This window comes from Carettochelys insculpta, chromosome 1 (genome assembly GCF_033958435.1).
Source record: "Carettochelys insculpta isolate YL-2023 chromosome 1, ASM3395843v1, whole genome shotgun sequence".
In the NCBI taxonomy this organism is placed as follows: Eukaryota; Metazoa; Chordata; order Testudines; family Carettochelyidae; genus Carettochelys; species Carettochelys insculpta.
The window spans coordinates 17,424,341-17,496,429 of NC_134137.1; the positions used below are offsets into that span (position 1 = coordinate 17,424,341).

General features: G+C 48.2%; 1 protein-coding gene across 1 annotated transcript; it reads right to left on the reverse strand.

Moving 5' to 3' along the window:
• Positions 1–13,600: 13,600 nt before the first annotated feature.
• Positions 13,601–60,329, reverse strand: MAP6 (microtubule associated protein 6). The gene is made up of 3 exons (XM_074981116.1): positions 59,548–60,329; positions 16,012–16,225; positions 13,601–13,928 (listed from the first exon to the last, which is right to left on the reverse strand). Exons 1-3 carry the CDS (start codon positions 60,327–60,329, stop codon positions 13,728–13,730), a joined length of 1,197 nt encoding a protein of 398 aa, XP_074837217.1. The 3' UTR covers positions 13,601–13,727.
• Positions 60,330–72,089: the final 11,760 nt, after the last annotated feature.

Below are 72,089 nucleotides of genomic sequence, written 5' to 3' on the forward strand. Positions count from 1 at the left end.
CCAAGCTGGTTGCCTACCATGTTTGCATTTCTTACTATGCAGCAGGATGGTTTGTTCCTTTGTCTTCAGTAAGACTTCTTTAAAATACTGCCAGTTCTCTTGAACACTTTTCCCCTTCATCTTCATTTCCCAAGGGATCCTGCTCATCAGTTCTCTAAGGGAGTAGAAGTTTGCTCTTTTGAAATCAAGGGTCTGTATGTTACTGCTCACCCTTCTTCCTTTTGTCCAGATCCTGAAATCTACGATCTCATGGTCACTGCAGCCCAGGTTTCCACCCACTTCTATTTCACCTACTAGTTCTTCCCAGTTTGTGAGCAGCAGGTCAAGTTGTGCACAGCCTTTGGTTCCTACAGCTCTTGTACCAAGAAGCGATCCCCAACATTCTCCAAAAACTCCCTGGATTGTCTGTGTGCTGCCTTATTGGTCTCCCAACAAATGTCCGGGTGGTTAAAGTCTCTCATGAGAACCAGGGCCTGTGATTTGGAAGCTTCACTCAGGTGCCTGAAGACAGGGAAGGGGAGGGGAAAGGCTCCTGGACTTGGGGAGGAAAGTGGGAGAAGAGGCTGAGAGAGATCAGGGCAGGAGGCAGAGGGGCATGTGGAGGGAAAGGAAGAGGTGTGTGGGTTTGGAGGATGGCAGGTGAGAGCTGGAAGGAAAGAGTCTTTGGGGTCCTGGAAGGGCAAAGGATGGGATCCCCATAGGCCAGTGAGGAAATAGAAGGCGGATCCCTGTGCATAAGCACAAACTTCCTCTGGTCCTGGGGAATGTACTGCCTCAGACCCCATCCCCACCCCAACCCTCCCCCCCAGCCCTGTCCCACCCTGCCGAGCCCCACGTCTTCCTGTCCCCACTCCTCCCCCAGCACCCCCTGCATGCTGCCGAACACCTGGGCAGAAGGCGCTTGCTGGGAGGGAGGGGACAAAGCTTATATCAGGGCCTGCTGGCATGCGGGAGAGGCACTGATCTTCCGGACTGTGTGCTGGGCACCACTAACTCTACCCCCAAGTGCTCCCTCCTGAGCGCAGCTGGGCTTTGGTGCCTGTGTCACTGGGGCCCCGGGGGGCGGGGAGAGGTGTAGTGGCTGGGACAGGCTCTCTGGGGTCACAAAGGTGGAACAGAGGTGCGGGCAGCTGGCTAGATTTAACATGGCAGCATTTAAAACCTGGGAACTGTGCTGCCCTTAGCAATGAGATTCATGCGCAGGCTCTGGCCATGTGTACAGACCAGGGATCACTGGGGATTAAACAGCAGGGCAGATTGGGAGGCCAACACTCTGCCCCCACGAGTGTACGTGCTGTGGTGTTTGCCCACCTGATTGAATCCAGTGAAGTCCTGTTTGCAACCTACGAGCCTGACTTTCCCTGCTAGGGGCTATAGGACAATTCAGGCCAGAGCCTGGACTGCTTGCTGCTCAGCTAGGGGTAAGAAGTGAGGCGTTCAGGGTTTACCTCCCCTCTGCACTGGCAGTAGGAAGAATGTGTCTGCCAGAACATAGTGGCAGGGGCTTTTGGGCACTTCTCCAGGGCAGGGAGCAGTGCAGGAGTAGGGAGTGAGCTGGTAACATGACTGGCTTTCTCCAGGGGCTGGTGGTACACAGTGAGAGAACTGAGACTTTCCTACCTACTGGGTGCTGAAACTTGGGAGGCAGTGAACACAAATGACAGTAGAGGACAGGCCCATGGTACAGCTCCACCAGATCTAGTAAGGTTACAGAACTGTACCAAGCACTTTAGGGCATAACTACACTGCAGCTAAGAGTCAGACTAGGGCCATAGACTCCTAGTACCATGCTACAAATAGTGGTGTGGACCAGTGTTCCATCCACATACAGAATAATTTTTTACGTGCACCAAGGCATGCGTGACTGCGCACGACCAAGAGAAACACATGCTGCCATCTGTGAGTGTTCTGCTAATCAGCTGGGGAGCACTGGACTCTCTCCTGGGTGGCCGCCCAAGTGCTCTGCTTACAGGGAGCACGGCTCTCCCCAAGGTCTTCCAGTGCACACACAACAATCAGCTGGATCACAGCCAGTGGATCTGTGCAAAGTGAGTCCATTAGGTGAATTATCTACCCTCAGAGCAAAAGGTACTTGGAAAAAGGAGCTAGTTCCAAGATGAAACTGTCTTAATTTATAGACTGTGTTAAAAGCTCCTCCTGTTTCTGCCAGGCAAGGCGTTTGCCTGTAGTTCCCTGCACTCTCACAGACTGTCTGTGACCATAATACCCTGCAGCAAAACTGGGGGCTTGACATGTTTGTGGCAGAAATTAATGCTGTGCTGTGACAAGGTGACAGGTGCATGAAGCAAGGGATGGATGGTAGGCAGCAGCTCGTATCTCTGGTTGCATCCAGCTTGGGAAAGAGCTATGACAAGAGACACAGGCGGTTAGTAGTAAGTCTTCCAGCATCTTAACAACAAGCCAGCTTTTAACAACTCGAACCAACAGGAGTGAGAGATGCTGTGTCACATACGCAATCCCCTAGCACGCTAATGGGAAGCTGTGGCCACAGGTGAGGCAGCTGGTGCCCAGCTACCGTGTAGATGGGAAGGTGGCAGCATTCTTACTGACCATCTCCTGATTCTTCTCCCTTACATCACTGCTGTGCTGGTGTCATGAGTTTAGAATGGGGATGCCCATCAGCTGGTGTGCATGGAAACAGCCCCATTAAGAACAGTGTGTTGGGTCCAACACTGTGGATCAAGCATGGAGGCAAAGGACCTAGCGTCTCAGCCTAGCTCTGATGCTGGCTTCCTTGGGGTAAGTCATTGAACCTTTTGGTGCATCAGGGTATCAGGGAAATGATGTTTCACCATCTTGGTGCAGTATTTTGAGATCTTCAGATGTAAAAGCACTAGCTACCTGCAAACTGCTAGAGTTTGTTATTAAGGTTTATTTATCACTGGAAAAGGATGGAGCTGCTAAGAAGACCAGCTGGAACCCAGAGCTTGCTGGGAACAGAACCAGGGCCCATGCATGTTCTTGCTCCATTTGAGCATTGGAGCTTTTGTTCCTCGCTTCTTCATTGCTGTACCTTTGTCTGTCCTGAGGGCCTGATCCTCAGCTGGTATCAGTGAGCTCCACTCTATTTATACCAGCTGAAGATCTGCCCCTGAACTGCACATCACTGTTTGCCTGGATACCTGTTCTTCCCTGCTCATGTCTTGATGAACCTGGAGCTAGATTCACCACAGGGACTAAGCCACCTAACACTTAGGCATCCTGCTGCCCAATGGAAGCTTCAGCGCCAAGTTACGCACCCAGGCTCCCATGGGCTCAGTGAGGTTGGTTAAGTCTGCACTAGCAGGCCCCTCTCAAAAGGACGGTGCTAATGTAGGCACAGCCATTATGTCTACACAGCAAAGTCATTTTGAAATAACATCCTCCATTTCTAAATAACTTTGCAAGAGTCTACACAATGCAACTGCTGTTTTGAAATATCAGAATAGCAGGTGCCTTATTTCAAAATAGGTAAACCTCAATGTATGAGGAATGGAGACTATTTCAAAATAGGAGCTATGCAGACAGGGAGTAGAGCCTATTTCAAAACAAGCCACAGTATATCCAGTGGCTCCATTTCAAAATGGGCTCTATTGTGTGTAGACACTCTATTTCAGAATAAGGTTTGCTTGTTCTGGGGCTTCCCTGTTGTGTAGGCGCATTATTCTGGAATAGCTTGGTTTGGAATAGCAACGCTGGAATAAGCTATTCCAGAATAACTTTGCTGTGTAGACATACCCTTAGGCACCTAAGAAAGGGAATCACAGAAAGCAGTATGTTGAGTGGGGAGGCACCCAAGCTAGACATGAGGAGATGCCAAGGAGAGGCATTGGGAGGAAGCCTGCATGCAAAGCAGCCCAGTATAGCCACTTCCCTGTGGTTACACACTCACCTGGGTGGCAGAAAACACAGGATCAAGTCCCTGCACTAAATCAGGGAGTCAAACCTTGATCTGCCATGTCCTAGATGAGTGCCCTACTAGGTAGCCTGGGAGAGAGAGATGACCCAGCCAGTGCCATACATGCCAGGTCCTAACTGGCTGTGTAGATGAGGGATGTAGTGTGTGTGGGTGAGGTGTGCTCTGAGCACACAAACCAGGTCAGGGCCCACCCATGAGGTAGATGGGAGAATCTTAATATGAAGTCTTCCAAGGCTCAGGTGTGAGCAAGGGCTCCCAGCAAGTTTGAACAGCAGGACCCAAGTGGCTTTGATCACAGAATCATAGGGCTGGAAGGGACGTCAGGAGGTCATCTGGTCCAGACCCCTGCTTCGAGCAGGATCAACCCCCACTAAGTCATCCCAGCCAGGACCTTGTGAAGCCAGGACTTAAAAACCTCTAGGAATGGAGAACCCACCACCTCTCTGGGCAACGCATTCCAGTGCTTCACCCCTTCCTGGTGAAGTAGCTTTTCCTAATATCCAACCTACACCCCTCTCTCTCTTTAGCTTCAGACCACTGGTCCTTGTTCTGCTATCCGACACCCTGAGAACAGTTTCTCACCACCCTCTTCAGAGCTCCCCTTCAGGAAGTTGAAGGCTGCTATGAAATCACCCCTCAGTCTTCTCTTCTGTAAACTAAACAAGCCCAAATCCCTCAGCCTCTCTTCATAAGGCCATGTGCTCCATCGCCTTAATCATTTTTGTTGCCCTCCACTGAACCTGCTCTAGCACATCCACATCCTTTTTATACTGGGAGTATATCTTGCCTACAGCAGAACTTCAAACCTGCAGGGTCTGCAAGATTAGGTATCAGCTGAGTGGTGGCTTAGTAAATGTCTGTGACACCTGAACGTTGGCCTCTGGAGCCTTAAGAGGCAGTTAGGCATCTGCATCCCTTCCTTACCTTCCTCCTCCCCAGTGAATGATCTGGCTTTGCGGCAAATGCTGTGATATTCACTTCCCTGCATGTGTGTTCTCTTTTCTGAGATGATGAAAGAAGTGGCTGGGTCTAGTGGACTGGGCATAAAGATGGGTACTCTTACGTGCCCAGACTCAGAGACAGCTAGGCCTAATTATGGTCATCACATCTGAGCCTCTGCCACAGACCAAAGAACCTCACCAGGTTCTCTCAAGCAATAATTTCTGGTCCTAGTAAATTCTCATCAAGCTAAATTGTAATCCCAGGTCTGCAAATATATTGTTGTGAGGCCTTCGGCACATCACTTAGGCCTAGATTCTCAAGGCATTAGTTGCCTATCTCCCATTGATTTCAGTGGAAGCTAGGCACCTAACTAGTTTTGTGGTTATAGGCCTGAGCCGCTCTGGGGCTCATACGTGGAATGGCGAAAATAATACCATGCTCCCTTGCCCCTTCTGAGAAGTGGGAGCTTTCACGAGGTGATATTCCAAAGTGGTTTGTAAATACAGGGCCTCACACCTCTGAGTTGCACGGCTGGACTAAGTGCAGCACCAGACTGGTAAAGTGTAACTTGGACCGCTGGAGCTCAGTGCAGGAGCCTCTCCAGCCTGAGCTAAAAGCCAGGTGTCGCTCAGCTCCTTCCCTTCTCATTCCCTTCTCTCTTAAGTGATCTAAGTGACACTACGTGGGACCATGAACCACATGCAGAAGGTGGGGGTGGGGGTTACAGAAGCTTGAGGAGTTAGATCCTGATGCCCCCTTACTCTGCTTACAATCCCATTGATTTCAGTACTCAGTACAAGGGAGGACATCAGGAACTGGCCGTGTATAAGGATTTACATCACAACAAAGGGGACCAGATCTGTCCTTCACAGTGACACGCGCTTAGCTGCACATCTCTGCCATCTCTCCACTCGGATCCTTCCAACTCCGTCACACATCTCATGCCCTGCACTGTATCTCAGTCACTCGTGTGCGTGTAGCTGGCACTATATTATATGATCATCATCATCATCATCATCAATAACCGTGGGCTCAGCACCTGTTGGTGTCTGTTGCCTCTCTCACTATTTCCTTTCATCTTTCCCTATCCAGTGCAGAGTGGATCACACAGTAGTAAAGTTCCTGGAGGAAACCTCTGCACTGGCAGGCTCTAGTTTTTCTTCATCAGATCTTTAAGTAACAGGCTGCTTTTTTTTTGTAGCTAACTACAGCCAGTGATGACATGGTGTTCAAGGGCAAGTCTCCAAGTGGAAATCTTTAGGAGCAAAGTGTGGTCATTGGGTAGCAGTTCAGCAAGTGCGTGTAAGTTGCTACCCACATCTGCCTAATAGAATAATTTGTTGTGGGCTGCTGTAGGAAATGAGAAGCCAGGATCAAGCTATGAGTCTGTCAATCACAAGGCAGTACCCGCTCTGCCCCTCATCAGGGCAGGCTGCAAGATTCCAGGTCTAGGCCAAAGTTGAGCCATGCAAACCAGGACCGTCTTGGGTGGTCATCCAGACTCAGCCTGCAAATAGTCCTGTGGAAATCCACCCCAGAAATATCCCCTGCTCCTGATCCAGCCACTGCAGTTTCCTTTGGAAGAATCATCTGTTTGGATGGCCATGGATGCAGCTTCTGACATGGCTCCTGCTGCTTTCACTGTTCTACCAAGACATCTGCTGTTGTTGTGGCTTCTGCAGCTTTCTCTGCCATTCTGGGCTAGGAGAGCTCTTTACTGGCTCCTCGGTTTATCCCATGAAAATCCAGTAGCCCTCAGTGCCTCCAAGGCAAAAAGGCACAGTACAGCCCTGAAGAGGGATGACTCCTGTGTAAAGGCACAGGGGCTAAGTGAGGTTCTCCAGGCCCATAAGAGAGAGGCATGGGAGGGAGCGGACAAAACAAGCACAGAGAACCCAGAAGGCTGCCATGATACACATAGGGGTGAGGCCAATTGGTGCTTAGGCAGCCAGGCCAGAAGGACAATGCTAGATGGGGGAGCTGGAGCCATACAATAGATGGAGAGGGAAGCGAGGCCATTTAGCAGTGATGCATCACAGTTTAATCTCATTGGTTACACACTGGTGGCCATGCAAGCTCACGGAAGCCCAGACCAGCTTATGGTGCATGATAGCTTTGACAAGGCATGAGGCAGGAGCTGAGGGAGATGGAGGAATTCTTATCAGAAGTGGGTTTTCAGACAGGCTTTGAAGGAAAAGGCACTTAATGGACAGGAAGTCAGAGTGGTTTAAGGGGTGGGGGGGCACGAAGGCTGCATGACAGCACCCTCCAAAACTGACCGTGAGTGAAGACTGTGGAGGGACATGACATGAGCAAGCAGAGGACATTGAGGACGTTGAGCAAGCAGAGCAGTAGCATCCAATGACAGCAGTAGAGGAGGTGGGGTCGTGTCGGGCTGCAAGGTGAATGTTGAAGGGGTTGCTGTGAGAAAAGGGAAGCCAGCCATGGAACTCGGTGCAGGGGAAGAGCTGCTTGTTCAGCAGTGGGTGCTGGGAAGAGGGTGAAGCGAAGGGAGGGGCGTGTTCAGCGGTAGGAGCCGGGAAGGGGGTGATGTGAAGGGCGGCGGGGGCATGGGAGGCTTTACAGTGCTGGGAGCTGGGAAAGGGGGGATGTGAAGGGATGTGAAGGGAACATTGTCTCGATGTTGAACGTCGAAGTAGGGTGCTTTTCCTATCCCTTCATGGGGTTAGCGACTTCGACGTCTCGCCGCCTAACGTCGATGTTAACGTCGAAATAGCGCCCAACACGTGTAGCCGTGACGGGCGCTATTTCGAAGTTAGTGCCGCTACTTCAAAGTAGCGTGCACGTGTAGACACGGCTATTGTATGTTAGGAGAATGTGAGGTAAATAAAAGCAAAAAAACCAAAGAGGGGAATGTTAGAAGAATGTGAAGTAATGAAAAGCAAGGTCAGAAACAAAACTATTATTTTTTCTTTGCTTTATTTACTTCAGATTTTCATAACACTGTATAATGTCAATATTTGTACATGTAGCAGAGGGGTAGCTGTGTTAGTCTGTAGCTTTGAGAACAACAAGAAGTCTTGAGGCACCTTATAGACTAACAGATATTTTGGAGCATAAGATTTTGTGGGCAAAGACCCGCTTCATCAGATGCGTCTGATGAAGCGGGTCTTTGCCCACGAAAGCTTACGCTCCAAAATATCTGTTAGTCTATAAGGTGCCACAAGGCTTCTTGTTGTTCTCAATATTTTTACATGGTTCAGTTTCTCAGCTAGTGTGAAGGGGCATAGTTCCTGTGATGCCAGTGGAGGTGCAACAAAAGCCAAGAGCCACAAATCTGGCCCAAGGACAGATGATTTTATTCATGTGATGAGCTGTCAAGGGCTACGTCTACACTACAGCGATCTGTCAACAGAAGTCGCAAGACCTTCCAACCAAGCTTCTGTTGACAGAGTGCATCCACACACAAAAGCGAATCGAGAAAAGTATTCTGCTCAGTTGACAGAGAATGATCAGACTGCCTGGCCCTCTCTTGACAGAGTGGCCGAACGGAAGCCCAGCAGACTGAGCTGTCCTGTGACCCAGCAGCCCTGTTTGTTGACAGTGGGCCTCCCAGAGCATCCACATGGCTTTTTTGTTGACAGATTCTGTCAAGAAGGCATTCTGCCTCATGGGGGAGAGGCACAAGGCTGTTGACGAAACGTGCCGAGTTCTGTTGACAGAATGCATTTTTAGTGCATCCATTTTGTCAAAAAGAAATCTGCTAATACGTAGCCCTGGTATGTTAACATCACCTTAATTAAAAGAGGAAATACCAATAGTGGTAATATTCAGTGCAGAAGTTTGCAGACCTGGATTTAAAAAAAAAAGAAAAATGAATTAAATTCTCTGACTGTTCCCAGCTTGAAGCCAAAAATATCACACTCTGCTGACTACCCCTGCATCTTTTTCAGGTAGTAATCACATCTACATTACTATCTACACTAACACTTTGTGCTTATAGAGAAAGTCTCAGCCGAGGTGCTCAAAGTGCTTCCTAATCAGTTAATTAAGCCCCAGAAGAACATTTTGGGGATTGAGTGTTATTAGGTTTAGATGATTAAAATGAGGCACAAAGAAACCTGCCCACAATCTTCGAGGGAAAGTCAGTGGCACATAGAAACAGAACCCATGAATCCTGGTTTCCCATCCACTGCTCCAAATAAGACCGCTCTTCCTCCTTCATTGGGGCAGGGGGCTGGACTTGATGACCTCTCGAGGTCCCTTCCAGTCCTAGTGTTCTATTCTATGATTCATGTATCCAATATACAAGTGCTTGTGTGAACATGTATTTTAACCCTTGTTAGCTTAAGTGCATCAGAAAAAAGTGAAGCAAATTGTCTTCACTATTTCCCCAGCAGGGACTTTATGGACCCAGATCAATAATTTGTTTGGTGTCATATAAACTGCTTTGTAAGCCCCCGCTTGCTGATGGTCATCTCTGTATAGGGACCAGCTTGTGAATGCACCCCCATCTTTCACAACACATGGGCAACCTATGACTTAAGCACTAGTGTTGAGAGTAGAATTTTGAGTTTCCAGGTTTGTGGTTGTGGCTGTGCTACTACTAGTTGAACACCCAGTAGCTTTCATGTCATATGATCAGGTCAGAGGACTCAGAAGGTACATGTGTGTCCTAAGGACCTGATCCAAATCCATTAATGCCAGTGGAAATACTCCCAATGGACTTCAGTGATCTTTAAGTGACTTTGTTTGAATGCCACCTACAGGGGCTGATAACTCAGCCATCATGCTCTTGGCAGGAGCTCTTCTCTTCCACACTGGGACATGTTTCTGCAGCTTGGCTGATTGTGATCTGAACAGCAGCAGGGTGCAGTGAATATTGCATAGAGCAAGAGACCTTTGTTCAAGTAGGCAGCGATTAGAAATTACTTACTGGCTTGTGTTTCTTAGTGAGAAAACAAGATCAAGAAGATAGTGTTCGTCTTCAGCATTTATTTATCATTGAAAAAAACCCCTTTGAGCAAGCAAAAATCACAAGCACGTCACAATCAATTGGCCATACATTAATCTTTTCTTTTTTTTTTGTCATTCTCATACTAACAGCAAGAATGAAGTAGCACCAAGAGGTGGTGTGCTCAACACATTACAGAGACAATTTGTGATACGCAACCAAAGCCAGGCCACAAAATAGTAATTAGACACTTCCTATCTGCCTCCAAGAGGCAAGGGCACATGGGAGTCATGGGCATTGGGTATTTACAACAGAAACATTGCAGATGAAGAAGCAGATGATGCATTTGCAAAGCAGTCAGAACAAGAAGCCCATTGGCCATTAGCACCATCTTGCAGAAGGGCGTGACAGCACAGTAAGACGCAGTGAAAATAAGTAAGTAGGGGGTGAAAGAAAGACATAGGAATTCTCAGAAGGACAAAGCAAACACTTCTTAACCAGGAAAGCAAAACATATTACAAGTTGGCAATGAAACATAACTACCTTTATGGCAGTTGGAAACCCGCAATCAGAGCATAAATCCTTGCCAAATTAAAGCAACAAGCTTAGCACTGAAAGTGAACTTTTTTCAGCAAAGATTTCAACTCCTTTCTGAGCAATGTTAAATGCACTGTCTGAGTATTAAGAAAGAGAAAGCAGGCAAAGGACTACACACTGTCTCGACTCCATGCCCATCTGGGATTGATAGGAGTTCCATCACAGGTAAGGCAAGACGAGGCCCTTAGGTCAAAATTCTGTGCTGAGATTCACCTCATACAACCCCACTGACACCTGTGGGCCGGCATGGAGTGCAACTCAACAAAGAATTTGGCCCAAAGTCCTGATTTTATTATACCTCCTGATACTAACCACTGGGCCAATCTTTGCACTTGGATGCATGCCCAGAGCCCTCAATAGTGTGCACATTTAGAGACAAAATCAGGCCTATCCAAGGGACTTACTGCTAAACCTTGTAGGGCCACATTTTCATCTCACTGACTTCCAGCAGACTTGGCACTTAGTGAAGCATTGATATGGATGCTGATGGGCAAAAACGTATGATCTTCTGCAATGAATATGTACAAGCTCTCTCACGTGTGAAGTCAGTGTTTCTGCCTATTATAAAGCACTTTCACCCTTTACTGACATTGTCTAACTGCTCCGATGCTTCATCATCTTAAACTGTTGCTATGCTCTACCTGAGATACGAAGATATGTTGCTGAGGTCATGTCTACACTAGCACTTACACTGGCAAAACTTTTGTTGCTTGGGGGTGTGAAAAAACCACCTCTTGAAGTGACAGGAGTTTTGCCAGCACAAGGGCTTGTGTGCACAGCGCCATGTTGGCAGGAAACACCCTCTCTCCAACATAGCTAGCGCTGCTCATTGAGCTGGTTTTATTGTGTCAATAGGAGAGTTCCTTCCCATTGGCAGAATGCAGCGACCCAAGTGTTCTGACAGTAGTACAGCTGTAAGCTTGCAGTGTAGACCTGGCCTAAGTGGTGTAAAGGTGAATGGGGGCATCTGTCAACACACCAAGAATCACAGAGTCATTGAGGCTCAGCTTGCTCCGGAAAGTTAATGAACATCTGGTTGGAAGGAAGCTGCATTATCTTCCATGAGTTGAGCGCAACCCTTTGCTGAGCTACTTTACACTGATAGACAGAACTGAGGTTTGCTGTTGCTCAACATTCATTCAGTTTCTGAGCACTCCGACTAGCAATGACCATTATTGACAGTCCAGTGAGGTTCTCATGAAGCATGCATGTGAAAAATGCATTACATTCACAACTAGTTCCACAGTTTTACTTCTTGGAGGATTTCCCTGTGTTCCTCCTAGAGGCACGTACATATATTTTTTTCCACACATACATCCTGGCTAGGTCACACTACACAGTTCCAACACAGCTAAACTTGGCAATACAGCACTGAATTCAAAACATTACACTTATACTCAAAAGCTTTAGGCTGTTAGCACAAGGCAAACAGGACATACTACAAAACACACTAACCTTTGAATGTGTTCATTAATCAACCTAACACCGCTTGCTACTCACATAGCATACAACTTCCCTAAGCTTTAGAAACCTTCTCTTACCCTTGCGTTGTGACACCCCTTTTAATTTTTTTCCAACATGCCAAATGACAAGTCTTTGGATTCTGAAAGTTGAAATTGCCACTCGAAGAAAAAAAAATTGCAAGAGTTTAAATCACATCTAATATATTCTAGAAGAAAGAGATTCCTTTTTTCAAATAGCACTGCAGCAATATGATACTGGAGCTCTCAGCTTACTTCTTCCCCAGTTGCTTTTACCTACTGGCAATTTGCAATTTGGCTTGAGCTAAAGTAGGAAGAATTAATCCAGGCCAATCAGTCTTGATTCCTACAGCTGCTCTGTGGGTTTATTACCAAGTGGTTCAATGACTCCGTTTTGTCAAGCAGAAACCAATCCTGGAAGGTATTTAGCTCTCCTAGCTCTGTGAGCCAAATCCTGAGAGTGCCACTCTGGGCCAGGCCCTACTGATTTTAAGAAAACTATGCAATTGGCAACAGTCGGGGAAGAGGCCCTCTGTGTTCATTAAGTCAGACTGACTTTGGTAGGAATTTATCAGAGTCAGGACACTGTAAGAACTAAGTTGAGACCTCAGGGATTCGGCCAAGCTGAAGGTTAGAGTTACCAATATGGCGCCATTCACACAAATATGAGCAAGTATGACTTAACAGGTAGGTATATTCAGTGCTTTTTTTTTGTGCTGGTACTTGTTGGTATTGAGTATTGGCACCTCGGCAGCCCCTGTCATGGGATTGTCTGAGGAGGTGTGAGGGAGGAAGTCGGATGAGAACCGGCACCTCTTTTTTTAACAAAAAAGGCACTGGGTCTATTTAAAACTTTTGTGCTTGGGACAATGTCCTAGCAGTTTGTCAGCACTAACAATGGGGAGTTGCTCCGTGCTACCTAGAAAAAACCATGTCTGCAAATCGAACCCATTTCTGAAACCTGCTCCTGTTCCTGTTCCATACAATATCCACCTGCATCTGAAAAATGTAGGAATCAGACCAAGCTCCAAAACAAACCAGAAATCATAAAAGAGATGCGGATCCTGTAAAATGATAGGGTGGAACAACCTGCAGAATCTGACCTGAAGCTCATGCAGGAAATCTTTGCAACCAGTTGGACTCTTGTCGTGCCTTACTTCACTTTCCTTTCTGCTGTAACACAGGGCCAGATCCTGAGGGGGTGTAAATGGGCATGGCCCATTTGTACCAGCTGAACAGCTTGCCCAAAATCTTTCCTTCCAAGAGATCGGAGCCTTCATCACTTCCTTGGGCCAAACAGCCCTTGATGTAGCTGAGAAAAGTTCTGCTCTTAATCAGAGAAGTGTGAATCTGGAGTGACTCCATTGAGTTATGATTTACAAGGCCTGATGTTATGAGATATTGAGCACCGCTCCTAATCTACTGATACCACTGGGGGCAGACAGAGCTCAGAACCTCCAAAGGGTGCTCAGACTCATGGGATCAGATCCTGGGGACACAACTGAGCCCTTTCTCAGCACCAGAAGAACAAATGGCAGCCTTATGTGATCAAAACACTGGAGGATCAGGTCCCAGGAAAGAGACAAGCCTTTTAATGCTTTCGCAGTGTACAATTAATTGAAAACTTTTGCAGTCTTACAACCCTCTATGCATTCCAACCTCCTCCTCTTCCCATCATTCTGTACAGCTCTGTGTCATGCAGGGAAAGCAGAAAACCTGACCTCTGAAATGAGATTTCTAATCCTCCTTGGAAATAAAACATAAAAATCTAATACAATCAGAACAAAAGCAGATTTGAAGCCTCTAATTAATTTTGTGGCCTTTATTTAATAAAAGAAAAAAATGAAAGAGAGAGAGAAAAGTGCAGTGAAATTTACTCTTTTGCCTCAGCCAATTTATTGTTCATCTCTTTACTTTTCTCCTTGTCCTCTGGCTTTGTCCCGCTGGAGCTCTCTGCACTCTTTTTCTTGGCAGCCCGGCCAGATGCAATCTGCTTGTCTTTGGCCTTTTTCAGTGGTTTATGGCTCGCTGTGGTCTTTTTTGGTTTGGAAGTCTGAACACTACGCTTCTCCACCTGGATGGATGCAACATACAAACCGCCAACACAGAGACACACAGGAAAAGGTAGAGAAACAGGGTTTAGAAGGCAACAGCATAAAAGAGATGGCAATATTTGTTTATTTATGTTCAACATTTAAGAGCTTGTCTGCATGGAGACTTTTATTTTCATCCCAGCTATCTGCACGCTAAGGCTATGTCTAGACTAGGCAAAGTAAGTTGACTATAGAAATGCAATTCTAGCTATGGCAATTGCGTAGCTAGAATCGACATATCTGCACTCGGCTTACTTGACCATCCCTACTGAAGAAGGTTGACGGGAGAGTTTCTCCTGTCACCCTCCCTTGCTCCTCACATCTTGCAAGCGATACAGGAGTCAACTGTGACCGTGGAAAGGTCAATTTTGCATGTCCTACCACATGCATGAAACCAAACCCCAGAAGATCGACCTGGAGCAGGTTGATCTTCTGGGCTAGTGTAGACATAGCCTTAATCTGTGTGTAGACAAGCCCTATGTCGAGTGTTGAGGTTAATGATATCTAACTATAAAGGGGCCAGACCCTCCTGTGTTAGGTAAATTGATGGAGTTGAACTGATTTACACCAGCTGATTACGTAGCCTGAGCTATGTAAGGACTTCTACACCTTATTTGTTTACGGATGCTATTTCACCTCTCATTCTCATGTCTCTGTAATGCATGAGGCTGTCTGGACATCATCTTAGAAAACAGCTGTCAATGTTGAGCAACCTCAGTAATGGGATCAGCCTAGCAAAAGGAGGTTGGTGGTGGCACACATTGGATTCCCCAGTTTTTCAGGGAAACCCAAAGGGATGCTGGGACACCTCATCAGATGCTGGCAGGGGGGGCATATTTTCTTACCCCCATTACTTGATGATTTGGAGAGTGGTTTTGCAATCTCCTTAGCTGTTGCCTTTCTTGGGGGTCAGATGAGGGAAATGAAGGCCCAGAACAAAGGAGGGAGGGAGTCTCAGGATCCCCATTGGATGCTCTAAAAGTTCTATTCTATAGTCACTGTCTGGGAGGGCTGAGGGAGTGTTTCTTATTCTGCTCCTTTCTCAGGCTGACAAAATGGAGGAGAACCACATTAGGATGCCTGGGTTTCATCTGCTGCCAGAAGAAACAATAGCACCAAATGTGGAGCTGGATTGTTACCTGGAGAAGGTCTGACACAAAACTTTGGATCCAACCCATTCCTTCGCTCCAGCTTTGGAAGAGGTGGGATTCAGAATCCCACTGGTAGCAGAATTTTCCATCTGCCCCCCCCCGCCCCCGTCTCTTTATATTGGGCCCAAACACTGAATTCTTTGAACACCTGCACAAATCCAAACTCTGGGATGAAGGAAAAACAATTCAGATCCATTTAGAGAGCCATCCTTGGCTGCTGTAAATTGGCATAGCTACACTGAAGTCAGCAGAGCTACGTCCATTTACACCGCCTGGGGATCTGCTGCTTAGTGACATGGATGAAATGAAAAAGTAGCACATCTGTAGCTGTGTGTTTACCAAAACTTGCTCTATACTAGGGAGCAAAGTCGATTGAAAATACGCAATTCTAGCTACAGCAATTGTGTAGCTAAAATTGACTTCTCTGCAATCGACTTACCTGGCCACCTACACAGAGGGAGGTTGATGAGAGAAACTCTCTCATCAACCTCCCTTACTCCTCGCAATATCAAGGAGAACAGGGGTCAATGGCTGACCCCAGATAGTTCGATTTTGTATTTCTTTATTAGACGTGCAAAATAGAGCCCCAGAAGATCAACCCTGACCAGGTGGTGTAGACATACCTCAAATAACAATAATCTATGCTAGAGATCTTGGAAATGCAAAAACACATTTTGGGGCCAGCTCTCACACCTGTTGTAATTCAGCATCACACCACAGATTTCAACATAGGCCCATGAAGCTACATCAGCTAATGCTTCAGCTGCTTTTTAGGATTCCTAAATGTGTCTCTGGCAAGAAATGAATAAGCCGTGGGAAGTAGGATGAAACCAGGCAGTGCTGTGAAGTCCTCATAGCTATATCCTGCTGCAAACACCTCCTGGCCCATGTCCCCTTACACTGTACTTCTCACCTTTGACAGTTCCAGGAAGGGCTCGCTGTAAAGGCTGCGTATCCTCCTGCGATCGAGGAATTTGTTATCGGCTGTCACAGGCTTGTTGGGCTCTCCCTTGAACTGGGAACTATAACTGGTTTCGTGGATCACTTTCTCATCCGGGGGCTTGTACTGGGGCTTGGCTTTTATAAGCTTGACTCTGCTGACATCTACCCAGGGTCGGAATTCATTTCTAGAATTCAAAAAGAAACAGGAGGCAGACATTAGAACAACAGGAAAATCTTATTGGATGGCCCTTCCCTGACTGTATATTTTACATTCTGAAATCCTTATACCATAGACATATGGGGGCAGATATGCCAGAACTCAGATCCCATTGGGTTTTACCCAAGTTCCATCCAAGCCAATGGGAAAATTCCTATTTAGATGTGGCCTCTCAAAAAACAAAAGTCATTGGTGGGACAGCTGACAATCTGACCTCTTAATGTAGGTTGTAAATAGGTGAGCTTTTAAAAACCTGTCCCCAGATGTCAGGTGCTGACTCCTTCTGAAAAATCTGTCCTGGCTTCAGTGCCCCTTAAGTCTGTTTTGCTTCATCTGGGCACTGAAGAGCCCAAGAAGAGATCCTAACTCTTGCACGTGTTTATTGTTATGATGAAAATTATTATATAAAAAGAGAGGAAGGTGCAGATTTACCAGACATCCCACTAAATTTGCTTCTACTTCTGCATAGAATGTTCTTCTCTCTGCTTACCTGCCTCTTCTCTCTGCCTATCAAGTGTTAGAACTTTTTACCTTTAGGCAGTCACTGTCCGGGGAAAAGCTTTCTCCTCACCATTCCTACCCGGTGGATCAGCCTCCCTGTATCTCTGAGTTGTCTCAACTCCTTATTTTATGGCAGATCTCAGCTAAAAATACATCTCTTTCCTTTGCCTCTATGTCTTCATTTCTCTCTCCCTCTGCAAGCCTTCATTGTATTATTTAATTCTGCAGAGCTTTCTAAGTGAGCACATATAAGAAAGGTGTTCTCTAAATAAAAGTGTATTGCATTGTACAGGTAATATCTCAATGGATTCATCTGGGATCCTTCCTTGGCATTTCAGCGGATGTCACATGCTCCTCCAGAGAAATTCCACTGTAATTCATTGCTCAAATATTGCCCTTCTACAAAGAGTTATTGGACTAAGGAATCTAACCTCCTGGAGCTGTCTGAATTCAGCTGAATTCCTGGTTCCCATTAGAACATTTCAGGCATTTCAGAAAATAGGATTGCAGTCTCAGCATATAATTTTCTTCTGTAATTGGATTCTATTGTTTTATGGTTGCACATAAGTAAGTTTTGTTAAGTACCATTGTTATTAATCATGTTTATTACAGCAGTACCCAAGGCTCAGCTGAGAGCGAGGCCCCTGTGCTAGGCACAGTATGCACACTGCCCTGAGAAGCGTACCAACAGACAAGATAGACACAGAGGAGGGGAAAAGGGGAACATACAGGCAGCATAAACATTTGAGAGCCTATGAATTGCTCAGCCTACTCCATTCACAATGAGCGGAAGGTGCTCATTATGTCACAGGAAAGTTCCCCAGATAATAATCAAAACACACCCTTCTAACAGAGTCTGGGGACAATATCTTTAAGGTCTACAAAGAATGCTGGCTGACAGCTACAAGAAAGCACCACTTATTTCGCTGATCTTCAATCTTGATGAGTTCTGCTGGGCATAATGGCAAGGGAAGAGGCCGCACTATGTTTGGTTGTCATAGCAACATGTATTAAGGGCAGGGCATACCAAAGGGGACAGAAAGGACTCAAGGCTGCAGAACTATTGGTACATGGATGACACTGGCTGCGTCTACACGTGAAGCCTACGTCGAAATAGCTTATTTCGATGTAGCAACATCGAAATACTCTATTTCAATGAATAACGTCTACACATCCTCCAGGGCTGGCAACGTCGATGTTCAACTTTGATGTTGCGCGGCACCACATCGAAATAGGCGCTGCGAGGGAACGTCTACACGCCAAAGTAGCACACATCGAAATAAGGGTGCCAGGCACAGCTGCAGACAGGGTCACAGGGCGGACTCAACAGCAAGCCGCTCCCTTAAAGGGCCCCTCCCAGACACAGTTGCACTAAACAACACAAGATTCACAGAGCCGACAACGGGTTGCAGACCCTGTGCCTGCAGCATAGATCCCCAGCTGCCGCAGCAGCAGCCAGAAGCCCTGGGCTAAGGGCTGCTGCCCACGGTGACCATAGAGCCCCGCAGGGGCTGGAGAGAGAGCATCTTTCAACCCCCCAGCTGATGGCCGCCATGGAGGACCCTGCAATTTCGACGTTGCGGGACGCGGATCGTCTACACGGTCCCTACTTCGACGTTGAATGTCGAAGTAGGGCGCTATTCCGATCCCCTCATGAGGTTAGGGACTTCGACGTCTCGTCGCCTAACGCCGAAGTTAACTTCCAAATAGCACCCGCCGCGTGTAGCCGCGACGGGCGCTATTTCGAAGTTAGTGCCGCTACTTCGAAGTAACGTGCACGTGTAGACACAGCTACTAAGTCCAAAGCCAGGCCCATATGGTGGGGTCTCTTGTCTCTCCCAGGTCTGGCCAAGACCAAAGCTCAGATGAGAGGCAGCTGGTTGAAATTTAACATTCATAAAACCGAAGTGATACCAATGGAATGGGAGAGACAAACCTCAGAAAGGGGGGCTACATTATTAGTTCATTCAATCACCTTTTGTGAGCAAGATTTGCCAGTCCTGTTAGATGTTCATTAGGTCCAAACAACAGCAAGGCACTTTTATCAATCTGTCTGCAGTGATTCAAGAACATGAGTACCCACCTCATGGCATAGACCCCAAATTGGCAGTGAGTTCTGTACAGAGGTTTCACCCACCACACATCCAATGTAAGATCCTTAGACACTATGGCTACGTCTACACGTGCACCCAACTTCGAAATAGCTTATTTCGATGTTGCGACATCGAAATAGGCTATTTCGATGAATAACGTCTACACGTCCTCCAGGGCTGGCAACGTCGATGTTCAACTTCGACGTTGCTCAGCCCAACATCGAAATAGGCACAGCGAGGGAACGTCTACACGGCAAAGTAGCACACATCGAAATAAGGGAGCCAGGCACAGCTGCAGACAGGGTCACGGGGCGGACTCAACAGCAAGCCGCTCCCTTAAAGGGCCCCTCCCAGACACACTTTCATTAAACAGTGCAAGATACACAGAGCCAACAACTAGTTGCAGACCCTGTATATGCAGCACGGACCCCCAGCTGCAGCAGCAGCAGCCAGAAGCCCTGGGCTAAGGGCTGCTGCCCATGGTGACCACAGAGCCCCGCAAGGGCTGGAGAGAGAGTATCTCTCAACCCCCCAGCTGATGGCCGCCATGGAGGACCCCGCTATTTCGATGTTGCGGGACGCGGATCGTCTACACGTCCCTACTTCGATGTTGAACGTCGAAGTAGGGCGCTATTCCCATCCGCTCATGGGGTTAGCGACTTCGACGTCTCGCCGCCTAACGTCGATTTCAACTTCGAAATAGCGCCCAACACGTGTAGACGTGACGGGCGCTATTTCGAAGTTACTGCCGCTACTTCGAAGTAGCGTGCACGTGTAGACGCAGCCTATAACAGCCTTAATATTGGGGCACAGAGAGTCCCCTTATAGATTCCAATCTAGCTCACCAGCCACATACGCTTGTGCTTGTGATAGGTGGTCCTTCACATCAAGAATCACAGCAATACTATGCTCCGGTAACTCCCAATCCCAGTCATTTACCCCAAGTCAATGGCACCTTACATTTTACACAAAGACAACACTTGTAGCCAAATATACAAAGAACTATACACAGATTTATGAACTGGACAAAACAAACAAAAAGAATTATTTGCATGATTGAAGGAGGTAAAGATAGCTACATACCTAAGTTACCGTGTCAAGTTTAAAAAAGTAATAGAAGCTTCTATAGAAAGCAAGTGCTACGTGACTTTTAGGGCTAACCCAGACTAAAGAGCTGGGGATGGCTTGCTTATGCCTGGAAAATCTTGGCCCTCTAAGCACCATAGACATACTCAGTCCTTTCTGCTAAAGAGTTTTATCCCCCACCTGCCATGTGCTTCCAGGGGCAAACTCAGATGATGGGAAGAATCCACTTGGATTACTCATTTTCATCAGGCAAGGGAGGGGAAAAAGCAGCACAACAAAGTCTTACATCCTCTTTAATATTCCACAATAGGCCTTCTGGGGTCAATGGCCTTCCCCTGTTGGGCAGGACATGACAACTGTTGTTGCAGCTCAGCATTGCACACTAGATAATGTCTACAAAAACAACAAGAAGTCCTGTGGCACTTTATAGACTAACAGATTTATTGGAGCATAAACTTTCATGGGCATAAGCTTTCGTAGGTAAAGACCCACTCTGTCAGATGCATGGAGTAGAAATTCCAGAGGCAGGTAGAAATATATAGTCACAAGAAAAGAGGGGAGTATCAGTCAAGAGGAAGGCCAGAGCTGACTCAATTGACTTTGTTAACTCTGGCCTTCCTCTTGATTGGTACACTCCTTTTTTCATGTGCCTGTATATTTATACCTGCCTCTGGAATTTCCACTCCACACATTTGACAAAGTGGGTCTTTGACCACGAAAGCTTATGCTCCAAACAATCTGTTAGTCCATGAGGTGCCATAGGACTTCTCATCGTTTTTGCAGACACAGGCTAACACAGCTACCCTTCTGATAACAGATAATGTCTCCATCTGATGATTTACAGTTACAGATCCTTACAATAGCAATGCTCAGTTATTCCCTTGTATTATGAGATACAGAGTGAGATTGAGGCAGGCCACAACCCATAAGCAGTCAACAACGTCTAATGACTAAACACGTTTTTCTAACCCTAATACCTGTTTTAACTGCACTACCACGCAGCTGAGCCAGACTGATTCCTGCTTAGGTATATTTCAGTGTTCCATTGAGACCTGGGGACCCTGGCATGAGCTAGAGTCTGGACTGTGGCATCATGGCTTCCCCATCCCGTATTACTTGAAGGAAGGCTCCCATCTATCCTGAAGGGTTCCATGCCTTTGGCACCTCAGGTTTGCATTTCGGCAGTGTCCACTACATACCGCCAACCTGGACAATCACACAGGACCTTCAGCTAGTGCAGAATGGGTCTGCTCACACAGCTAGGGTGCCCTGTGGGCACATAACACTACCACATGCACCACAGAACACACAGGATTCCCATTAGTTTGGTGATACAACTCAAGTTGCTGGTTTTGTTCTATGGAGTCCTTTATGCTTTGAGTATCTTAGAAACCACCTCTCACTAAGTGCTGTAACTCTGCAACTGAGCTCCTCCGAGACACTTTGTCTGAGAGCTGGGGGCATGTGTTCCCAGAAGAGAATCACTGACTGGAGTTTGCTTTCCCCATTGGTCTGCATTTGTTGTTTCTTTAGGGCACGCTGCACATCAAATCACCTTCCTCTGATTTCTTTTCTGAGCAGGTGGGTGAAGCTGGGAGAGGTCAGTCTTTGTTTTTCACTTATGAGCTGTGTCTACACGTGCACGCTACTTCGAAGTAGCGGCACTAACTTCGAAATAGCGCCCGTCGCGGCTACATGCGTCGGGCGCTATTTTGAAGTTAACTTCGACGTTAGGCGGTGAGACGTCGAAGTCGCTAACCTCATGAGGGGATCGGAATAGCGCCCTACTTCGACGTTCAACGTCGAAGTAGGGACCGTGTAGACGATCCGTGTCCCGCAACGTCGAAATTGCCGGGTCCTCCATGGCGGCCATCAGCTGGGGGGTTGAGAGATGCTCTCTCTCCAGCCCCTGCGGGGCTCTATGGTCACCATGGGCAGCAGCCCTTAGCCCAGGGCTTCTGGCTGCTGCTGCCGCAGCTGGGGATCCATGCTGCATGCACAGGGTCTGCAACCAGTTGTCGGCTCTGTGGATCTTGTGTTGTTTAGTGCAACTGTGTCTGGGAGGGGCCCTTTAAGGGAGCGGCTTGCTGTTGAGTCTGCCCTGTGACCCTGTCTGCAGCTGTGCCTGGCACCCTTATTTCAATGTGTGCTACTTTGGCGTGTAGACATACCCTCGCAGCGCCTATTTCGATGTGGTGCCGCGCAACGTCGAAGTTGAACATCGACGTTGCCAGCCCTGGAGGACGTGTAGACGTTATTCATCGAAATAGCCTATTTCGATGTTGCTACTTCGAAATAAGCTATTTCGATGTTGGCTTCACGTGTAGATGTAGCCATGGAGTGGGGGAATTCTTTAATAACATTAATTTGAGAGTCTGCTAACATTGACATACTAGCTATTAATGTTTTCCTCAACTTGATTGCTACTCTGCATGGGGGGGGGGGCAGGTGAAAAATACACTAGGAAAAAAAATAAAATACGCACTAAGTGATGCTGTGTAAGAGCTGAGAAGTAGATAAAGATAACATGGAGAGAACAGAATTCCTATTAGTTAGTTTCACTTGATATTGACACAGGATTCTTGTAAAGATTCTTGCTTCCAATGAAAGGACAGAGCTGGCTACTGAACATGGACTTTGCAGTCCATGAAGAGTTTAACTACTGTTCCTGGCTAAATATGACCTGACACACAATATCTCCTTAGTTCCTGAAATATTTCACAGCACAGAGACTAAATTGCTGCTCTTCTTTGTAACCCTTCATGCTATACACTGGAGAGATGTGGATCTTGAAATGTTTTGCAGTGCTGGCAAATGGGTTATAAATATTGTCTGCTTGAAGATTAGGGTGATGCAAGGCACACCACAATTGCTTGGGAAACCACGGTTCAAATTCCTATTGGTTACTCACGAAAATGCATTTGGTGATCTTATCCTATTGCACATCAACAGCCAATCTGGAAACATCAATCTCCCCCAGCAAAATGGTGACTATGATGAGCCTGGGAAGTAAATGCATAACTGTGCTGGGCACTAAAAGCCAGGAGCATAGCAGAGACTCTGGTGTTATGGTTCATTACCACACTTTGCTCTGTTCTACTCCATAGAATTACTTTGGTGGAACTACGATGTGGCATTCAGAGACAAACACAAATGGCTGCAGATGGCACTAAAGCAGCAGGTCTGGTAATTCTGCTAGTGAAGATTTAAGAATCATTTGCAAAATCCATTTAGCAACAACTAACGTGATAAATGTTTCTTCAGAAAAAGACTGCCTGGCACAAATTAAAGGCTACACCCTGCCGCTCATACTCATGCTCAGCGCTGCCTCAATTTTTTTCCATCCGAGGGCAGAATAAATTTGTTACCTGCACCAACTCATGTGCAAATGTGCACCACCCATAGAAGCACATATTTCTGGCTACCGGCAGCGGTAGGCACTCCACTAATCAGCTGAATCTTTTTTCATTTTGGTGAGAAAAACCATAAGAATTCAGTTTTAGTTCAAACTGAACTCGATTTTTTTTTTAGATTTTTATGGTTCAGACCATGAACTGAAAATTCAATTATTTGCTAAACTCTGTAATTTACTGACCCAAAATGGTCCCCATATTGTAAATTCTTGGCCTTCTGTGTGAAACAGGGCTGATGGCCTAGACAGAAGTTAGACAGTAAGGAAATATTATCTAGGCCAGTTCATATTCCTGCCCCGACAGAAATGATCCCTGCTGGGGATTGTCTACTGCTTTGTCTTCAGATCCTATTGGACAAGAGTCCAGATCTCCAAACCACCGTTACTAATTTATGCCAAAATTGGCCAGCTCAGCCAAAAGGCCAAGTTGCAAATAGAGTTCCAACTACCTACCCACCTGTACCAATGGCCCTAACTACCAATGGCTTAAAGATATCAGGTCCCAATGTCCAATCTATCTTGCCCACCAAACCTAACAACAGATCGAACCCTGACAGAAGGTGCAGAGCTCCTGAAGCTCTCGCACTAAAGGAGTTGCAGGTACTTGACATCTTTCAGGATTTTCAATGAATGGGAAGATCCCATGTGAGTATGAGAACGGGAAATACCTGGTAGCAGTGGATCAATTAGGAGAAAGGAAACCTGTGATAAGCTTTGCCACGGACACTGGTGCAGCCCCTGCTTACAGTTACACCTGTGTAAAAGACCCAGCAGCTTTACTGAAGTTATTGGAGAAACTGTGCATTTAAAGCCTGCTCCCACTTCATTGGAAGCAAGTAGGCGTCTTTCCCTTGGCATCACTGAAACTTGCTTTCTGGCATATGCCAGCTGGACTGGAAGCAGAATTTGAACCCCACAAAATATCTACTGTATCATGCTATAAGTGAAACTATCTGGGGACAAATTCTGCTCTGATCTACACTCTGTGCAACCCGCAAGGTGTCTGGGTTTACACAATCTAGCAAATTTGGATTTCATTTCTAGTCTCAAGACCAGTTAAGATTGTTGTAGGGAAACCCTGACCTACACAAACCCCTGAAAGCCAGGAAACGTGCAGGTAGCGCACTAAAGCCCTGTCTACATGAGCCGGCTACTTCGAAGTAGCCGTGCCAACTTCGAAATAGTGCCTGCCAAATCTACACATGGCAAGCGCTATTTTGAAGTTGAAATCGACGTAAGGCGGCGAGATGTCGAAATCACTATCCCCAACAGGAGATGGGAATAGCGCCCTACTTCGACGTGTAGATGATCCGCGTCCCGCAACATCAAAATAGCGGGGTCCACCATGGCAGCCATCAGCTGAGGGGTTAAGAGACGCTCTCTCCAGCCCCTGCGGGGCTCTATGGTCACCGTGTGCAGCAGCCTTTAGCCCATGGGAATCCATGCTGCATGCACAGGGTCTGCCACCAGTTGTCGGCTCTGTGGATCTTGTGCTGTTTAGTGCGTGTCTGGGAGGGGGCCCTTTAAGAAAGCGGCTTGCTGTTGCCCTGGAAGTGCTAGTCCGCCCTGTGACCCTGTCTGCAGCTGTTCCTGGCACCCTTATTTCGATGTGGGCCGCTTTGGTGTGTAGACGCTCCCCTGCAGCGCCTACTTCAATGTAGTGCTGCCCAACGTCGACATTGAACGTCGATGGCACCAGCCCTGGAGGATGTGTAGATGCTATTCATCGAAATAGCTTATTTCGATTTCGCTACATCGAAATAAACTATTTCGATGTAGCATCCCCGTGTAGACGTAGCTTAAGACTTTCAAAAGAGACTTGTCATCTAGGGGTACCACAGTTTGTAGATGCCCAACTAGTGACACGTTCAAACGGCCTGATTTTCGGCAAGCTCTGAACGCCCACCCTCTCAGAAATGAACCCTCTTTCAAGAGTCGCAAATGGGCAGTCAGTAACTGGGGCATACTAAATCAAACTGGCTACCTCTTTAAAGTCCCCAAAGACCTCAAATCATTGCCAGACTCCCTCTCCAAGCAGCCCCCAATGTGCGCTGTAAGACATGAGCACGCCACATTCCTCATGCTCATTCTACAATGAAAACCCCTCATCTCAACTCCAGCAATCACAAATGCCATGACCGCTCAGCATCTGCTCGCTCGTAACCAGGGGGTGGGGGAAGGTATGTTATTTCCCTTGGCTAAGTCTGAGTCTCACATCCTGCACTACAGCAGCACGGAGCTGAAATTCAGACAGCCTCACTTGAGTGGGTAACTCTGGCTCTGACCATTGGCCCCCATGTATTTCAGCTTCTTTAAATCAGAAGAGCAATTCTGACTCAACTGATATTGCAGTTGGGCAAGTGAGATGTCAATAAAATGGCAAATAACTACCCCATTGGCTCCCACACACACAGCATCAGGTGTTACGCTATCAGATTCCCACTGGGTGCTAAATCACAGCAATTTTCTCTGGTGCCGCATTACTATCTGGTTCCTCGGGAGAAGAGAGGATGGGGGCTGGAGGTGGGATGACAACAGTTTTCATATATTTTCAAACTCAGCTGGGGTCCGTCCTGCTTTGAGCAAGAGGTTGAACTAGGTGACTTCACAAAGCCTCTTCCAGTCCCAATCTCCTATGATTCTCTGATTGCATAATTACATAATGGGTGCAGCTACACTAGAAACTAACTTCAAAGTTAACTTCTAAGTTAGGCATTACTTCTAAGTAGCCAGCAGAGAGTCTACACGCATTTTCCCTGCCCATCTTGGCTAACAGGTCCACCATTGGCTAGCCTCCACGAACTTAATCTCATTCTTTTGTGAACCCAGTTATACTTTTGGCCTTCACAACATCCCCTGGCAATGAGTTCCATAGGCTGTGCATTGTGCAAAGAAATACCCTTTTTTGTTCGTTTTAATCCTGCTACCTATTAATTTCATTGGGTGACCCCTGGTTCTTGTGTTACGTGAAGGGGTAGATAACACAGCCCAATTCACTTTCTCCACATCATTCATGATTTCATGGACGTCTATCCTACCTCCTTCCAGCCTTCTCTTTTGCAACCTGAACAACCCCAGTCTTTTTTAATCACTTCTCATATGGAAGCTGTTCCTACCCGTAATCATTTTTGTTGACCTTCTCTGTATTTTTTCAAACTCTAATGTATCTTTTTTGAGAAGGGACAATGAGATTTGTCAGCTAAAACAACAGCTCAGCTGTGGGAATCTCCTTCACATCATCTGCAGCAAAGACCGATGCAATCAAATCATGTAACCTCTTTGCAACAGCCTTGTCTTCCTTCAGCACCTTGATCATCCAGTGACCCACTGACTGGTTTAGCAGGCTTCCTGCTTCTGATGTACTCAAAAAATTGCTATTAATTACTACATCTTTTGGTAATTACTCTCTGAATTCTTTTCGGGCCTATCTTATTATACACTTACACTTGACTTGCAAGAATTTTGGTCCTTTCTATTTTCCTCAACAGGATTTGACTTCCATTTTTTTATAAAGATGTCTGTCTGTCTATAACTGCCCCTTTTACTATTTTTTTGCTATGGTATCTTTTTTCCTTTGGTTCTCCTACTGTTTGTTTGTTTTATTTGGGGTACACGTATAGTTCCCATGCAGCTTGCAGGTATTTCACTCTTGCAACTCTTCCTTTTCATTTCCCTTTAACTAGCCTCCTCATTGTTTAGTGTACCATTTTTGAAGTAAAATGCTATGGTGTGAGTTTCTTTGTTATTTTCCCTCTTACAAGAGTGTTAAATTTACTTACATTGTAACTGTTATTGCCAAGAGTTTCCACTTTATTCACCTCTCGGAGCGGATCCTGTGCATCATTGAGGTCTAAAACAAGAATTGTGTCTCCACTTGTGGGTTCTTGGACTGACTGCTCCAAGAAGCAGACATTAATCTAAGAGTAACATTGCGCCTTTAGTTAAACTAATGCAATTTGTGTGCTTAGAGAAGCTTCTTGATTTTCAGTGGGGTTGGGCTAGTTAATCTCCTAGACACATCTGGTATTATATTATATTATATTATATTATATTATATTATATTATCAGAACTGTACAGATTATTTAAAACAATTACACTGTACACTTCATCGTACCACAGAATATATCCTTGTTTTAATATGGTGGAGGGACCACCCAGTGTTACTCTTAGCGGGCCAGATGCTGTTCTTAGTAGAGCTTATTCCATTGGTATGAGGTCAGAATCCAGGCCTTTACCCTTAACAAAATCTGATGAAGACTCACGGACCACATGGAGCTTCTGACATGAGACTCCTGCGTATGAACACCATGCTGGCCATGTTAGTTAAATGTCAGCAGTACAATGGAACGCAAGCTAACTGCAGTGCTGTTTGCAATACTATTGCATGTGGTTCTGCAGCCTTGTTTGGATTTTCTAATATCCTGTGTCAACATTTGCTTGAGCATTACTACTGTATAACGTGCTCGCCAGCTGGTAGCACAGAATTCTTCACTGACCCAGTATGAATATTTCATACCACACATTTCTGCAGTTAGGGAGCCTTATTTCCACTGTGCCCAGTGAGTGTAACGCCAGTGAGTGAAATGAGGCATAGCAGCACGCAATGTGCACCATGTGTGTCTTCATTAGACACGGCAACAACCACAGAAATATGAATAATGGAACATGGAACTGGTAAGTAGCCAAGATCAACCCAGAGCAGAGCCAGTTCCACTGGGGTCATTGGTATGTATCTGTGTCTTTTATAAGGCTACTTTTAGACAACTTTTAGCTAGCCAAAATTATTATATAGCTGCTGGCTTTGATATAGTAGGCTGAATTCTGCCCTCCATTACTCCCGTGCAACATATTCATGAAGGTTTCTTGTACTGAAATAAATGAAGGCTGCATTTATTTAACTGGTAACAAAGTCAGCAATATTGGTGGATCAGATCCAGTATTCCTTGTAAACTGAGCACTTGGGCAGCCACCCATGAGAGATTCGAGTGTTGCTCAGCTTATTAGCAGAGTGCCCACAGCCCCCACCATGGGCAGCATGCATTTCTACTAGTGATGCACACCTATACATACCTTGGTGCACATAACAAAATTTATTCTACCCACAGAGGGAAAAAAAGTGAGAGAACATTGATCAGAACCACAGTCCTAGACAAAATACCACTGAGCTTTTTGTGGGTGAGTTTGAGTCTGAACCAGGATCCTAATCTTAAGGGATTACCATTCACTAGCTCTATAAAAGGAACAACTTTTGCCCCAAATCAGAGCATCCTTTAACTTTAGAGTGAGCAAAATCTGGCTCTAGATTTGCATAACGCATCTCTGACCTGTCACTCTTCATAGCATAGCACATCAAGCTGACAAATGATGCGACTTTTTGCATCAACCTTAAGAGGCTGCAAATTTTAAGTAGGGGCTTTAAGAAGAACTATGTGGACACAGATTTTAGGTTGTGGGAAATACCCTGAGCTAGTGCCTAGACAATAGGGTATTGGGTGCTTTAAAATTAAAATACAATAGAATGACTGGACTGGGTTGGATGGACAGGAACGTTGAAGGAACAGCGTGGTAAAAATGGTGATGTCCTATGTCAACAGGGACAGTCAGAATCTGACTATGGTACACAAAATCTCACACTGTGTCTATAACCTACATAGTTCTCTACAAAGCTACAAAAGTCCCCACACAATGACAAGTCAAGGGGCAGCATGGGGATAACCCAGGGCGGAGTTAGACCTACAGAGCGCTTAGCCCACATAACTCAATCGAGTAAAATTCAGTCCACTCCTTTTACAGTTGATTCTTCCTTCATTTGTAGTTATCCCAGCCTGTGAAGGGCATAAGAGATTTGACGAACAGTAGACAGGGCAGAGATGAAAAAGTACTCAGAAAGTTACTTGAGTAAAAATTACTGCTGCTTTGGGGTTGAGGGAGATTGTACTTAAGTATAAGTCACTGGTGTCCCTCTGGAAAACTACTTGAGTAAATGTATACACGATGCGCAGCTTGACTGTACTCAAGTATCCAGAAGTGAAAGCAGCTGCACTTTTACTCAAGTAACCTTCTGAAGGTGACACAGTACCACCTTCCCCCTCCCCAGCCAAGAAGAGCAGGCTGAAAGCTTTTAGAAATGTAAACATCATTTGCATGCCAATCAGTATTTCACTGGGAAGAACAATTGAATCTGGTTCCCAAGCAACTGGTTTTGCCTCATGCGATTGGATCAGCAAGTGCCAGGGCCAGCAGCAATGTCCCAGGGGAGTCTGGGGAAGAGACAGGTTGAGACATTGCCACAGATGGGTACATTGTACGGTCACTTGCTAATTAGGTGAAACAAGGAATAACAGAAGTGGATGAAGCAATTATGGGTCAGAGCTGGTACTGATGGCACAGATGCTGTTTGTATGACAACTGCAATCAAAAAACCAGAAATGCTGAAAAGTCTCACTTGGTAGGTTATGTGGAGCAGGGCTTCAGAAGAATGTTATTTCATAATTGATTCACTTTGAGGTTTTCTTCAAAGGTTACAGCAACGAGGGGTTCTGTGGCACCCTATAGATGCATCTGACGAAGCAGGTCCTTGCCCACGAAAGCTTATGCTCATACATTTCTGTTAGCCTATAAGGTGCCACAGGACCCCTCGTTGCTTTGGCAGATCCAGACTAACACAGCTACCCCTCTGATACTTCAAAGGTTACACAGATTCAAAACCTTCATGCTGACCAATGAGCAAAGCTGCTTACACCTTTCTACACTAAAGATGATGACAGTAACATGGGTGACTTTATACATTCTATTGAAGCTTTCACTCTAAACACCTGATCTAGGAATATACATGTCACAAAGACCATAGAAATAGTGTTGTAATTATTGTACGTATTATGCTAGCAAGATTGAGGTCCCATTCTGCAAGGTGCTGTACTAATACACAGTTATTGATGATCCTTGCCCTGACAGGCTTACAACATTAATGCACAATATTTTACAAAGAGGGAACTGAGATATAGAACTGAAGTGAATTCTGGGAGATGCCACAAAGAGTCTGTGGTAGACCCAGGAACCGGACTTGTATATCCTGATTCTCTAATTCCTTAGCCACTGGATCACCCTTTCTTGTTCTCTGACACTTGGCAAATAAGAAAGAAAATTCAGAGGTGATGTGTGTTTTTTCAGCGACTCAGAGCTAATCATATACGGTGAGTCACAATGGGTTTCATTTCCAACAAAAGTAAGGTCTCCATGAGGGATTACAGTGTGTATGTCTCCTCTGTAACTGTCTGCACTGAACTAAACATAAAATGGCTACCAGTCACACCATTGCCAGAGATTAAAAAGTGGAGGGCGCAGTAATCAAAGATATAATAGTTACACAAATTAAAAGTTTCAGAAACATCTACCTGAGAGCTAGCCGTGTTAGTCTGTATCTTCGAGAACAACAAGAAGTCCTATGGCACCCCTTGTTCTCAAAGATACAGACTAACACAGCTATCTCTCTGATACTTGTCACCCTGCAAATCACTGGCATTTAGCTGCATTGAGTGGAAATCCATCAACCTCATGAAAAAACTTGCCCAGATACAGACAGATATCATCTTCCTCTCCAAATGCAAACAGAAGGACATCATACCGAAATGACTAAAGGTGAAAAAGCCACTGAAATCTCATATCTGTTAGTCTATAGGTGCAACAGGACTTCTTGTTGTTCTCAAAGAAACATCTATGTGATTTAGGAGTCTACATCCAATGTTCAGAAGTAAGTGAAGCATCTACGTCTCACTGAAAGTCCATAAGTGCCTAATGGCCAGATTTTAAAGATATTGAGGCACCTAGGGATGCACATAGGTAGCCATCTTGCTAAGGCACATTTGAAAATAACACTAGGTGCCTAATTCCCATTGAAATCAAGTGAAGGCAGGCACTTAAGTACATTGGATGATCTGGGCTGTATGCTCCCAAATCCCATAGAACGTCAATGAGATTGAGGCTCCTAAAGCCAAAATCACTTTTGAAAATGTTTCGTGGGATGGTCAGAGTTGTTCCACGTGGCCCTGAAGTCTGCAGCAGAGGCTCCTATCTTGTTCCTGGAGGTTTACACTTACTTCAGAACGATGCAAAAATACTTCCAGTTAGTCCTTGTAAGGTGCTGCATCCTGCACTTGTCAGCATTTCACCTGGCTCTGTGGGGCTCCCTCTGTCAACTCAGCTGCAGTGTTTTGCAATCATACAGCTGCCCACAAAGGCTTGAAATGTGGCTTGGCTGGCAATGATCTTAACTTTTAGGCAATTGGATTAAAAATAATAAAATGTCCAAGATAGTAAACGTGTAACATATCTGCAAAGATACTCTATGGCTGGGTCTACAAGAGCCCCTTCCTTTTGAAAGGGGCATGTTAATGAGCAGGTTTGAAAGATGCTAATAAGGTGCTGCAATGAATATGCAGTGCCTCATTAGCATAAGGGTGGCCGTGGCGATTTGAAAGTGCGGCTTTTCAAATCACACACCACCCGTGGAGATGGGACCTTCCAAAAGGACCCCCCTCAGTTTTCAAAAGCCCCTCTTCCTAACACCAGACAGAAAGAAGGGCTTTCGAAAACTGCCGGGGGGGGGGGGGTCCCTTCGGAAGGTCTGGTCTCCACGGGCAGTGTGTGATTCTAAAAGCCGCACTTTCAAATTGCCGTGGCTGCCATTATGCTAATGAGGTGTTGCATATTCATTGTTGTGCCTCATTAGCATATTTCGAACCCGCTCATTAACATGCCCCTTTCGAAAGGAAGGAGCTCGTGTAGACACAGGGCATATGTTTAGACTCACAGGGTGTGTCTACACTTACATTCCTCTTTCGAAAGAGATATGCAAATGAGGTGAAGTGAAAATGCAAATATTGCATAAATTTGCATATTTGACACCTCATTTGCATATTCTAATTTTGAAAGAGCTTCTTTTGAGAGAAGAAAGCCAGTGTAGATACTGCTCTTTCAAAAGTAAACTCCATCTTCGAAAGAATCCTTCTTCCCTTTATTTAATGGGAAGAAGGATTCTTTCGAAGATGGGTTTACTTTTGAAAGAGCAGCATCTACACCGGCTATCTTCTTTCGAAAGAAGCTCTTTCAAAATTAGAATACACAAATGAGGTGGTAAATATGCAAGTTTATACATCGTTTGCATTTTCAATTTACCTCATTTGCATACCACTTTCGAAAGAGGAATGCAAGTGTAGACACATCCACACAGGACACTGAGGTCTATAGGGTAAACAATCTGCATTTGGAAACAAGGTCTGTAAATACTCATTTCTTTGGAGCTTTTCCAAGTTTAATTGACAAATTAAAGCCTGCTAGGAACAAATACATTAAACAAGTACTTAACTGAAAGACTGCAGCAAACGAAGAAAAACCCTTTCTGGCAAACCAGTCAAGGTTTATTCCTAAATTGATATTTATTGCAACTGATGGAGCAGAAAGCTTGAAGAATGCTGCACTTTCCTCTTCCCTAAATAATTCATAGTTTGTAACATTTGATAAATGTTTATATTAAAAAAAGAAAAGTAAATATTAAAAAATGCCATAAAGTCTGATTAAAACTGCAAGAGAAATCAACAACGCAGAGGATGGTGAAAGTGAAGGTCCTCATAGGACATGTTGGATATTTCCTTAACCACCAAGACACCCCAATCCACAGAAAAGGCGGTTAATAGAAACTGTTTTGATCAGCGTGAATAAGAAGGGTAGTTAATCCCTCTAAATGTAAGAACAGCCATACTGGGTCAGACCAAAGGTCCATCTAGCCCAGTATCCTGTCTTCCAACAGTGACCAATGCCAGATGTCCCAGAGGAATGAACGGTACAGGAAATCATCGACTGATCCATCCACTTTTACTCATTCCCTGCTTCTTTCTCCAGATTGTTTATCAAGTTGAATAGGACTGGTCCCAGTACAGACCCCTGCAGCACACCACTGGTTACACCTCTCCACTCTGAAAACTGACCTGCAGGAGGGTTTAAATGCAGGACTATTCCTTTAAAAATGGGACTTCTTGTCATTCTACTTAGAAGCTTGTTTCCTCTATGGATTGGGAAGAAACTGCTTTTTCTCCTCCAGAGAGCTGTGAGGATGAAAAGTTGGGCTGACCTCTTCTCGTAGGCCATGTCTACACTGCAGCCATCTTTCCAAAGATGATCTTCCAGAAGATCTTCTTTTGAAAGTGCATGTCCACACGCAAAAAAAGCGATCAAAAGATCGATCCGTGCTTTTGATAGACAGCGTCCACACAGTCCCTGCTCTTCTGAAAGAATGGGCCAAGGATCAGAAAAATCCAGCACCATGAGGACGGCTTTTCCAAAAAAAGGGCCCACAGAGCATCTACAGGTGCTTTTTTTTTAAAGGAGCTTTCAAAAGGAAGCGCTCTGCCTGACCTGGGTGCGGAAGAGGGCTTCCGGAGGAAGAGCTGCGTTCTCTCTATTTCGGATCTAAAGTGCACATTTTGTGGGTGGTGCTCCATGTGTTCTTTTGAAAAAGGGCCAGATTTTCCAAAAGAACTTGCAAGTGTAGACGCGGCCATACAGAGAAACCTCCTTGCTGCAATATGCAGCAAATACACTCATTTAGTGACAGAGCCAGGACTCCAAGTCAATTACTGTCCTTTCACTGAACTCCCTGGGCAATGGCTCAAGTCCTGCGCCCTTGGCTGTAGCACCTACAACTGTCCCTAGTGATAAGCTAATTCTCAGTACCCACAGGCAGTGTGGCTACACTGGCATATTTGATCCCTTGGGAATGCAACACTCTGGCCTCTTCTCTCCCATCCTCTGGATCTATGTACTCATTTCTGTATTGACGCTGACAGTATAGTCACTGCAGCTTCTTTAGCAGTGGCACTTTTCACATTTTCCTGTCACACTACCAGCAACAGGGACCAAGGAAACTGCACAAAACGGGAACTGATTCTATGTACCAGGCAATTTCCAGATTGTGTGGACAGAGGCTCACCAGCCAGCGTTTGTGTGGAGAAGTGAGACAGAACATATCAACTCCAGCAAACCACAGCTGGGGCCTTAATTAAATTAAATGAAGATGAGGCACAAATGAATGCATTGGGGTGGATGAAGATGAGGCACAAATGGATGCATGGCTGGGGAGGGCGGTTTGAACAAAATAAGTGACCCTGTATTTTAAATGACAGTACCCTGTGTCCCTTGCTGCTAATGGGATACTACTGAGATATGCAAAGAATCAGGCTACTCCACCAGGCAACCCTCCATATGCGCCCAGAGTGTGGGATTCACTCGTCCTGCAGATGTTAGAGAGACTGTATAGATTTACATATAGATGGGACCAAGGCAATTATATTGTTTGACATCTTGCATCACAGCATAAATGTGGAACTAGGTAACTTGCTCAAGGCCACAGGGGAGTCAATGGTAGAGCTGGGGTTAGAAGCCAAGTTTCTTGATTTTCACATCCATAGTTAAGCCACAAAAGCAGCCTCCCTCACTAGGCTGGGAGTGAAGAGGGAAAGATGGGGTTTTGGCTTGGACAGAATAGCCTCAGGCTGGCTGCAGCTTATGATTCTGATCCCTGTGCTGTGTCACGTTTAAATAAAAATCATTGAGTTGTTAAATACAAACTGCCCAGGCACTAAGGAGCACATGTAGCACTCCTACTCCCAAATGCTCAAAATTCAGGAGTCAGCCCAATTCACACGCTGAGGTTGACTTAGAAGCCTAGAGACTTTTGGTTTTGGTTTTGGTTTTAGAAATGATAGACCTTTTGGTTCCTTTTCTTTGTATTCTGGTTTCTCTGCCACATATCCCCATTCCAAGCACTTCTCTACAGCACGTAGCTGGAAACTGACTTGTGTTTCAAATCAAAGCTCACATAATCACCTAACTCCAGGAGCAGGCGCTTTAGGAAAACCACCAAATATTGTCAGAACTGTCAACACTGCAAGAGGACAGCTGTCTTATCCCCAGGTGGGGGTGATTCACTATTGTAACAAATAGCAAGGGGTGTGGTGGAGTCTCTCAGCTCTTGAGGGCTTCAGATCAAGACTGGGTGTCTTTCTGGAAGAGATGCTTTTGTCAGACACAGGACTTTGGGCTCAGTATAGGGGTACTCGGGGGAAATTCTGCAGCCTTTACTGTACAAGACATCAGGTTAGTCAACCTAATCATCCCTCTGACCTCACAACATATAAGCTGTGTCTACACGTGCACGCTACTTCGAAGTAGCGGCACTAACTTCGACATAGCGCCCGTCGCGGCTACACACGTCGGGCGCTATTTCGAAGTTAACTTCGACGTTAGGCGGCGAGACGTCGAAGTCGCTATCCTCATGAGGGGATCGGAATAGTGCCCTACTTCGACGTTCAACGTCGAAGTAAGGACCGTGTAGACGATCCGCGTCCCGCAACGTCGAAATTGCCGGGTCCTCCATGGTGGCCATCAGCTGGGGGGTTGAGAGATGCTCTCTCTCCAGCCCCTGCGGGGCTCTATGGTCACCGTGGGCAGCAGCCCTTAGCCCAGGGTTTCTGGCTGCTGCTGCAGCAGCTGGGGATCCATGCTGCATGCACAGGGTCTGCAACCAGTTGTCAGCTCTGTGGATCTTGTGTTGTTTAGTGCAACTGTGTCTGGGAGGGGCCCTTTAAGGGAGCGGCTTGCTGTTGAGTCCGCCCTGTGACCCTGTCTGCAGCTGTGCCTGGCACCCTTATTTCGATGTGTGCTACTTTGGCGTGTAGACGTACCCTCGCAGCGCCTATTTCGATGTGGTGCCGCGCAACGTCGAAGTTGAACATCGACGTTGCCAGCCCTGGAGGATGTGTAGACGTTATTCATCGAAATAGTCTATTTCGATGTTGCTACATCGAAATAAGCTATTTCGATGTTGGCTTCACGTGTAGACGTAGCCAAAAAGTGTCATGGAGAGATTCCTCCAACCTCTTCTCTCCCGGAAACACAGTCCCCTTAAGTCTGTAGAAGTCCCAGAGCTGTAGGAAAGTCACAGCCTCCCTCTGTCCCTAATTTTTCCTGCCCTGTTAAATGCAACCGCACCCCATCTCCACTCCTGCTCCACAGTCACAGCAAGATCAGAACCAGCCATGCCACTTCTTTGGTGTGACTGCTACAGAGCCAGGCACGCAGTAGCAGCTGATACGTCTCTGCCCCTCCCTGCCCGGGACCATGCATGGTGCCTAGGTAAGGCTTTGGGCATTCATGGCAGAGAAGCCCAGCCTGCCTTAAATAAACTGACCTCCAAATAAGACAAGCCCCACAACTCTTGAAGGGCTGAAGCGCCTTTTTAAAACACCAAGCCCAGTTCCACGCAAAGCCCTGCAGTGGTCCTAAGTGTTAGCGTTGCACCGAGTAGACATGTTTGGATGCTGCCTTTGGTACAGCGCCTTAGGGCCGTGTCTACACGTGCACGCTACTTCGAAGTAGCGGCGCCAACTTCGAAATAGCTCCTGTCACAGCTACACGTGTTGGGTGCTATTTCGAAGTTGAAATCGACGTTAGGCGGTGAGACGTCAAAGTCGCTAACCCCATGAGGGGATAGGAATAGCGCCCTACTTTGAAGTTGAATGTCGAAGTAGGGCACGTGTAGACGATCCACATCCCGCAACATCAAAATAGCGGGGTCCGCCATGGCGGCCATCAGCTGAGGGGTTGAGAGATGCTCTCTCTCCAGCCTCTGCGGGGCCCTATGGTCACCGTGTGCAGCAGCCCTTAGCCCAGGGCTTCTGGCTGCTGCTGCTGCAGCTGGGGATCCATGCTGCATGCACAGGGTCTGCAACCAGTTGTCGGCTCTGTGGATCTTGTGTTGTTTAGTGCAACTGTGTCTGGGAGGGGCCCTTTAAGGGAGCGACTTGCTGTTGAGTCCACCCTGTGACCCTGTCTGCAGCTGTTCCTGGCACCCTTATTTCGATGTGTGCTACTTTGGCGTGTAGACGTTCCCTCGCAGCGCCTATTTTGATGTGGTGCTGCCCAACGTCGAAGTTGAACGTCGACATTGCCAGCCCTGGAGGACGTGTAGACGTTATTCATTGAAATAGACTATTTCGATGTCGCTACATCGAAATAAGCTATTTCGATGTAGTGTGCACGTGTAGACGTAGCCTAGGAGTGGCTCTTGTTTTATTAGTGTTTGCTGGGCCATCCTTATGTCTTCAGGTGCTCTACCCAGCCCCCCAGAGTTGGTGCCCAGCATCTCCCCATCCACCACTGGCGAGCAGGGCAGCAACTTTGGGCAGCTGCTGTGCTCAGGGGTTTGGGGGCAGGGCAAAGAGGCTGGTGGGGGAGCAGGTGGAGGGGGAGCAGTGCCTCCCGCCAGAGCTGTGGGCTGGCAGGGGCAGGATATTGGGGCCACTGGAACTGGGGGGGGGCAATCACAGATGAGGTTAGGGGACTGACATATTTGGCTGCTGGGGCTGGAAGGTGAAGCAGGGTGGTGGAGGGGCCAGGGAATTCAGCCACAGGGCTGGGGGGCAGAGGGGCTGAGGGATTGGGCCAGGATGCAGGGAGGAGTGGAGGCCAGAGGACTGGGCCTGCTTGAACCAGCCTTGTCCTCCAGCTGTGCTAGGTATGATCAGGTGCACCTTAGACGGGCAAAGTGGTGCCCCAAAGTCAGTGCTTCCCTAGGCAGCTGCGTGCTCTGTGTGTGCATAGGGATGGCTTGGGGGCTCTGTGTATTTATGCCAATGGCTGGGGAGAGGGCTCTGCCCATATTTATACAGACAGATCCTGACCTCAGCCACAGCTGGGTGCTCAGCAGCTGGCCATGAGGGTTCTTCAGGACGGCTCACTGGCACTCCATGTTACCCCACTGTCATAGCAGCATGTGCCCCTGCACAAACAGGACACATACGTCCCCTTCCTGCCTCCGCTGGCCCATCTGGCCCCTTTAGCTGCCTGCCAGCACAATCCCTTGGAAACCTCAGGGCAGGTTACCATAGGTACCTGCAGACAGCATGGCAAGCTCTGCTGCTTGGCTCAGACAGGGTCATTTATCCACTGGACACCTGGCACCCCGGCTTACTACGCTGCCTCCCAGCAAGTCAGTAGGGCGCCCCATGCACACATGGCCAAGCCTTGATAATGAAAGGGGCTGTCTCCCACATGGAACCTGATCATATCTCTTAGCACGTAAGAGTTGGTCTGGAGCAGCGGTTCCCGACCTCTTCACTCGTGTCGACCCCACCCCCCGTCACGCCGCATACTGCTCGCAGGTCCTCATCAAAGCCAGTTCTAACTGCTATGTGCCCTTCATTAAGTGAAAAAGGAAACCACAACATAGATCTTCAGACAGCAATTCATAACGTTATTGGAAGACACTTAATTTAAAAGTAATCATAGGTTGTAACTTTGCAATTAATCTACAACTTTTTTTCCATGATCTCTTTTATTTATCTTTTATTTTTTCCTGCACCCCCTGCAATAGCCTCAAGGACTCACAAGGGTCCCTGGACCCCAGGATGGAAACCACTGGGCTGGAGGGATGTCAGTGATACCTCCTCAGCACTTGTGCCATATGCGTTATCGTCCCGACTCAAATGGCTCCTTTTTTCCTAAGCTTTTCTGCACCCCCAATACTCCTGCTGACTCGATGGTCTCCCCAGGGTGGACAAGGGTTCCCAGGCTGCATGTGTGGATGTTCGGATGGCCCCACTCATTGAATATTGTCTCACAGCCCTTTCCACCTGGGCATAGGGAGTGTGACGAGCTGAGAGCAGAATGGTAAAGGGTTCCATGCACCACACCCAGGTGGGGTTGATGCTTCTCATACTCGATTTATTCCAGTGTAACTTCAAGAACTTCAGGGAGTTGCTCCTGATTTATGCCAGCTGCAGTGAGAGGTGAATCAGGCCTGCAGGAGAGTTGGGCCCACAACTGGTCTCACCTCAGGGCAAATCAGATCAATGGAGTGCCACTGACACAGCTGGCATGAGAAGAGAATCGGGTCATCAAATACTGTGCAAGAGATTCAAGGTTGGGCGGCTCCCACTTCTACAGCTCACACAGATAAATCACCAGCCGCAGAACAACCCAAATCGGACCAAGAAAGGACTGGCTTTGTTTTCACTTCTCCCTCTGCTTCCAAAGGGAGTTGGTACAGGTCAAACTCAACCAGCTTCATCCCTGGCCTGGCAGGACCATGGATGATGCAGGACCAGAGAGCATCTGTACCAGAGAGCTCGTTGTGCAGGGAGCAGCCGACCTCTGCTGGTGGCAGGAAGCCCCAGTGGCTGCCTGTTTGGGGGAGCCCCAGGGACAGCCACAGGTAGGAAGCCAAGTTGAGGAGCTCAGCTGAGTTGGGGGAGCCCCACTGTGGGGAGTCCAGCCCTTGTTGGGAGCCCCACAAGGAGCCCCACCAGGAGGGGAGCCTGGCTACAGCATGGAGCCCCATTGGCCACCCTGCAACTGCAGGGACCCTGGCTGGGTGGGGAGAGCCCAGCAGCCCCACAGCAGGGAGCCAGCTGTGATACTGAGCCCTGCCAGCAGCCCCACAGCAGTGGGGAACACAGATAGCATGGGGGAGACCACAGCAGAGACCTGCAAGAGTACAGCCCTCCTACAGGCAGCCTGGGGACTGGGCCTGTGGTGGCCAGGAGGGGAACCCAGCCAGCAAGCTGGTAACCTCCCACTGCAGGACAGCCAGGAAGCCTGATCTCTCCTTGTCCAGCAAATCCCCTTGTTCAGGACCACTCAGGTCCCAAGGGTGAAGGACAAGAGAGATACAACCTGCACATGGATTTCTTTGAAAAGTCCCATTTGTACTGGACTATCATATTGCTGAATCCAAGGGCAGGGAATGCAAAGTGAAAAGGGGCATTGACTGAAGTCCATGTTTCTGAATTCAGCCCCTTCGCTTCGCAGCCGACAGATACTGGTTCAGCATGGGTCTGTAGGGCTTGCAGTGTGGTTTAGAGAGCACGGTGACGGGTGAGGTGAAAGAGCCTTTATAGACAAACTTTGTACATTCTTTTCTCTGTCCCAAGAAGAATTCCTGGTACACCACACTGTGGCCTCACATCTACAAGCAGTCCCATTCTGTTGTGCAATTTGTGGGGTTGGCCGTATCCAACAGACTGTCAGCAAGCTCAGAAAAAACCCAGATTTCTGAACAAAGCAGAGTTCAGATCCAACTTCTGAACTGAGCTAAAACAATTCAGATGAGGCTTAAACTGGCCTATGTGCATCTACATGAGGAGTTTGAATAAATAAGGGATACGCATAGGGGCCATGGCAGGGGAAAGGGCTTTCCGGCGTCTGTGACCTAGAAGCCTGGGGCACTACCTTTCTCCCTTGCAGATAGTGTTTCAAAGACCTGCTGAGGCCCATGAGGTTCTGAGTAAGTTGGCACTAGGCAACTTCTGCCTCAGCCTTCCCCAGCCAGTGGCAGGTTTTTCTGGCCGGCGTCTACACACAGGGGCACCTGCTACATTTTGGCATCTCACTGTAAGACTGTTTTCAGGTGCTCAGCAGCCCCTGCTGCCTGCACCATACAGGAAGGCGGCTCATCCACTGAGAAGTAGTTTACACCTCTCCCCTCCCAGTGATTAATTCACTGTCCATTTCCCTGGCTGTGCCTCCGATCACAGAGCGCTCTGTGGACTGGTTAATGGGAAGGAATAAGAAGGAAATGGACAGGGAGGGAGAAAACATTAACTCATTTCCTGAATAATTAATTGCAGAGAATTGTTCCTATTCACCCACACTCATTTTATTAATCATTATGACCAGCCATCCCATAATGGGCTTAGCTGCCTCAGACGCCTGCATTGGGCACAGGACTTGATGACCTCCTGAGGTACTCGATGACATCCTGAGGTCTCTTCGAGCCCGAGTCGCATTCTATGGTTCCATGATCAGAACCAACCTGGGTGACTCCCTCTCCCAGCCAGGAAAAGGCAAAACAAAGAATCTGGCCTGTCTGAATGGCATCGGGCTGTTTCAGTAAAGCACCCCCACCCCCACGCCAGATGGGGAGCAGACTCTCTTCAGGTACAAAGCTGCTTTCCATGGCATTAGCCTCCCCTGGGAATCTGACATTCAACAACCCCACAGAGGCTGCTTTGGGCCATGTGGCCAACGGAGACCCCCTTGGCCAGTTTCCCCACTGGTGCAAGTCAGAATAGCTCCGTTGATTTGGCTACTCTAAGTCACCCCTTTGTGTAGAGACTGTGACCGGCAGGAGGGCCATGAATGCTACTGCCTTACAGAACTGCAGTAAGTTGCATCACACCCTAAGCAATCAAGAGGGCTCCAGAACTGCTCCACTCCCACCCCCAAAGCACCTCTGGTAAGGAAAGGGTGTTCTTCACACTAAATTCCTTACAAGTTAGAGAAGCAGCAAGAATCAAACAACAGGTCAACTTGTGATGCCCACCTTTAAAGTGAACGCAAAGCAGCAGCAAACCAATACACTCATCCCTCGCTCTACCAGCACAATGGATTCCCAACTTTGTGCTTGTAGGTGAAAACTCGTTAAGAGGGGCACTAGATTCTCATCAGAGTACATGTAAAAGTCTCTGATTGGTTCCTAGAGCTCGCAAAGGAGTGGCAGCAGGTGGCGCTGCTTTTGGAAAGTAAGTGAACCTGGGGTTTGGGGAGGGAGGGAGTTTAAAGGCGGGGGCTGTCTGGGGCCATGAGTGGGAGGGAGGGTTAAAACCTGGTGGCCGGTTGGGTCTGTGGGGTGGGTGGGGGTTCAGGCTGCTGAAGGTTGGGTGGGTGGTACAGCGGGGGTGGTGGTCAGGTTAGGTCTACCGGGCTGGCAGGGAGGGGAGGCAGGGGTCAGGCTGCCATGGGGCCGGTCTGTGGGGACAGTGGGGGAGGGGAGGGTTAAGACTGCTGTGGGTTGGGGTTGTGGGGCTGGCACAGGGGCTAGACTGCCGCGGGGCCGGTCTGCGGGGACAGTGGGGGAGGGGAGGGTTAAGACTGCTGTGGGTTGGGGTTGTGGGGCTGGCACAGGGGCTAGACTGCCGCGGGGCCGGTCTGCGGGGACAGTGGGGGAGGGGAGGGTTAAGACTGCTGTGGGTTGGGGTTGTGGGGCTGGCACAGGGGCTAGACTGCTGCGGGGCCGGTCTGCGGGGACAGTGGGGGAGGGGAGGGTTAAGACTGCTGTGGGTTGGGGTTGTGGGGCTGGCACAGGGGCTAGACTGCCGCGGGGCCGGTCTGCGGGGACAGTGGGGGAGGGGAGGGTTAAGACTGCTGTGGGTTGGGGTTGTGGGGCTGGCACAGGGGCTAGACTGCCGCGGGGCCGGTCTGCGGGGACAGTGGGGGAGGGGAGGGTTAAGACTGCTGTGGGTTGGGGTTGTGGGGCTGGCACAGGGGCTAGACTGCCACGGGGCCGGTCTGTGGGGACAGTGGGGGAGGGGAGGGTTAAGACTGCTGTGGGTTGGGGTTGTGGGGCTGGCACAGGGGCTAGACTGCCGCGGGGCCGGTCTGCGGGAACAGTGGGGGAGGGGAGGGTTAAGACTGCTGTGGGTTGGGGTTGTGGGGCTGGCACAGGGGCTAGACTGCCGCGGGGCCGGTCTGCGGGGACAGTGGCTGGGGAGGGGGTCAGTCCGCTGCAGGGCTGGCAGAGGGCGGGGGTCAGGCTGCCGCGGGGCCAGCAGAGGGGTCAGGCTGCACGGGTAGGCACTGTGGGATGTGGGGAGGTCAGGCTGCTGTGGAGGCAGGGTGGAGTCAGGCTGCCGTGGGGCCAGTGGGGACAGTCAGGCTGCCGCGGGGCTGGTGGGGGACAGGGATCAGGCTGCCTCGTGTAGGCACTGCGGAGCCAGCAGGGGATCAGGCTGCCACAGGGCTGTGGGGGACAGGGGTGGGGTCAGGCTGCTGCCAGCTGCCAGAGGTGGGGGGTCAGGATGCCACGAGTAGGGGCTGCAGGGCTGTGGGGGGGGTCAGACTACATGAGGTTGGAGCTGGGGAAGGAGATTAACCTTGTATGAGTGGCGGAGTTCACTAGTAGCGTGAATTAAAGTAAGTGAATGTGTCCCTTGTTTAAGCGAGTACTCGTAAGTGAAGTACTCGTTTAACGAGGGATGAGTGTATTTATAAACCAAAGGTTTTGCAAGGTCATTTATAACAGAAAAACCCGGCCATTCTCCAGCAAATGCACCTGCAAGCCTGGGGAGATAAACGACAGTCTAGTTTTCATTTACATGGAGGCAGGCGATCCCGCCAGGCTGCACACACAAAGACCCACTGCAATTCAGGCCTGTATTCATACCCTTCACAGAAAAGACAACACAGCCTTCCTCTCCGTCATGAGCATCATAGTAACAGATGCGGAAACAGATCATCTGACTCAGAGCTCCACCTTGTCTCTGCGCTGGTATTTTTCAAGTTAGGAGACAAATCTAAGTGCTGGTGCTAAGCGATTGCCAATCACGTCTGATGAGGAGGGTCTTTGCCCACGAAAGCTTATGCTCCAAAATATCTGTTACTCTGTAAGTTGCCATAGGACTTCTCGCTGTTCTCCAGGATACAGACTAATACGGCTACCTCTCCGATACTTTAAACCACAAGGAGTCACAAATCTTTTGGCAGCAGCAGACAGTTCCATCCAATGCTAAACGGCAAAGAGAAGCTTGTATTATAATCCAGTAAGGAGGGGCAGGGGGGTCAAAGGGTCTGACTTTAAAAACCTAGAGCCCAGAACGTCCGAGTTCTAGTCTTTATCAACGTATCTATCAACTTGACCCACTTATTTGCAAGCTATGCCTCAGATTCCCCACCGATAGCAATAATTGCATCACCGCAGAGCCTGGCATCTGAGACTCTCCAAGGACCCTCTACACGGGGACCACACTGACTCTGCTTCACAGGGGCATTGTAAGGGCTACGGAGGAGTTATCTAAAACTTACCATGTATTGTCTTCTCACAACTGATGCCCAGCACTCATTGTGCAGACTCAGGCCATTTTATGAGCTACTAGCCCTCACATGGGTACAGCACTGCTCCCCGTCCCTGAGGAAGGTCCAGCAGGCCTGTTGAACAGCTTCTGTAAGTCCTGCCACACTCGGACATACATTATATGCCCCACCCCTGAGACCATTCAATTCTTCCAACCATTGCTGAGGCTCATGGAGACACGGCCTCCCTTCACCACCCTGTGTGGGGTGGGTAGGACACACAATCCTACTGGGCCACAGTCCTTAGGCCTGACCCTCCACCGGTGTAACTCAGTGCTGTTCCGCTGAAGTCAACAGAGTGACACTGATTTACACCAGCTGAGGATCTGGCGCCTAGTGTTTGGTGAACCAGCCACTCCTGGGAGTGAATGGTTGTAGGACTGGGCCCTTGCTCCGACCATCGATAGTCAGGAACAAGTGCATGGGCGTTTTTGAGAAGAGCTAGCTAGGGCTGTCCACTACAGTGTCCTGTTCAATGGCAACCCCACTAGTTACATGCACCACTTCAAATCCTCCCTAGAGCTGGGTCATTCACCCTGCATCAAGGAGTCTCCCCACTCGAACACACACGTCTATGCGGTCTCACAGGCATGCACTGTGCAGTGTTTCACCATGAACTAGCAGTTTTCCCCTCATGGCCAAGTTATTCCTATATTGTCTATGTAGTTTGCAAAGGGTTTTAAGTCTTTGCTGGGTGAATGGCCTATATAAATACATGTAGGTGCCATTAAAAGGCAATCTATATCTCTGATAATGTTCTGCTTGAGGACAGGAGAGAGATGTGGGGTCTGAAATCAGGAACCTCCCTTTAGAGAAGTGGGTAAAAGGTTAAGAAAGCAAAGGAAGTTGTGAATTGGGAAATTATTGTTCCATGAGATAAAACTCTCCTAAGACAACATGCACTGTCTGCTGGTCCAGCAGTCAGGCTTAAGGATAGGTATATGAATTACTCGAATGGTACTAGGAGAGCTAACACGTGTCCTGGAGATTCGATAGCACAGGGTGCGTCTACACTTGCATTCCTCTTTTGAAAGAGGTATGCAAATGAGGGAAATCAAAAATGCAAATTAGGTGCATATTTGACACCTCGTTTGCATGTTCCTATTTCAAAAGATCTGCTTTTGAAAGAAGAAAACTAGTGTAGACACTGATCTTTCGGAAGAACCCCATCTTTGAAAGAATGCTTCTTCCCTTTATTTAATGGGAAGAAGGATTCTTTCGAAGATGGGGTTGACTTTCGAAAAAGCAGCTTCTGCACTGGTTTTCTTCTTTCAAAAGAAGCTCTTTCTAAATAAGAATACGCAAATAAGGTGCCAAATATGCACCTCATTTGCATTTTTGATTTCCCTCCTTTGCATACCTCTTTCGAAAGAGGAATGCAAGTGTAGATGCACCCATAATGAATACTTGCAGCCAGGGACAAAGTAAAGTAAGACTTGGAGTTTGATTACAGTGTAAGTATTTACAAGGTAAAGACCTATTCTGTGGGCTGGGAGATAGGAAAACCAAAGTCATGACCAGAAGGTGGTAAAAGATACAAACAAATCCTGGAACACCCATTCTAAATGTAAGTACAAGGAGAGAGAAAGTCCTGCCCTTTAAATTAGCTACTCTTTCCTTCTATTATCAATTATTTTACTATTGTTACTAGAACAGCACTTTGAGGAGTCAGCTGAGGCCAGGGCCCTGCTGTCTAAGGCACTGGGCATGAACACAGTAAGGACAGGTCTACACAACACAGTTATTTTGAAAAAAACAGCTGTTATTTTGAAATAACTATCCTAGCATCAACACAATGCAACTGCTATTACAAATAAGTTTCAAATAGTGGTCCCGTGTTTCAAAATTGGTAAACCTCATTCTACGAGAATAGCGCCTATTTTGAAGTAGCTATTTTGAAATAGGTACTGTAAAGACAGGGAATGGTGCCTATTTCGAAACAAGCTATTGTGCATCCTTTAGATTCTGGCTGTTAGGCCATGCTGCCCTGTAACCAGGGGTTGCTCTACAGCCTCTGGCCAGTTGGCCCCATGGCCCTACAAGTAAGGTCCACTCTGTATGGACTCCAGCTGTTAAGCTATGCTGCCTGGGGGTGACAGACCATCATAGGCTCCCATCAGACCAACAGCAGTAAAAGCAGACTCCAGATGCCTGAGAACTCCCCTGTGGACGGTGCATGCCAGGTTACCAGGTTAATACAAGAGGCAGAAAAGCAAATCAGTCAGGGAGAAGGAAAAGGAAAACCTGAAAATTGTGCCACTGCAGAACCAGAGCCCTAGTTGATAAACAAAGAATTTAAATAATAAATAAACCTATTTAAATACAATCTCATAGCAGAGCAAGCAAGACACACCCACCATGTGTGGGATTATTACTTATGTCCTCCCTCACCCCTTCTTCTCTCCTTTGTCCCTTGCTTGCCTATTGCATCAGGCCTAAAATTAGATTGTGAGCCCCTGGCGTCTTTTGTTCTGTGAAGCACCTAGGCCCTGAACAAATAACAGCGAGATGTTCAGATAGGCAGCCGCTCACAGAATCAATCCCTGCTGGGAATCTTCACAAACAAGTCGCTGTTGACATTGTCGGGAGCGGGGGAGTTTCTTCTGTGTGAAATTGATCCCTAAAGGGTAATGGACTAGGCAGACATGCGGCTGGTGCAATAGATGGGTTTAAGAAAGCAATGGGAAAGTAGATCTGTCCCACCAAGCAGCAGGGCAATGGACTAGTTTAAGAGAGTCTGATGCTGGGTCTGGGAGATGCTGGGTGACTTTGTTCAAAGTCACATGGGGAGTAAGGGACTGTGCAATGACTGAAGCACCACACTACTCTGTCCTACAGTTGTACAGGTGGGGTTGACCTAAGCCCCGGCTCAGCAGCAGTGCTGAAAAGGCTGGCCCTGCCCCCAAGGCCTGACTGGCTGGGGATGAGCAGGCCAAAAGCTGGTCTCTCCAGCCCCCACCCCTAGCTGGTTAGAAAGCTGGCCGGAAATCCCAGCCCTGCGGCTAGTTCTCCTCTGACTGGACGGTAGGATCTTAATGGAGATCTATGAGCCTTGTCTGGAGGGGTCATTGAGACTGGGCATGATGATGGAGATTCCTGTTCGGCACCTGGGAGCTGGGACACATCTAGTCACTGGAGCAATGGGTCTAAGCGTTTGGAGGCACCGCTCTGAGAGGGGAGCCCCCGCCACAGATCAGTGTTGCCCATTGCCTGAGCAGGGGAAGAACAGGCTATACTGCAGGGTACAGGGTGGCCATACCAGCCACCGCTGACGTTGTAGTAAAACCAGCTCAGAGAAAGCTTTAAACCTCATTTAGCCATTGATGGACCTAACCTCAACGGATTTATTCAGTTCTATTTTGAACTCCGTTAAAATCTTGCTCTTCACAACCTCCTCTGGCAAGGAGTTCCACAGGCCAACCATGCATTGTGTGAAGAAAAACTTCCTTTTGCTAGTTTTAAACCTGCTACCCATTAATTTCATTTGGTGACCCCTAATTCTTTTGCTATGGGAACAAGTAAATAAATTTTCCTTATTCACTTTTTCCACACCAGTCATGCTTTTATAAACCTCTATCATACACTACCTTTGTCTCCTTTTTATTAAGCCTATACAGTGCCTCACTTCCCTGTATGTCAAAGAAAACTCGTCTGCTTCACAGGGGCCTTGTGAGAATAAAATCGATGAATGATGGTGAACTGCGGGACACTATGGGTAGTCTATACCTACCGGGAGGGGTCAGTGTGCCATGACTGATCTTCTGGGGATTGATTTTGCCGTGCATGAAGACTTGTAAAAAATTGATCTCTCTGGGCTCAGCTGTCAACCCTGGTACTCCACAGTGACGCATAGAATAAGGGACATCAATGTGAGCCCAAAGAGGACCGCTCTACATCAGAGAAGAAAGTCAATCCTCATACATAGATGCTAGCTATGCAAATGGCGTGGCTAGAATTGCGTATCTGGGATTGACTTTGATCCCTGGTATAGATCAGGCCTAAGGAGGAGCTCGTAGAGGCACAAGATGATCTCAGATGTGTACATGCTGAACAGATTTCTGGTTTCCACTTAGTGCAGGCAACTTCTCTGAGAGTCAAATTTCATTGGTTCTGCCAATATACACTGTCTCCTTGAAGTCAGTGGACCTGCATGTGGGAGGGGGACAAACCCGATTTTCAGTTTTGTGATTGTGGTTGTGCTGCCAGCTGTGGTTTGTACAGCACCAAACACAACGGGGCCCAGCTCCATAACTAGAACTATTAGGCAGTACAGTGACACAGAGAAATACTGATAATGAATATATAGTGCCAACGTGGGTTATTATTTATTGTTTGCATTTCCATAGTTGCAGGGAGCCTCTGCCCATTGTGCTGGGAGCTGTACAAACACAGAGCAAAAAGCCAGCCCCTGCTGCAAAGTGCACACAATCTCAACGTTTGCATGAGTGACTCAGGGGTTGTCTACATGGGCAGAAAAGGGATGGGTATTAAGACAGCTTTGCTGTAATAAGCTATCCTGGCTCAGCTAATACGACAGTCGAGAACACACTTTCTGCCTTTGCAGATGAGCCCTGTAAGGGAAGGGTGGGAGCGTTGGGGCATACACAAGAGCTGGCACACAGGAACATGAACTGCATAATAATCTTCTCAGTGGTGGTGGGGAAAGCAAGCCCCTCCCAGCCCCCAAGCTGAAGGAGCCCAGGCAGTGGGAAGGGAATGAAGAAAGGATGCTCCTGCTGCAGCCGGAGGGTGGTGGGGAGGGGGCACAGAACACACCCTCCCCAAAAAGGGTCAAAGTTAAATTTTGCATATGCCCTTGGGTGAAGATGTCGTAAGGCTAACCGGGCGGGGGGAGGGGGTGCGTCCTCCACACTGATTTATCTCGTATATATCGACCCATTGATTCTGTCTTGGCCATTTGTTCTTCAGAACTATTTTTATGAGAAAGTCAATGGTGTCAGAAATGATTGCCTAGTCTTAACATGTGGTCAGGGAGCAGGGAGTGACTCCAAGGGCTTGTCTGCACTTGTGGGCGGGGTGTGTGTGTGTGTGCAGAAAAACTCCTTTTTTAAGGAAAAAGCCCCTTGCATCCACATTGCAAAGCTTGTTATTTTGAATAGTAACTCCACCAAAATGAATGACTTTCACCGACGTCCCACTTTCAATTTTGGAACTGACTCCGTGTGTACTAAGCAGAAGTAATTATAACTTAATTGGCCTCCCAGGAGGCAGCCCATCATTACTCTTATATCGAAATTGGGCTCTCGAGTGCGAATGCTCAATTTCAAAATGCTCTTGCACTGTGAACACTCTTTTCAGAAATAACTTACTTCAACATTAAGAACACTGAAACAAATTATTTCTGAAAAACACTGCAGTGCAGACATAGCCTTGAACAGGCTGGGAATTCAGTCTCAATCCTTGCTTTAATTAGAATCTTATTGAACGGCTCCCATGAACCCCTCTCTAGGGCTGCACCTACATGACAGATCTTTTGAAAGAGGACCTTCTGGCAGAGCACTTCAGAAATAACTTATTTCGAAAGAGAGAATTCATACGTAAGAAAGCTGATCAAAAGAGTGATCTGCTCTTTCAAAAGAAAGCATCCACACAGCCCCCACTCTTTCAAAAGAACAGACCGGGGATTGAAAAAATATCAGGCCCCATGAGGACTGCTCTTTCGAAAAAAGGGCCTGCAGAGCGTATACACACATTTTCTTTCGAAGAAGATTTTGAAAGGGGCACTCTTCCTGAAACGGGAAAGGAAGAGCAATTTTGAAAGGAGCCCTGTATTCTTTTGATTTGCTTTCGAAAGAATGTTTTTTTTGTGTGTAGATGCTCCATGGGAACTTTCAAAAGCACCCCCTTCTTTTGAAAATGCTTTCAAAAGAACTTGTCAGTGTAGACACAGTCTAGCAGACCCCTGAATAGTTAATTACCTTCATAGGCTTGATGCTGGTGAAATCCCCACTGAATGCTATGGGAATTGGGTTTCAGAAAGCAGTGCAGAAGCAGGCCCCATGCCCATTGCATCCCTGTAACATCATCTGCTACAGAATTTGTCATTTGCTTTCAGCGGCAGACCAGTCTCATGGTCTTCTGGCTTCACATTATGCTGATCTTCAGAAACAACACAGCCTGGAAAGAAATCTCCCAGGTCACCTGTTCTGTGATTATTGGCTGCCAGCCCCCATCTTCGTGCTAGGGCCGCAAAGAGCGAGGAGGACAGGCTCCAATGTGACATGTCTTTGCTGCACTGAAGCCACAAATTAACAGTATTACCTTGAGTTTAGGGGTTGACCTCTGGCTGCCTCATGTGACTTTGCTGGGGGAGGATGAAAAGAAAACACAGAAAGGCATTTCCCTCCCCATTGTGCCCATGCAGACCCCAGCATAACGGGGCCTTAGCACTCATTAGGCACTGATGGAGAAGGGGCTGGAACAGCCACTGTTGCTTGCCACAAGGAGGTGTAGCCAATTAGTTGAGAGGTGTGGTCCACCCTTGTGCCATTGGCTGTCATGTGGTACAAGGAGCACTATGTGAACTGCCTGTAGCATTTCCCCTTTATCTCCTCTGTGCAAACACAGAGCCCCAAGTACCTCCTCTGCTCAGCTGCTGCAAATCTGAATCCACCCAGCCCCTCCCTTCTCTCCCGACAGTTTGCCTTTGTGGGTCTGATCCTGAGAGATGCTGAGCAAATTCTGTGCAGATGTCACTGGGGGCCAAAAGAGTTAGGATTACTGCCTAATCCCTGGGGTCAAGTGACTGGAACTGGGCTGTCGATATTTCCTTAATGCCTGAAGCCCCAGCAGCTCATCTTAAAATCCCTTTTCAGACAAATAGTAACAGAGAGATAGCCATGCTAGTCTACATACTATCAAAACAAAACAAGCAGTCCAGTAGCTGTTAGTCTTTAAAGTGCTCCTGGACTGCTTTTTTGTTTTCAGACAAAGTGATTTACCCAATTTTTTCAGGTTAAGCATGAAACAAAAGAGAAGCTCAGCAACTCCATCAATGTTTACCTTGGGGCAAGGCAGAAATGGCTTTCAAGCCCTGTGCAACACCACATCTAATGAGCCCATGGAGTTAAATTTTCTCATATGTCACCTTAGGGTAGGCATCGAAATCCCAATTTTACCTGCTTACCAAGCTGGCTGAGTCACTGAAAGGTGAAATTCACACACCTGTGTAGGGAAATTCACATGCCACAGGCTCCTAAATCAGCAGTTTGGTGCCCAAAGTTTACAGCATGTGCCTTACTGTACAGTGAGCTGCCTAAATGTTTGGCAGCCAAGCACTAGGAAGGATAACTCAGTGGTTTGCACACTGGCCTGCTAAACCCAGGCTTGTGAGCTCAGTCTCTGAGGGGGGCTATTTGGGGATGTGGGGCAAACAGGTTAAAAAAAAATGGCCAGGGATGGTGATAGGTCCTGCTGCAAGGGCAAGGGGACTAGACTCAATGACCTCCGAAGGTCCCTTCCAGCTTGATCAGACAGGTAGATCCCGGATACATGTATATAAACTGTGCCCTGAGTCTCTGGCACGTGCCATTCCTGATTTGATCTCTTTGGGGACACAGAGGAATATAAGTGTCGGAGAGATGACATGCATCTGAGCAGAAAGCTTTTCAGTAATTAAAAGGGTTTCTAGAACCGGCATTGCTAAACACCCCATAACTCTTAAACATTTCCTTTTTAAAAGGAGAACTAGAAATCACCTGACCACTCGCAGAGGCAGCACTTCACTGTGAACCAAGAGGTAAAGAGAGAGACCATTTGATAGCCAACACCCCTCCTATGACACACTTCAAGGACTAACAGGAAGAGGGATATGGGGGGAAGGAGTGATGCTGATGTAATGCCAGAGGCACTGAGACCACTGACAAGGGAGAGTGAAGTCACCACTCTACAGCCTTAGGTGGGTCTCAAGAGGCTTTTTGTTCATGTGGGAGCAGCACATGGCTTTAACCCCTATGGTCACAGGTTCAGTCCCTCCTACCCATGTAGTAAAGACTTCACTCTCCCTTGTCTATGGTCTCAGTGCCGTTAGGTTACATCTAAAATGCATAAAAAGCTGCAGACTTGAGACTTAAAACTGCCAGGTGCTGAAGCCCATAAACACCATTCATTCCAGCACCTGCAGGGCTTCTACATGGCACTTGCCAGACACAGAGACTGAAAAAAGAATTGGGATGCCACAGGTCAAGATCCACTTTGCAAGACACCCAGCAATGGGCTCATGGGACTGTTGGCAACAAAGAGGCTCTGCTGGCAGCTTTTTGAGGGTAAATAACTTGCCTTCTACTATACACACACACACACACACCTCATAGAGCTAGAAGGGTCATCAGGTCCACTCCCCTGCACTCGTGGCAGGACCAAGCTCTGGCCCTTTTTAATCTATTTGTCCCAGATCCCTAAATAGCCTCCTCAAGCATTGAGCTCACAACCCGGGGTTTAGCAGGCCAACGCTCATACCACCAAGCTAACGATGGTTCAAAAACCTTGGTGTGTCTTAAAGAGAATGCACCACCTGCAGGGTAGCAGCTGGAGGCATTTCCCCTGCACAGCATAGGAGCTGGCATGATGGCTTTAGAAGAATGAGGGGAAGCATAGACATTTGCAGAAGTTACCACACTTGTAGGAGAGGGATAGCTTGTGCTACCCCAGTGATGCCTCCTAGCACTAGTTAATGTAAGGATGGGGCCACAGCCAGCCCCGTTTGCAGTGGTCTTCACCAGTGTTCCCTCTAATTTTTTCCATGCATGTGCAGAATAAATTTTTATGTGCACTGAGGCATTTGAAATGTGCACCACCAACAGAAGCACACAACCTAGCTGTGTGTGCTCTGCTAATCACCTGAGCAGCATTTGAAATTCTCCTGAGCGACTGCACAAGCACACAGCTTGGGGGAATACTGCTCATCACCCGTGTTAGCACCGGGCCACCCCTCCTGCCAAACCCAGTGCCATCATCTCAACTATGACTGCTTTCTGCACGGGAGGGGTTCGAAGGGGGACACTTTACTCTTGCAGCAGTCTGAGAGAGCAGCCAAATCCCACCCTTTATTAAGCATACCAAACAGGCCTGTTATATTGTATCCTATGCATCCTCAGAATTAATCAGGGCATCAAAATGCTGACTTAGCCCTTGCAGAGAGGCTACAATCAATTGCAATAACCAGAGCCCCAGGGCTGTGATTCCATGCATGTAAATTAGGTTTACCATATAAAAAAAGGATACCCCTGAGTGGGAGTCTATCTGTATCAGTATCTACCAGCTCAGGCTGTATTAATGTGTTAACTAATGCATTAATTAATACCAACTCAGGTTGTATTCATGTGTTAATTAATCTCTTCTCAGCCTCTTATGGCTACGATCGTGGTTAGTATCTAGTACATTAATACAATGGGAATTGGTAGATACTGACACAGATACACTTCATCTTCGGGGTGTCCTCTTATTTGAAAGTTCAAACATGGTAACCCTAATGTAAATAATCTTTAAAATCCTCTTACTTAATATGGCGAAACACATGCAGGTGTAACATGATTCAAAGACACAGTTTTCTTTTATTCCTACCATTTAAAAACAAGCAAGGAATGGCAAAAAAATGCTAATTATATTTGAAACTCCCACCCCTTCCCCCCCAAAAAAAGTCAAGGAAATCCATAATTAAAAGGGACTAGTGATTTTGGTTTTAGAGGACAGGTACTCAGCACCTTCTGAAAAATCAAACCCCGTTAAGGCTTCTGCAGGTCAACCTCCACCCACCCCATAAACTCTGAAACATTCCAAATTACTAGTCACTTTGGCAAATCTCAGGCAAACACCACCGTTCCTTTGTCCTTCACACTTCCTGCTGTATCGCAATATTTCACAAGACAAAGGTACCCATCATCACGTGCAGAGCGTTGACACCAGCCAATAACAACTGGGACCAAGATTCAATTCAGTATCAGTTCCAAACCCAGAACAAATCAAAGAGCTCTTATCAAGCTCTTCTCCTCTAAACACAACCTGCTCAGTATTCAGACATTCCCTGCAGGGATCTCACAGATGCACGTTAATTTTTTACTTTTCCAAATACAGCCATAAAGGGCCATTTCAGAGAGCAGGTTTTTCTAGTTAAATTTTTTAGGTTAAAATTTTGTTCAGTATCTTGGGGCCTGTTCTGCCCTCACACGAGTCCAGCTCCACTGACTTTGAAAGGTGTCACTGCTGCGTTACACAAATGTGAAATCAGCAGGAGACTCTAATACACGATTGCACTAGCGCAAAGTGAGGGTAGAAACAATCTCCCGGGGAGCAGCATTGTTTTATGCCCAGTTTTAATCGGGGGGGGGGAAGGGGAGGGACAGGAGGCTATTTGATGCCACTTTCGAGATGCAGAATTCGTACCCACAGAAAATAAATATGTTTTCCTGGCAGGGTATTGCAGTTGCAGCTTTTGCCCACCGGAGACTAATGAGGTACCAGAAGCGAGTGCAGCTGGTGCAGGGGCCAGACCAGTGAAATACGACAAGTGAGAAGGAAGGCTTACTTTCCCCGCAGTGCCCTGCCCACAGGCCAGTTGAGGAGGCACAGTATAGGAGGGGAACAGGCATAATAAGGCACGCTAGGCTGCTGAGGAGTCACATCAACAGGGGATCAGAAGGGCTAGTGCAGTGGTTCCCAACTTTTTCCAGATGGGGACCCATTCTGACAAATCAGGAAGACTGGGTGACTGAAGGCAATTCAAAAACTATCGGGAACAATGCCATAACTAGATAATTTTGCCCCTGAGGCAAGAATATAAAATTGAGCCCCCTCATGTTTATATAGTAATATATAGTCATACTAATTATTTCATAGAAAAAGGGAAACTACATTAACAATAATAAAATAATAACACTACCTTTATTATAGTTAATTATTATTTTATTATTATAGCTGATCTGAGTTGTAGTGAGGGAAAGACCGTCATCCCCAAACCTCCCCCCGGCCCCGCTCCCCCAGCTTAAACTCCACATTCTCCACATTCAGGGGCTAGAAGAGCTGGGGGAAGTCACATCCAGGGGCTGGGAAGGTCCCACACAGGGGCTGGGGGGAGATGCTAACAAAAAAATGAAAACTGAACAATCAGCTCCATAGAACAGAAGGGGTCAAAAGGGGAGAAGGGAGTTGAGGGGGCAAAAATTACTTACTGCAATAGTCTATTAAGTGGCTTGCCTGGGATAACTACAAATATCAAATGTGGAGAAGCTGGCTTTGTAATGCATAATTGCTTCTCTATTGATAGATAGAGCTGCTGGATAAGGTAGTGTTAAGGAGCTGCAAATGGCTCCTTTAAGAGCTGCATGCAGCTCCAAGCTGCTGGTGACCCTTAACAAATCTAATCATAACCCATGTTTGGATCCTGACCCACAGGTTGGGGATCCCTGGGTTAGTATGAGTACAGACTGGGGTCGGGGGCTGAATGGAACTGGGCATAGGTATCTGGTGCCAGTGGGGTGAGGAAAGCCACCCAGAGGAACAGAATGTAGCCAATTAAAGTGTGAGCAGAGTCAAGGGGGTGGTGCATCTCCTGAGTCCCGCCTACAGAAGTGGAAGTGCAGGGACACATGATGGAGAAGGAGGGGCGCAAAGACCCTTGTGGACAGGGAGAAGAAGGTGTACGTGGAGATGGAGTAGGAGGGGGTGGCTGAGCAGGAGTATAGGGGTGCACAGTATGGGACAAGGGATGCAGGTGTTACAGACATACTTGCTGTCAGGTACTTTGAAGTAAATGACTAAAATAATTGAAAGGGGTGTGATTGTACTGTAGTATTTTGACAAATAAAAATGGAAGAATTTTTAATCTTTTGGCACAGGATTCCCCTGGGAATTCACTTAGCTCAGGAGCACAGGGCTGCCAAGATGGGGGGCAATGAAGAATCAGGCCCAGAATGTTTAGCCCTAGTTCATAAGAAGGAAAAATCTGCCACATCTGTGATTTTCAAGCTGAATGCCCCCTGCAGCTTTCTCCATGACAAGCAGAAATATGGAGGAGCTAAATTATGCATACATTTTAGATTCACATGAACTATTTCTCATGCTACTACGTGACAGGTGTCATCTGCAGAACCCATGAGAGGACCTAATTATCACGCTCCCTTTGCTAGAAAGACCAGCCATTCCCAATGCAGGCTGAAGACACAGAGGAATTATGAAATTTATGAAACAGAAGAAAAGGAAAAGGAAAGAAAATCCCACAGTTCTGCTCTGAGGACTCTAGAACAGTGGTTCCCAACCTTGTCGCTAATGTGGGTCCCCAGTCACCCTCCAAACCATTCGCAGATCCCCAATCACCCACATAATCCAGTCATGGACTTCCATCAAAGCCAATGCTAACCACTATCTACACTTCATTAAATAGAAAAGGAAACCACAACTCAGAGTTTTGGACAGCAATTAATAACATTATTGGAAGATATATTTAATTTAAAAATAATTGACTGTAACTTTGTAATTTATTTAAAACCTATTTTTTAGTATCATTTTTATTTATCTTTTATTTTTTTCCTCAGAGACCTCTTGTAATACCCACACAAACGCGCCCAGGTTCTGCAGACCCCAGGTTGGGAACCATTACTCTAGAACCCTACTTTCCTCTAGCAATGAAAGATCAAGGAAACAGCAATGAGGAAGAACTCTGATTTCAAAAGGAACGCCGTGTTCCAGCTGAGCCTAGACTAGACAATGTGTGCATACTTCCAGCCTGCAACCTCTTTGTTACCATTCATTTTTCATTCCCAGTACACTGCACTTCTTCAACCAGAAACAAACACCTAACATCAGCTACATTTTATTCCGCACTAAAGGGAGGGCCGTTCTCATGTGAAATAAGGCATCAATTGCTTTCTGAAAATCAAAGGAGACATAAACCAAGGGGAGAGGTTACCACACCAGAGTAGGGGAAAATCTGCAGCTCGTACACACTGGATGCCCCCAGCAGCCAGCAAGCACTTCAACGGCATTTAACACAGCATTGATAAAACTTTGCCAAGTGCAGAATCCTGGGTTACATCCCATCTGTATCAAATGAAGCTCATTGTGGAAATCTGTTTTCAGCCTAGCTGCCTCCTGCTCCTATAAATCTGGAGCAAGACATTCTCCCACCTGTAGCTGCTTGGGGAGGCACTTTTGTGTTACAGGCACAGTGCAAGCTGCCCCATGAAACTCCACAAGTTGTCTCCAGCTCAGAGCCCATATTTCACTGAAAATACCTGGGGCTCCTAGGAACCCTCCAGGCCCAAGTCCCAGGGTTCCTAGAGGCTTGCAGACGTAGTACAAAAGTGGCCTGTCTGCTCATTAGCCCTGCGTGTGAACACACACAGCCACAAACCATGGTGAAGTGGAAATGAAACAGTGTTTTATTGGTGAGGCTGCAGTGGTGGGAGGAGCTCCCAGAAAGTTCTTGAAGCTGCAGCCTCAGGGGTTTTCACTCTGTTTAGCTAGTAGGAAATTATCACACACATGCCTTAGGGAGATATGTCTGGGATGAGGTTGGGGGAAGATGGCAGGAAATTTCCCCTGGCTTTGCCTCAACAAATAAATCCTGGGAGGAGAGACCGTACGGTGGAGTGAGGAACACGACTGATGGAAGAGAAAGTCCAGGGGATAGGGTGAGGAAGATGGGGGTGGAGAGAGGGCAAAGGCTGTGGCGCTGGGCAGATGGACTGGAGAATGTGGTCGGAAATGGTGGAGAGATTTGAGTGAGGTTGGGGTGGGGCATTAAGCAGGTACAGAGAGGACACAGGAGGGCAGATGGACAGAGAGGGAGTGGAGCAGGGCACTGGGCAGATGGACTGAGAAGACTGGGGTATGCCATCAGGGTGCTGCTGGGTAGATGCGAAGAGGACTGAGGAGGGGAATTGCCAGACAGACACCAAAGACTGGGGCAGGGTGCTGGGCAAAGGCTGGAACAGGGTGATGATGGGGGGTGCTAGACAGACAGACAGCGCACTGGGGCAGGGTGGACCAAGAGGTTGGGGCAGGGCACAGTGGCACAGGTAGAAGTGTAATTGTGTTGGCATAAGTATGATTGTGAAAGTGGTGCAGCACCAGGGAACACAAGGCGGTGCAGTGCTCCCCCGCAGCACTTCACTTGACTCCTGGGGCCACAATGCCACTCATTGCTCCAATTCAAAGCCCAAACCATGTGAGTGTGGGATAGCTGATGGGACTGGGCGGAGCCACTGAGTGGCTGGGACTGGGAGGGGCCAAACTGCCTGGCATGGGAGCAGAGTGCTGAGTGGGGTTGTTGTGGTACCTGTGGCAGTGGGGCACTATTTGGGTGCTGGTGGTGGTGGTGGTGGGCCTAGGCCCTTACACCAATGTCCCTCCCCCAGCCTAGTGGGAGGGGCTACTGGACCCAGACTCAACTAAATATGTGGGACAGGCATGGGCAGTGAGAGTCACAGGTTCCAAATGAAGGAACCAGAAGGGGACACTAAGCAGAGAACCTCTGACAGCACCCACTGCTCCTCAAAGCTGGCTACGGAGGCAGTGGATGCACCCAGGAGAATGATGTCTGGATGCGTGAGATAGGGAGGAATGGAAGTAGGCCCCACAATTGCAGAGCACTCCCTCATCCATCCTCCTCCTCCTGTTACAGCTTTGGTGAGAGCCAGGATGAGGTTGATGGGGCGGTCTTGCAACTTTGTGGGGCAGCTGCTGGAGAGTGACCAGGAAGGACCTGGCTGAGGAGAAGGTGCTTGTGGACTACAGAGGAGAGGAAAGTGGTGAGCTTTGCAGGCTGAGGAGAAGGATGGGTGATATTGAAGAAGGGGCTCCTACCCTATTCTTTCACCAGGGCCAAGTGCTGGTGCAAGGAACTGACCAGATGGATGAGGACTGGGGCAGGCTGGCAAGATGCTGGGCAGACACAGAGAGGATGGAGGAGGAACATCAGGCAGGTGGATGGGAATGGACAGGGCACTGGGTTGACACAGAGAGGATGGAGGAGGGGCATTGGCCAGGTGGACGAGGATGGGGCAGGGCACTTGGTGGACACAGAGAGGATGGAGGAGAGGTGTTGGGCAGGTGGCCTGGGCTGGGACAAGGTGCTAAGTGAACACGTTGAGGATGGAGGAGGGTCATTGGCCAGGTGGATGAGGATGGGGCAGGGCACTGGGTGGACACAGAGAGAAGGAGAGGCCTTAGGCAGGTGGGCAGGGCTGAGTGAAGCCCAGAGACATGACTTGTTGGGTGAAGCTGCCCAGAGGGTTGGGGTGCCTGTAAGGGGGTGTGGGGTTGATGTATCTGCCTCTCACCTGTAGGAGCTGCTCACCCCAGCTGCAACTTCCTCCCTGATCTGCCGGTTGAGAGCATCCACCACTGCTCGCCCTTTGCCCCCCTCCAGGGGCGCTGAGGGTCCGGGCTGCTGCTGCCCCCCATCCTCCACCACCTGGACCCTCTTCTTGATCCTTATCTCTCGCCCTTCCTCAGCCCGGCCCGCCTTGGACAGCTCCTCCTTTGGACCTGGCTCTGCCTCCTCCTCCTCCTTTCTCTCCTGACCCGGCAGCAGCTTCCTCCTCTTCTCCTGGCCGGCCGGTTTCTCCTGGGGCCCCTTCTCCGGGGCTGGGACAGGGGCAGGGGCTGGCTTGGGGATCCAGGGGTGGTCCCCTCTCTTGGGGATGGGCCAGGCTCGGAAATCCTTCTGGTACTGGCTCTCCTTCTCGAAGGGCGTGTCCGAGGGCTGGTACTCGCTCTTGGGTTTGCAGCTGGGCTCCGGCCGCTGCACCTTCCAGTGCTTGTAGTCCTGGCGCATCACCGAGTCGGCCAGCTGCTGCGGCGGCTGCTGCCCCGGCCCCGCCTTGTGGTCCCCGGTCGCGGTCGCCCTAGCAACGGCATCCAGGTCGCCGCCAAGGATGCAGGGCTGGGTCTCGATGGCCGAGGAAGGGCGCGGCGGGGGCTGGGAGCCGCCCGGCGCCGCGGGGCTCTCGGTGGCCTCGGAGTACTTGGTGAAGACCAACGGGACGGCGATGTCCGCCTTGTCCAGCTGGTTCCAGAAGCGGGCGATGCAGCACGCCCGGGTGATGCAAGGCCACGCCATGGTGCGGCCCCGCACGGCCAGGAACCCGCTGGCTCCCGCAGTGCCCTTGGCGAACAGCTGCCAGCCCCTCGGCCGGCCGGGAAGGGAGCCAAGGCAGAGGGAGCTTCGGGCCGGCTCAGGATCCGGAGGGACAGTCACTAGCGGCAAAGGGGGGGCGGGGAGGAGGAGAAATCCAAGGTGCCTCCGATGGGGACCGGTGCCCAGATCCGGGCGGAGACTCTCTCGCTGCTACGGGCCGGCAGGGACTCTCCAGGCGCCCGCAGAAGGCGCTTCGCTCATTGCAAAGGGGCTGCGGGAGCCCGGCGAGGGAAAGTCCCGGGCCCAATCCGCCGCGGGCCGAGCAGAGGCTTTCCCCGCAGTCCTGGGGCTGGTTAAGCCATGGCGCGCCGCTGGGACGCTGCAGGCTGCTGGCGCCGGCTGCCGCCTTCGCCCCCCGGCCGGGCTTCGCTCGCGATGGGCGGGCGCTGCGGATCACAGCCGCGGCTGGAGGAGCAGCCGACCCAGAGCCATCACCGGCGCGGAGAGCGGAGCATCGCCGCGGCGGCTGCGGAGAAAAGGCGCCCGCCCCACCCAGCCGCTGTCGGCAGCGCAGCGCAGGGAAGGATGCTGGAGGAGGAGGGGGAGGCGCTGCAGACAGATCACAGGCCGCTGCCGGCGCACAGCGCCTGCGGGGTGGGCTGGGAGCGCCGTTAACTCTTCCCTCCCTGGGCCCTGGCGGGAGGGAGGCGGCCCTGGCGGGAGGAGTGTGTGGCACAGGCGTCCCACCCGCGGGGACGCCTGGACACTGCTCTGCCACCGCCCAGAGCGCCAGGGGGCGACCGCCACGCTGCAGCGGCTTGGATGCCCAAGGGCCTCTGGCCTGGCGGCTGCAGAATGAAAGAACACGCACCCGCCCGCTCCCTCCCTCCCTTCCTCTCCCGCAGCCTCTTTCTCCAGGCTGTGCTCCCGCGTCGCTGGACAGCAGCTGGGAGATTTCATTGCCCCACCCATTTTCAGGACTGAAAGCGTGGACAGAGCCGCTGCAGAGTACTGCGGAGAAGGCGGCCACAGACAATGCATCGTTTATCCACTTTGATCGGCCGGGCCGTGCCCAGCTGTAGCACCGGACTGGGGCTGGGGCTGGGGCTGGGGCTGCGTTTACCGTCTGTTAAAGCCACTGGGGCTTTTAAGAACAACCACATGGCTAGAGTCACTCGCTGGCAGGGGAGGATGGTCCGGTTTGCTCTTTGGCAGTGTGGATTTCAACTACCAGGATTCCTGGGGGTGGGGAGAAGTCACAACAAACCTACCCGGGTCACAGCACCACCTTAAAGCAAACACTGTCTAGACAAGAATTTTTAACAACACCCAAAGCCCCACGGTACATCAGGCAGATCTTTGGGGAGGACGGAGGGAGGCAGATTAATGGAGAGGGGAAAGACTCAGCCCTCCCCTCGACTCCAAGTGGTGCTGACTCACTGCTCTTCCCTGGGTGGAAACTTCAGAGCTGCAATTCGTTTGCAAATTTGACTCCATCAAGCAAGGATTGAACAGAGACTCGGAGTGGTTGGCCCATTACAAAAGCAGTTTCTCTGCTCTTGACGTTCACACCTCCACATTAACTACTGATAATGGGCCACATCCTCGCTGACTGAACTGACTTGATTTCTCCTCTCTTGATGTTTACAGTTCCACATGAACTGCTGATAATGGGCCACATCCTCTGTGACTGAACAGACCTTGTCAACTCTGGCCCTCTCCTTGACTGAGAGTCCCCCTTTAAACCCTCCTCTAGAACCCCCCACTTATGCATTTGACAAAGCAGTTCTTTGCCCATAAAAGCTTATGCTCCGAAATATTTGCTAGTCTATAAGGTGCCACAGGACTTCCGGTTGCTTTTGAAGATACAGGCCAGCTCGACTACCCCTCTGACATATGTTTCCCTAGGTGTTCTCCTTCCCTCTTACCTCTCTTTCCACTCTCTCCTTCTCACCCTCCACCTCAGGCTCTCTGGGGGCTACTTTGACAAGAGCAAATCCTGTCATGCCACAGTTTTGAGCCTGTGAGGATTTAGGCCCTGATCTAAACACATGCATAAGGGTACACAGTGGCGGTAACCCTGGGCAGTGTCAAGCCCTTGGCCTAGAATACTGTCACCTGTCTCCTTTTTAGTCCCTGCTGAGTAAAAAAGTCCAATAAATATACAATGCAGGAGACATATATAGTGATGAATGAGCAAAATATGATAGGAAAATGATTCTCACGCAATACGGTAAATGCCTGAAATTTGTGGGACAGCACAAGGAATAGTCACTTACTATTTCATCCTATTATTAATAGTAATGCTAACAACACTCTGTACTCCTACAGTAACTTCAGTCCTGCAATCTCAACATCATTTACTGACGTTTGTAATACAGGCCCAGATCCTCCATGGTATTTATGCATCTAACTCCCCTTTATTTTGGCAGAGGATAGGCTTATAAATAAATAAATGTGGCCTTTATACAAGGGTCAAGAAGGTACAAATGTCAAGAAAGTGGTCCAGGAAACAGGAGCAGACACGGGGAAAGAAGGAGGGCAGGAGATGGCTGTTGCCAGAGGGTCCCTGCGTGGGAACCAGAGCAGTGGGTGAGCGTGGGTCCCTCCCTCTTGGACCGCACATAGCCACCATGGAGTGTGGCTTTTACAGACTGCAGTTTGCCCCTGATGCAAGGGGCTGGACTTTGAGGCTGCAGGTAGCCATTCAAGCAGGTGTAGGGATTGAGGACTGCTGACATCCCCAGAAGCGGGGAGATCAGAGTGGTGGGCAGTCCCCTGAAGCAGACACCATGGACCAAGGGAGCGATGCGGGATGTAAGTATAACAGAGATAACTTGGCCAGTGGATACGTTACTAGACTAGGAGTTAGGAAGCATGTGGTCTACCTCCATTCCTGCCACTGACCTTGGGCGAGCCATAGATCACCCCATCTCACTGACCCCATCCTTTGTCTATTTAGGGTATGTCTATACCACATGGCAGATTGACCCAGTCAGGGTCACTCTTCTGGAGTTCACTGTACTTGCCTGGTAGAGAGGTGTGAAATTGAACTACCTGGGGTCAGCAGTGGACCCCTGCATGCCCTGTTTCACAAGGAGTAAGAGAAGTTGAGGGGAGAAAAGGCCAGGTAAGTTGATTGCAAGATAAGTCGATTTTAGCTATGTAATTGCCATAGCTATAATTGTGCATCTACAAGCTACTTCCCTGCCTCGTATAGACCAAGCCTTAGTCTACAAGTTTTTCAGGTCAGGGTCTGTCTTTCACTAGGTGTTTGTCCAGCTCCTCGCACGAAGGGGATTTGATCTCATTTGGAGCATTCAGGTGTTACTTTAATACAAATAATTTTATTACAATATTTGAAAGAAGATTTAAAATGTCTGTTGATACTTACATCCTACATGTGTACAACAACTAGCATTAATTCATCAAAAACAGGGAGGAGTCCTACAACATGTGAGACGCTAACAGATTTATTTGGGCATAAGCTTTCATGGGATAAAACCACTTCATCATACACAATGGGTAAAAAGCACGTCTTCAGATGCGTGACTTTTTAACCCACAAAAGCTTATGCCCAAGTAAACCTGTCAGTTCAACTGATTCGCTCTAATGAGAAGTAGCATGACTACCCAGAGGATGGTGTGCATTCACCGCTTTGCCGACACCAATTAGAGCAAGTTATAGTGAGCTCCATAATGAGACTCCATCATAATACAATGCTTTTGGTAAAGGCTGTTTTTTTCTGGAGTTAAAAAAATATGCTGAAATGTAGCTGCTGATTCATTTTCAAAATAATTTCATCCTTTTCTGTGCAAGTAAAGTACATTAGCGCCAATCAGTTGAATTGATGTGCTGGCTTTAAACCTTGTTCTGAAAGGACAGACATTTAAATAAATAAAATGTTGTATGTTTAAATAGCCTCAGTGGTGCAGAATACAGGAAGTGCTTTCATCTTATGCAAATGGCTGAGTAATGAGGGCAAAATATACCAACAGCAGAAACAATTGTGCTATGTAAATTGTCTGGGTGGAACCCATTCCTGACACCACCAGACTGCAGTGAGGCCAGGATTTCACCCTTTACGTTTGTCAATTACCTGGTTAAGGTCTGGTGCTGCCACACTGACGCCAAAGGGAAGGTTGCTATGGGTTTTGATGGTGTAGAGAGGAAGGATAGTTCAGTGGTCCATGGAGCAAGGACTTGAATCCCCACCTCCAAAGTCCTAGACTATGAAAATTGGGATTTAGTTCCTGGCTTTGACACAGACTTTCCTTCCAGCCTTGGGGAGAGTCATTTAATTTCTTTGTGCTTCAGTCCTCCATCTGTAAAATAGGGCTATAATAGCATTTGCTACGTCACGTGGGTTCTGTGATAAAGACATTGAAAGATCATGCACAGTTCAGATACTGTGGTACTGAAGGCCATATAGATAGACAAGGTCTGGTTTTTAACCACACAAGTAGAAGGCAGCATGGTCCAGTGGTTAGAGAGGGGGATTGGCAGGACCTGAGTTTTATTCAAGGCTGTCACTTATTTGTTATAGAACCTGGGATGCTTCACTATTTTCCTATGAGATTTCTAGGATACACCCAACTTCATAACATTGAAGTGATGTTGCTGTGCCTCAGTTTCCCCATCCTTAAAATGGATGCAATAAATGGCTATCTATCTGTAAAGCACTATGAGCTCTTCAGCTGAAAGAAACCCTACTAAGGAAGGTATTATTTAAGGACAAATGGATGAACGCACTTACTAAATGGAGATCTGAAGGAGGATTGTAACATCTGATGGGCTGTTGTATGGTGCATTAATCCTCAGGAACTCCCAGCCAGGAACAACAAAATGCGAAAAGCTCTGCCCTGGCCATTGATCACCACCACAGCCTTGTCTTCCGGTCACAGAACTGCCTGGTGCTGCCCCATGCCCTCCTGTCACCCAGCTGTTGGAGAAGACAATCTGCACGACAAAGGAGCCTTGGGGTTGGGGGAGAGTGGGGTCTTATGGGATCTCTCATCAACTTGAGCCACTCCCACCCCACCACACTAAGGCCATGAATTAGGCAGTGTTGCCATGAAACATGACTACCACGTGCTGCCCGTCTCACACGATCACTGTTTGAAGCCACAAGCCTGGGAGAGAGCGGAAGCATTCAGCCACTGTCCCATGGCAGTGCCCAGTTCTGCCAACACACCGCTGCTAACTAGGCACCGCTTCTCAACCCCATAGCATGCTGTTGCTGCTGGCAAGGGGCGGGCCCAGCACGCACTTACAGACCTACAGTCAGTGGCTGATCACTGATGCATGTGTCTGCAGTCTTCCCCCATCAGAGAAGCAACATTGTGTTTTGTGTCTCTTCCTCACCCCGTGCTCAGCCAAAGCCTTTTGGGGCTGGGAATGAAATTCAATACCTGCTCCCAATGTGCAGCAGCAAAGCTTCATTTCTCAGAAACCCTCTGTGCCCCCCAACAGGGTCCAGGCCCAGCTTCTGCAAAGAGGCACCATCCAGCATTGACCTCTGGAAAGAGAACACCCAGGGGTATACCTCTGACCCCCTTGCTGCACTCAAAAACACAACAGGGGGACAGTGTGTCTGAAATTGTTGAGCAGAGACCTAGGTTCTCTTTGTCTGCCCTGTTGCACCTAGGGTTGCCAAGCACTTCTGTCCCCTTGTGTAGGGACAAACATCCTGAAAGACAACATTTGCACCAGCCTTTGAGTCTGACAAAACATTGTGATGCTTATGTTGGCCTTTGCATCTAAGGTGAAATTTCTCTTGTCCTACAGCTTGAGATATTAATCACCAAGGGTTCTTCCACCAGTTTCTGAGTGATTTGATCCCCTTATCTTTCCTTTAAGGCTTCAAAGAACAAAATACATATCTAAATTTATTGTCAACATGAATTCTGGCTATAGGAAGTCCATTGCCGATGTGGGGATCACAGACCTCTCCAGTGGATGCCATGTATCTAGGACTCAAAGATGCAGGTCATACCTACAGAATGAGGGACTGTATCCTGGAAGCAGTGACTCCGAAACAGATGATGAGGTCATAGCAGATCATCAACCCAGCATGGGCCGCTGGTGAGATGCTGTGGCAAACAGGTCTTTGTGAGTGTGGGAAATATGAACACAGGCACAGTCGGACCCCTCTATTCAGCATCAGTGGAACTGATACTAACTAGAATTCTTACTCCAGTTCTAGTGTCCACATCTGAAAAACTGCAAAAAGGGATTTTAATGACTATTGAATTTGGCTCTCACTATAAGGGAGCACATGTCAGGAAAGAAAAAAAAATGTAGCTACAAAGGCGATCTGAAGATGAGAGGTGACAGCCAATTGGATACGGGCTTTATAAGTAGGCACCAAGCACACATATTTGCCATTGTTGGTGAGTACCCAGTTTCTTGCTTTAGGGTTTCACTGGGTTTTCTACAAACTTCTGGGACAGCTGTGACCTGTACTAAGACATGAAGATGCCTGGAGGAGTTCATTGGATAGCAGCTAACAAAAGAAGGAATTGTCAATTTTCCTCTTGGTTAGCACCAATGACTCAATTCAGAGTGGAAGTTGAGTTGCTAAGGCAGCTGTGGGAGCATATATACATACTGAAATAACTGAATGGCAATGGGTAAAGAAGAATTGTCTAGTGAGTAGGATAGGGGACCATGAACATTGGGTTAACTTCTCACTGACTCACTGTCTGACCTTGGACAGATTCCTGAGCGTCTGCTCCAAAGTCAGTGACATCAATGGAAAAGTCCATTGACTTCAATCAGCATCACATCAGGTCCTTAATCTCTGCACAGTGCTTTGGGAGTGTGGAAGGAAAGGATCTGTGAATGCAGAGCATCCCCACTGGACGAATATGCATTATTTCCTGTGCAAGCTCCTCCCCTCCAGTCCAAGCGGAAAGTCACACTGGCTAAGGACTCATCTAATGACCTACTTTGCTCTAGACTTGGCCACGCCGCAATTAGATGACTCACTGCATGTAAGACCTCTTCCTTGATGTAAACAAAGATCCTAAATCAACTGAGTCCCAACAGCAAATGATAAAAGGACTAGAGGATAAAACGTATGGAAAGATTAGAGGAGCTTAAAATGCACAGACTAAAGACTACACTGCGAGAGCTGATATAGGCCTATCTATACTTGAGAGACAAATGGTGTGGAGAAAATCACTTTGTGGAGGAGTGCAGGGGCTGGAGTGTAGGGTGTGCACAGGTCAAATGGGAGGGAACTCCCTGGCCTGGGGAGTATTTAAATGCCAGGGCGTAGTTGGCAACTGAAAGAAAATTACAACTAACACATACTGTCCCACAGAGAATGGGTGGATGATACAGTAGATTGGTGCAGAGCTAGTCTGCAGAAATTAAGCCACTCCGAACTGGACAGGGAAAGATGAAAGGAAATAGTGAGGGAGGCATCAGACATCAACAGGCATTGAGCCCATGGTTGCTGCTGCTGCTGATGATGATGATGGTGATGATGATGATGACGATGAGGTCCACTAACCTGCCCCTGCTCCACTCTCCACCCTCCCAAGCTGCAGTAACTATAATTTGCCAGGAGATGATACTGATGCCCCAGCCCTGAGGTGCTGACAGCTTGTTAGATAAAACCCTGCGGAAATTAGTACTTATCTTATATATGGAGATATACGTATCTCATAGAACTGGAAGGGACCTTGAGAGGTCAGCAAGTCCAGTCCTCTGCACTCACAGCAGGAACTATCACCATCCCTGGTAGATTGTCATTTAATCTTTTTGCCCCAGATCCCTAAGTGGCACCCTCAATGGTTGAGCTCACAAAAGTGGGTTGAGGAGGCCAATGCTCAAACCACTGAGCTATCCCCCCACAAGTGGGCAACCCCACTGTAGGTGAACCAGGGCATCCTCTGTCATGTCCAGACTCATTATTCTATGACGTTTACTTCTAAGGGTATGGCGACAGTATCCTGGGGATCAGCCTGACAGGGATCAATCCACCAGATGTCGATGTATTGTGTCATTGAAGATGCAACAAATCAATCTCTGAACACCCTCCCCATGACACAGGTACTCCAGCAAAATGAGAAGAGTAACTGACACTGATGGCAGAGTAGCCCCATCAACCTTACATTGTGAAAGAATCCCTGGAATGTCAACTTCAGGTACACTACTTACATAGCTAAAGTAGACCGATGGTAAAGGTAAGTGTAGACAAGACCTAGGATCCCTCCTGTGTGCTGTTGAAGGAGAAGCTTCCTCAGCAGGCTGGGGGAAAACAAGCCAACAGAGGAAAAGAGAAGGGAGAGAAGGAGGAAGAGAAATTGAAACTAGAACTGTCTGGGGGACACAGGAAAGAAATTGGATGACTGGGCTCAAGGTTTGAAGCTGAGTAGGAGTTTCCCTGAGGCCCTTTTGAAAATCAGCAGGTTTTTTTTGGCTTTCTTCAGGGTGCTTTCTTGTGGCCTCACACATTAGTGATTTAGTCTTAGAGCATCTCTCTGAGGGAAAATGTGTTACTACTCATGGTGGGAAAATGGCAACACAGAGCAGTTACCTGAATTGCCCATTGTCAGGTAGAAAACCAGGGTCAAAGCCAGAAACTGAACCAGACCTTCTGCCTCCCAAACAAGCCGCTCCTTCCACCTCTGTCTGTTAACATACTGCACATTCATAAAGATGCCTCAATATTTGCTGTGCCAATTTTATAGATTTCAAGACCAGAAGGATCACCTTGTCTGACCCTCCTGTATAACACAGGCCAGAGAACTTCCCCTAAATAATTCCTAGAGCAGATCCATGGGGCAGGGGCTTGGGGAATCCAATCTGGTTTCAAAAATGGCCAGTGATGGAGAGTCCACCATAAACCTTGGTCAATTATTCCAATAGTTAATTACCCTCACTGTCAGAAATGTACACCTTATTTCTGGCCTGATTGCCTCATTTCCAGTCTAATAAATACGCTCTTACTGATCTCAGATTAGCACATTACCTAGGCTGTGAGTCACCTCACATCCCTACCACTTCCCCTGCTCCCTCTCTGCCCCATCCCATTCCATCTCAACCCTTCCACCAAGGCCTTGCTCTGACTCTTCCCTACCTCCTTGCCAGAGCGCATGATCCCCCCACTCCTCTTCTCCCAAACACCGCACAAGAGCTGTTTTGTGGCAGATGGGAGACACTGGGAAGGAGGCAGGGAGAGGCGTTGGCTGGTGGGCAAGGGGTGCTGATGGGAGGGGTCAGAGGGGAGACCTTAGAGCAGGGTTGTCCAACTTTTTTTCATGGGGGGGGCCACAGGGCATTTTTTTTTACATGTTCCAGAGGCCGATCATAAAATTACCCCAAATCACCCCTTCCCCCCTAGGGTTAAACCCCTTGCAGCCCCAAAGCAGCCCCAACCCTAGACCTCCCCCAGGCCAATACTTCCCCTTGAACATCATGCTGCGCTGAAAGAATAGGACTCAGTTTAATTGGCTTAATGGCCAGATCTCTCCTACTGGCCATTAAACCAATTAAATTGAGTTCTACTTGAGTGTTTCTCAACCTTTTTTTTTATATAAAGTACCCGTTTAAAAAAAAAGTACCCCAGTACCCACAATTTTCAGACATGCAAAATCTCCAATCCCCTCTCAGTTCCCCAAGAACCAGGCACCCTCAGCACAAACAGTGTGGCAGCTTACCAGAGCCACCGTCACCTCAGGAGTAGCAGGAACTGCCCGAGCCGGGGCCCAAGCACATGCAAGGGCCACATGCAAGCAAGAAGCGAAAACACCTCATGAACTTGGACCCTAACTCATGTGTGTGTGGAGGGGGGAGAGAAAACATGACAGTCACCTCACCCATGCAACTCGGGGCATGAGGGGTCCCCTTGCACTCCAGCCCAGGGACAGGGGGCATGCCAAGGATCAGGGCTTCCCCCCATGGCCAGATTAATTCTTCTTAGAGCCCCAAGCTAGGAGATTTTGTGGGGCTCCCCAGGCTCTGGCATGGAGCCAAGGTTCAGTGTGGGGGCGACTGCCAGGAAGAAGGCTGTGTGTGTTACAGGGTCTGAGCAGGAAGTAGGGTGCAGGAATGGGGTTCTGGGCAGAAGGGGGCTAGGGATGGGAGTGTGGTGTCTAGATGGGAGATGGGTTGCAGGAGGGAGCAGGGGATTGAGAAGCATAACTGGTGCAGTTCACAGAGGGGAGAAGGAGACTCTTTGTGGCCCAGAGCTTGAAGGAATTGCCCCCCATCATGCCCATTAGCCAGAGATGGAGCCGGTATGAACTGCGCTGGCCAGCCGGAGGTGGGGTCCACACAAGCTGCACCGGCCAGAGCCACGCTGGCTGGAGCTGGGCCCACGTGAGCCACAACAGTTGCCTTTTACAAATGGCAGCGCTTCCAGCAGCGCAGGCCAGAAGAAAGGGCTCCGTGGGCTAGATTCTGGCCCACGGGTTGGACACCCCGATCTAGTCTGACCTGCAGAACTGAGGCCAGAGAGTTCCATCTGCACCAAGCCAACAACTCCATCGTAGGAGTACCTGGGTTGCATTGTGCCTTGGTGCACAGCGCAGGATGTGCATCAAGACCTCTCCTCCATCCCACCCATGTTCCTCAGCAGCAGGAATGACACTTCCGTGCAGGAGAACACAGAGATTGTGACTGCATTTGGCCCCCATCTCATGGCATATGGGGTGAGGTGAAAATAAATGTTCGTACCTTTGGTGCACGCATGGAAGGGAGCGATCAGAATTTCTATTCTGTGGACCAATTCCAGCTAAATCATCCCAGCCAGGGCTTTGCCAAGCTCAGACTTAAAAACCTTTAGGGATGGAGTTGCCATCACCTCTCCAGGTAACCTGTTCCAGTGCCTCACCACCCTCCTAGTGAGATAGATGACAGGATGAGAAGCAATGGTCTCAAGCTGCAGTGGGAGAGGTTTAAGTAGGATATTAGGAAAACCTGTCACCACTGAAAACAGACTCTGCATCCTCTTTGGAGCCCCCCCTCAGGTAGCTGAGGGCTGCTCTCAAATCCTTCCACCTCACTCTTCTCTTCTGTAGTCTAAATGAGCCTAAATCCTTAAGTCCCTCCTCATAGGTCATGTGCTCCAGCCCCCTAATCATTTTTGTTGCCCTCCAATGGACTGTTTCCAGTGCATCCACATCCTTTGTGCAATGGGGGCCTGTGCACAATATTCCAGGTGTGGCCTCACCAGTGCCAAATAAAGGGGAATAATCACTTCCCTCCATCAGCTGGCAGTGCTTCTACTAATGCAGCTCAATATGCCATTAGCCTCTTGGCTACAAGGTACATTGTTGACTCATGTCCAGCTTCTCATCCACTGTAATGCCCAGGTCCTTTTCTGCAGAACTGCTTCTTGGCCAGTCGGTCCCCAACCTGCAGCAGTACCTGGGATTCTGATGTCCTAAGTGCAGGACTCTGCACTTGTCCTTGTTGAAACGCACCCGATTTCTCTTGGCCCAATCTTCCAATATGCGTAGGTCACTCTGGAACTTAGCCCCACCCTCCAGCATACTTACAACTCCCCCAGCTTAGTCCTGTTGCACCTTAAACACTCAAGGTCTGTCTTCACTTCCTGGGAGACTGACCCGTTCAGGGTCGATCTTCTGGAGTTTCATTTTGCAGGTCTGGTAAAGATGAATAAAATCAATCTCTCTGGGGTCCCCAGTAGACCCCTGTACTTCTCCTCTCCCAAAGCGTAAGAGAGGGTGACAGGAGAAACACTCCCATCGACTTCCCTCAGTGAGG

What these genes read in the sequence shown, in the direction of transcription:
- MAP6 (XM_074981116.1), bottom strand. Translation starts at nt 60,329, where the DNA reads ATGGCGTGGCCTTGCATCACCCGGGCGTGCTGCATCGCCCGCTTCTGG. An exon ending in GGGGTGAGCAGCTCCTACAG is followed by an intron (nt 16,226 to 59,547) that starts GTGAGAGGCAGA and finishes TTTGAATTCTAG; the next exon opens with AAATGAATTCCGACCCTGGG. An exon ending in CCTTCCTGGAACTGTCAAAG is followed by an intron (nt 13,929 to 16,011) that starts GTGAGAAGTACA and finishes GCATCCATCCAG; the next exon opens with GTGGAGAAGCGTAGTGTTCA.